General features: G+C 46.3%; 1 protein-coding gene and 1 non-coding gene across 2 annotated transcripts; both read right to left on the reverse strand.

Moving 5' to 3' along the window:
* Window positions 1-502: 502 nt before the first annotated feature.
* Window positions 503-28761, reverse strand: XPNPEP2 (X-prolyl aminopeptidase 2). The gene is made up of 22 exons (XM_064482735.1): window positions 28476-28761; window positions 26222-26292; window positions 24614-24724; window positions 23370-23433; window positions 22290-22394; window positions 21950-22036; window positions 20915-21061; window positions 16934-17035; window positions 16257-16338; window positions 15779-15974; window positions 14923-15012; window positions 13676-13785; window positions 13002-13079; window positions 11834-11905; window positions 9779-9839; window positions 8409-8478; window positions 7797-7901; window positions 7339-7398; window positions 6782-6858; window positions 4301-4390; window positions 1571-3718; window positions 503-579 (listed from the first exon to the last, which is right to left on the reverse strand). Exons 1-21 carry the CDS (start codon window positions 28522-28524, stop codon window positions 3524-3526), a joined length of 2022 nt encoding a protein of 673 aa, XP_064338805.1. The 5' UTR covers window positions 28525-28761; the 3' UTR covers window positions 503-579; window positions 1571-3523.
* Window positions 28762-37975: 9214 nt separating this feature from the next.
* On the reverse strand, window positions 37976-38082 carry LOC116151135 (U6 spliceosomal RNA). The gene has a single exon (XR_004134911.1). It is a non-coding gene; the product is annotated as a U6 spliceosomal RNA (small nuclear RNA).
* Window positions 38083-71472: the final 33390 nt, after the last annotated feature.

Here is a 71472-nt window from a genome sequence, read left to right on the forward strand (position 1 = left end):
CCATCTGGACACGGAAGGTATCGAACCTGCTCTTTGTTTATTTGGTCATTGGGCTCCTAAGCAGGACTTGCTACGGAATTTGTGGGGCCCCTTGTTAAAAAAATTCTTAAGGATTCCAGGACAGTGACATCAGAACATTACATAAAGAGTGGGCCCTTTTAAGCACGAGGCCTTGCGCAATGGCACAGGTCAATCACCAAGAAGGTGGCCCTGCAATTACTTCCGATACAATTTTACAGGAAGCCCATCTGCCTGCTTTTTTTTTTCAAATTGAAGACTAGTTGATTGACAGTGTTGTGTCAGTTTCAGGTGTACTAGGGCTCTGCTTTGCCTTGTGGCATTTCTTTGGAACCTCAGGCTCCGGGGAGCAGAGCTGGGAAAATACAAATTAGATTCCTGCTCAAAAGCCCATCTAGTTTTTACAATTTATATGTAAAATTGTGTCCCAAACCTTTTCCTTACCTCCCTCCAATGGTGAGGCAAGAGTTGAACTCACGCTCGGTAGATAGCAGCATTTTTATCTCTTGTGTGGCTTCCTGGCTTACAGAGCGCTGACACATCCGGGCCTCTCACCAGAACCTCATGAGGAAGATGGTACAGGTAGTTTGCAGAAGGGATAACAGAAGACCAGAGCGGGGTGGTGACGTGACCAAGGCCACACAGCTGCCACAGCTGGGATTAGAACTCTAGAATCCTAACTCCTAGGAAAGGGAAGTTGGCCTGCTCCACAGTGGCAATGAGCAGGCAAGGAGGGGTTTAGTAAGTGCTCTTCTCCAGCATAAAAACAAAGGACCAGAGCCCAAGGGGGCATTTATGTATCTTGGATTCCTAATGGTGCCTCAAGTGCTCTGCATGCGTTAGTAGCCCTGCTGTGTGTGCCCTGAACACTTCCCTGCCTGATGGGGGTGGGGGTTGGGGTGGGGGTTAGGGTGGGGGTGGGGAAGCCCTTCAAGCAGGATGCTTAGTGTATTCTGAGGCCCAGGAAGGGAGGTGCTGGGGTGGCTGCGGCCCCCTTTGCAGCCCTGATTCTGGAGCCAGGGTTCTCAGTCCCAAAATGGTGGATTGGAAGAGGCAGTTAAATTGTGGGGAGGAGAGGAGGTGCAGCCCTGGGTCTTGCACTAAAAGGAAAAATGTGGGGGCGTTTGAGCTGCCCTGCGCTGAGACTGGCGAGTGGGTCTTGGCCAGGTACCCAGGCTCTCCTGCTGCCTAGGGAACCCCAGGAGCAAGTGTCAGGGGTCAAAGGTAAAGGCCTGGGCAGCCAGGCCCTGGGGAAGCAGGCTGGTGTGGAGAACACAGCTGTCTAAGTCAGCCCTGTGATCCTGGTTCAGCCTGTTTTCTCATCTGTAAAATGGCGAGAACCAGACCCCCTGCCCTTTTTTGAGAGAGTGGATCCTGAAGTCATTTGCCTGGTATGAACCCTGCTTTTTTTCCTTTCCTTGACGAGTGACCTTGAGCAAGCTGGTTAATCTCTATGAGCCTCGCTTCATTCCTGACTTGTAAAACGGGAACAATAGAAGTATCTTCTCAGATGCTGTGGGGATGAAATGGGAAAATGCAACAATGTACTTACTGTCCACTTAAAATTTTAGGAGGGTAGATCTCATGTTCAATGTTCTTACTGCAATAAAATTAAAAATTTTTAAGAGAATGCATGTAAAGCACAGTACCTAGTACATACTAAACACTCACTGAATAGTGACTATGATGATGATGATGACGACGGTGGCAATGATGACTAATTATATTATTAGTGGCTGTCTTTATGGGGTGAGCTTGTGAGGGAGCAAATGACTCAGCAAAGGGAGGCCCACTGTTGGGGTGCTACAGGCTCTCATCATGGCTCAGAACTGGGGCCTTTGGGTGCAAGCATCAGCAGTGATAACTGTCACAGGTTACCCTCACCTGTCACCGCCTAGGGGACTCCTCTGCCTGATGTCTTTGCCCAGTACTCTGCCCCAGAGACTTGGTTCTCTCCTGCCCCGACTGTGCTCCTCTGGTGCTTTCTGGGACCACCTTTGACAAGCCCCCAGCAAGGGGCTCCCTTCTGTACCGTCCACAAGGCTACACGACCTTTAGCACAGGAGGTGGTTAGCTGGGCGTGGCATGCACACGAATACACGTACACGCACGCATGCTCACATGCACATTCTCAAGCACGTGTGCTCCCCAACTGAGCTTCTGGGAGCCTCACATCCCCACCCCCACCTCACCCCTCCCCTTTCTCCCCCACCACAAAAGCCACAGGTAACAGCAGTCCCCGGCAGCACAGCAGACGATGCAAAACCCAGAGGAAGGCTTTGTTGCCAGGCTTTGTTGCCAGGCTGTTTCAAGCATTTAGCAGGATGTGAGCCCAGGTGGCTAACCGCCGGGCTAGCCAGAGAAAACTCTACCCCACCCTCCCCCTGCCCCCGGCAGCTGGCTCAGTGAACTTGGAAGGGGCTGAGAGGTAGGCTAAGGGATTCTGCATGGTGCCAAAGGTAAAAGAGCTGGACTGCTGACCCATTCTGGCCCTACCATGTCCTAACCAAACAGTGTGTCCTTGGACAGGTTCCACTCCTTCTGGAGTTCAGTTCTTCTATCTGTAAAATGGGGAAACCAGATTCTGCCCACACAGGTTAAAGGTCATCCAAGGATGCTGGAGGAGTCAACAGCATTGTCACTGTGGCTCACTGTGGAAAGTTCAAAGGTACCCACGTGCCAGGAAGTCTGGGATAGTGATTGGACACAGCTATCAGTCTGTTCCCAATTTTGGTTAGGGCCATATTCCAGAGTGGTTCCCTATCCCGTGGCCAAATTCCTATGGCTTAGCTCCCTGTGCTATCAATTGGCATGGAGCCCCCCAAGGTTTAGGAGCGATGGGCTCACATGTGGATGTCCCTGGGGCTGGTGTACATGCCCCTTCCCTGGCTGATCTCCCTGGCCCTGGGGTGGCGGTAACACAGCCAGAGGACTCAGCCACCCGCCCTTCCTCTCCCTCTATAGGCACAGCAGGGAGCCTGGAGGCAGCCCTTGTTCCTTCAGCCTGTGGGCTGCAGCCCAGAGGCCACTGTAGGGCCAAGGACAAGTGGGGGTGGCCAGAGGCGGCCTCCAGGGTGCAGGAAGACCAGTAAGTCAGGAGCCGGCGTGGGTCTGGCTATATCCAGCAGGTGGTGGTAGCTTGGGGCTCTCTCAGGGCATGGAGCCCCTGGCGGGGAGGGCACTACCCTGCATTGGTCTTTTTTTAGGTGAGGGGAGCAACATGCTCTGCCAGCTCATAGGTTCGATCTACTGGGCTCACAGGAGGAAAGGGACTAGCTGGCTCTCCTGTCCCGGGGCTGGGAGTTGGGAGCTGAGGGTGAAATGTCTAAGCCCAGAGCAGGGTCCTGCCTGGGACCAAGAAGCCCCACACCCCAGGGGCTTGGTCCTAGAGGAGGAGGCTGAGGGCAGTGGTTTCCAGGCAATGGATCAGCAGGGGCTCTTGACGCGGGGGTGGTATGGGGTGAGGGGAGCTGCGCCAGAGGGTCAGGAGGGTAGTCTCGAGGCGCTAGACACTCCAGCCAAGGATGGCGAGAGTGGAGACTGTCATCAGAGGGGCCCAGGAGGCGGCGGGTGCAGCCCTGGCGGACAGGGGCTCCGTGTGTCGCTGCAGCCAGGAGAGTTCCTCCGACAGCTGGCGCCGCTGCAGCTCTGGGCCCACCTTCTCGCGGATGGTCTGGTAGTAGCGGTTCAGGTACTGGAGCTGCAAAGGGTGGGAGAGGTGAGGGCCTCCCCAGGCCGAGCTGCCAAGAGGTGAGGACCTGGTGCCAACCAGTGCCCACAGGCCCCAGGTCCCCACTGGTCCCCATAGGTCCCCAGCTGTCATCAGGCCACAGGCATTCTCTGGGGTCTTCAGAGGCACTTCTCCACGGTGGCCGTTTAACGTCGCAGTGATGTGCATGGGGTGGGTGGGGCGTGGGAGTGGATTTCAGGCCCAGGAATGAGAGTGAGTAGGGCAGGCATTATTATCCCCATTTCACAGAAGAATGGACTGAGGCCCAGAGAGAGGAAGGGACTGCTTTTAGTTTCAGGACATGAGGTGACAGTCCAGAGGCCAAGTCTCAGATGCCCCAGGAGTTCACTACCTGGGGTTCGACAGGCTGGTCTGACCGGAGAGTTCTAGAAGCTCTGGGGTCAGGTGAGGAGGGGAGGGATGCCCCAGTGTGTGCCTATAGGTGTCACTGGTGTGGACCCTTCCGAGGGAGGGGAAGGGTCAAGGCCTTGGGGTAGGGGGAGAAGAGGCGAGAGAGGCCCTGGGCCAGGGAGAAGGCACTCAGTGGCTCACCTGCTCGGGGGACAGCAGGCTGACATCGATGAGGTTCTGGTCATAGGGCACCAAGGACACCACTTCAAAGGTCAGGTAGGTCCCTGGGTACTGGGGGGCCACAGGTAAGGCAGGAAAGCAGGGAGTGAGCAAGGGGGAGGAGCTAGGCTGAAGAGAGGGAGGGAACCCTCCACCCAGAAGCCCTGGGCACAGGGAACTGGCCTTTGTCAAGCCTGAGCCCCACGCACTGCCCTCAGCCACCCCCCATCCCCCGTCTACCATTTAGCCACCCGCCTTTGGTGCTTCCCTCTTGATTTCTGAAGTTTAAGGCTTGCATTTCTCAAAGTGTGTGCATCCACATCACCTAGGAAGCTTGTTAAATGTGTAGATTCCGGGGTCTGTCCCCCAGGCCACTGGAGTGAGACTCTTTAGAGCAGGACTGGGAACTTACATTTAATTAATTTTAAGGTATTAGGTTTTTATATCTTTCTATCTAATTTCCATCTCTATCTACCTATCTCTATCTCTGTCTATCTATCCACATCTCTAGCTGTGTATCTATCCGTTGATGTATCTATGGAGCTGAGTATAAAGAAGGAAAAAATAGCCCCCAATTCCCATCTCCCAGAGAGCTCTTGCAAGTTTGTGCTTAGAAAGTCTGAACTACGAAAAGATACCCAACAGAAATGGAAAGTCTCCTCCCTGCCTGCTTTCCTTCCTGAAAACATATTTGGCATATACAGTATATATGTATATATTTTAAAAATTCATGCAAAATGGATCCTCCTGTACACTTTACTGCACCTTCTCCCCCGCCACCCCCCCACCATAGTAAACCTAGGAGAGTGCTCTATATTAGCACAGAGAGGTACACCTCATTCTTTTTAAGGGTCCATAGTATGCAAATGATTATTTAAACAATGATGGATAGTTAGGCTGTTTCCGCTTTTTAAATTGTTACCATGATGCTACAATCAACATCATCATATAAACATCTTTAGATGAGGTGACCTTTGGGGACTATATCCAGAAGTTATATATCTGGCAGTGGGAATGCTGAGACAAAAGGTACAGGCATTTTTAATATGTATTTTGATAGATATTATCACACTGCCCTCCCGAAAGGTTATACCAATTTGTACTTCCCCCAGCAATGTGTGAGAGTGTCCGTTTCCCCACAAGCTCACCGACACTGAGTATCATCAAAATATCACCAGCACTGGGTATCACTGAGCATCTTTTCACATTTATGGACCATTGGTGTTGATCTCAGTGAACTGCCTCTTTATGTCTTGCCCATTTCAAAAATTTTCCCTTCTTTTGCCTTATTGATTTTTAAAAACTTATGAGAAAAGATGGAAATTCACCCCTTCTCTGACATACGTGCTCTACTTGCCATACATTTTTTTACTTTGTTTATGGTATTGTTTCCGTATAGATATTTTTTTAGTTATTGAGTCAGTTATCAATCTTTCTCCTCATGACTTCTGGGTCTTACATAGAAAGACCCTTTTCCACCTTGGGATTATAAACGAAGTCATATAGGTTTTCTTCTAGCTCTTTCGTGGTTTCACCTTTAAACCGCAATCCATTTGGAATTTTAGTGACAGTGAGGTTCTTAAGTTTAATTCCCCCCATCCAAATAATTAGCCATTTGTCCCTCTGCCCATTTATTAAACAATCTCTCTCTTCTTTACTGATCTAAAGCACCAGCTTTATAGTAAACTAAATTCCCATCTTGTTTATGGAAATCAGAGAGTCTATTTCTGGACTATTCTGTTCCACTGTTCCATCTGTCTCTCCCATCTCTGGTGTCTTACTGTCTTAGTGATGGCAGCTTCGTAGTGTGTGCTAATATGTGAAAGGGCTAGTTTCCTTTATTGTTCTTCTTTTTTAGAATTATCCTAGCTACCTAGCTATCTTTGCATGTTTATTTTGACAAATAAACTTTACTATCATCTTGTGAAGTTACAGAAGCATCCAGTTAGCGTTGAGACTGAGGTTGTCTCAAATTTATAGATTAATTTAGGGACAAATGACATCTTCATAATATCAAGGCTTATTTCCAGAGAACACCATTTACTTAAATCTTCTTTATGTTCCCTCAGTAGAGATTTTATCCATGTAAGTCATTTTAAGTTTGTATCTAGATATTTTATCTTGTTGGTTGCTGTTATATAGAATCTTTATACTTAACAAGCTCCCCTGGTGATTATTATGTGCATTGAGAACCAGTGATTTAGGGCAGGGGTACTGATTCATTTGGTCTGGAGTGGGACCTGGGCATTGGCATTTTTAAAAAAAGCTCTCCAGATGATTCTAATATTCTAATGTGCAAAAAGTTTTAAGAAATTGGTTTATGGAATTTTTCTGGAGCTAAGGAAGACCCCAAATAAATTCATGCCCACACATTACATTCCCCCTTTGATCTTCCTTGTCCCCAGCAGCCCAAAGTCAGTGCCACACTGCCCACACTTCCAGCCCATCTCAGTGGCACTTTACCTTGGTCTGTGCTTCTACCACGAGTACCACATCTTCAATACGGATCCCAAATTCTCCATCCTGATAGTAACCAGGTTCTGGGAGACCCAAGAGATGCTGGTGACATTAAGCAGGGGGAGGTCCCAAGCCCAGGTTTCCTGTACCAACTGAGGAGTGACTGGAGGGCCCGGCTGCCCCCCTGCTGTTGGCTTGGGCAGACCCCTGCCCCAATTGTCAGATGCTCAATAGCTATGCAGAGTCAACCTGCCAGGCCTCAGATCCTCCAGCCTCCTTTGTAATCCAGCGGGGAACACTCAAGCTCCCACTTGGCTCCTGGAGGCACTTCCATATCCCTGTGTGCCACTGTCCTGTTCAGCACTTGACTGGAGACTCTGGAGTTTGGATGTACAGTTAAGAACCGAATCCCACAGGCAAAGTGAGGGTATGGGATGAAGGGGCTTGGGATTGGGGAGGTGAGGGAGTGCAGTGGTGGAGCCGGGGTGGGCCTCTGCAGGGTTGTGCTCCCTGAAGGCTGGCGTCCCCTAGACCGCAGTCCTGGAGGAGCCCGAGAACCTTACCGATGGAAGTGAACATGCCCTTGGCCATGGCAATGTTGTTGGACTGGAATCCCACTGGCCCTGAAAAGGGAGATGCAGGCATGGTGGCAGCTCTCCTGCGCTCAGCAGCTTGGAAACTAGCCAGCTCCGGGGAAGAACAGGTAACTGGGGATCTTTAGCAGCGTTTGTCCCCCACACTATTGTCTACCTGGGGCTGGGACAAACCAGGTTGGCTCTGGCTTTTATTTCTCTGGAATCTACCGGTCAGCCACTGGGCCTTGACCTGCCACTCCTGTCTCTGGGGCCCTCCTGAATGCCAGTATTTCTCACTTACCCTGTGGAGCACCAGTGCCCCACCAGCTGGTTAACCTTGTGTGGGTCTCCGCACCTCTGTGGGTCTCGGTCGTTTTCATACCTGTGAAACGCTCCACCTCTTTCATAAGAGGGGGAACTCAGGGGAGTGCTGAGGAGATACCTACACTCGTGCACGCACAGGAAGTTGCCAATGCCGTGGCCTGTCCCGTGACCATAATTGAGCCCAACATCCCACAAGGCTCTGCGGGCAAAGGCCTCCACCATTCGCCCTGGAACAAAGATGGCTTCTGGTCAGTTGGCTGGACCCTAGACTGTTGGCTTTGCCCCTTCCTGCTCTCTTTTTTTAGACTAGCCACTAGGATGGTGCTTGAGGAAAGGGGCCCCTGAGAGGCAGGTAACCATGCCCTATCTCCAGTCTGTTCTACATTGTACCCATTACCTAGATTGAGGATTCTACTCCAATTTCTCCCCATCTGTCAAGACACCTGCCTCCTCCAGGAATCCTCCCATGATGGCTGCAGCCCACGCTAACCACCCCCACCCTTGAGCTCCGGCTCCAGCTGCTGTGTTAGATTAGGAGACAGGCTTGGGTTCAAGGCCTGGCTCTCCCACTAACCCTCTGTGTGACCTTGGACAAGTCACTTTCTCTGGGCTGGATTTTATCTAGACAATGGATGGGATGATGATATATTCCTTGCCCCACTGGTCTCCCAGGGTCTGGGTGCAGTGACATCAGGGCCTAAGGCTCTGGGCCCAGCCTGGGTTTTGAAACTCACCTGATGTAGCAGCTGGGAAGACAAGTCTAGACAGATCGATATTTCCTATCAACACACGGGTATACACCTCCTGATGGGGAGAGGAGGAAGCCGGGAGTTTCCAGCTGCGCAGCCTGTGTGCACACAGGTGTGTGGGCCCAGGCCTGGGCTGGGGTATGAAGCAGGGGAGGCGCGTACGCGTGTGTGGTCACCCAGGCTCTGGAAGACAGCCAGAGGAGGCTGAGGAGGACCTGCCCGAAGCTGGGGCTTGGTCCACTCAGATCCCTTTGGCTGGTCCACAGAGATGCTTGTAGGTGATGGTGAGTTGAGGCTGTGACAGTAGGGGTTTGGGAGGTAAACTCTCTGGGCTGGAATCCTGACATTGCCACTCACAAACTGAGACCTTGGGCAAGTGACTTGAACCGCTCTGTGCCTCGTGTCCTCGTCTGTAATGGGGCAATCGCAGTACCAGCTCATAAGGTGGTGAGGAGGAGTAGGTAGACTCATGCGTGTAAGATTCTCCCAACAGACTAAATGCTCAAATAGAGCTCAGTGCCCTTTGCTGCCATTATCACCATCTCACATTAGTTCTCTTAAGGTTGGGATGAGGCCTGATTATCCGGCAGGTCAGCCTTGCTCTTTTGGGCCTGTTACCTTGTAGAAAGAGGGAAGAGAGGTGGGCTGACAGTGGCCTCTTCTCCTGGTCACTCGCTGTGGCAATGTGGTGAACACCCCTTCACCACACACACACACACAGAGGCTTGTCATCCTTTGCCCGACAGTCTGGGGCAGTGGACCTACCCACTGAACTGCAAGCTCCTTAAGTCCTGACCAGCGTTTGTTTTTTCTCTCTCTCTTTCTCTCTTTCTGGCACAATGTCTGAGCCACGGTCTGCTTGCTGAATGCATGAATGGGTCCCCTGCTCTCCACCTCAGACAGATGCCCCCTAGTACACACAGACCATGTCCCCGCCTCAGCCCCAAGTGGATCAGCCTTCGCTGCTTCCTGAAAACCTTCCACCTCTTCCCTTCCACCTCTGAGACTTGGCTGGTGTCAGTTTTCTCCACCTGGAATGGAATGCCTGTCTTCCACCTTTCTGCAGAGCACAGGGCTAGGCCCACAGACAGCACTAGAGAAATATTTGTTCACTGATCTACTGACATGAGATGATAAGCTTGGGCTGAGGCCCTGTTGGGGGCCTGAAATATCTCTGGGGAGTAATCAGGGACACTAGGTTTTCTGGCACAACCTTGCTGTGTGACCTTGGGCAAACTACTTAACCTCCCCGGGCCTCAGTATCAGCCTCCATACAATCAAATGGCTCTTCGTGGAGTGATTGCTTGGGTGCCCCTTGGGTGAGCGTGGGTAGGGAAATCAGGTCCAATGCTTACCTTTTGGAAAGCAGAGGGGGTGCCCCAGTGGACTGTTCTGGTGATGTCTGTTGTCCCGTCCCTGTGGAGAAGGACAATCAACATGTCCAGCTCTGCTGAGCACCTTGGGGTAGGGATCATGGCCTTGTGCTTCCCATGTGCTTTCCACGGGGGTTTGAGGGGCAGGGCTGGGAAGGAGGCGGGGAGGGAGGTGACAGACAGAAACAAGATGGCTGTTGTCATGCAATTCCCATCCTCAGCGTCTAAGCAGGAAGGGGCTCTGCAAAGCTATCACGTTCACATGGTATCACAATACCGTGTTGTCTAATAATTCCGATTCCCCACATACATCCTCCACCCTCACCCCCACCCATTTTGGCTGTTTTGTGAATCTGGGTTTCCTTGGGCCAGCCTGGCTCTAAAAGCAAGGCCTCTTCCAGGCTTCCTGGGAAGCAGGACAGGATTGTCCCATTCTCACAGAAGAGGAAACTGAGATCCAGAGAGATCATAACACTCACACATTCATATACTTATTGACCGTTTGCAGAACACTTTGCAGCTCCTTGGAAAGGGAGGCAGACCTGACTTTATTATCCCCATTTCACAGATGACGCAACTGAAGCCATGAGGCCGTCTCCCTCTCTGAGCCTCAGAGAGGCCAGGGCTGGTGCAAGCACCGAACTCTGCACAGTTCTGTCCACTGTAAACACGGATCTGCCCCAGGGATTTGCTCAGAGTCCCAGTGACCTGAAGCCAGAAGCCAAACAGTCGCCTGCAGCCGTTCCCCTAGGCTGGCCGCTGTGGCCACTCCAGGGGGTGTTATGGGGTAATGGTCCCAGGGCCCTAGGGACTCTTCCTTGGGAGCAGGTCACAGGGCGTGCCGACTTCCTCAGAAGGAGAGAAGAGGAAGTGAGGTGACCATTTCCCCGGCCTCACCCCGCTCGAGCATGCCCCAATCCAGCAACGCCCCACAAATTCACTTCCCCTTTGTGCATCGGCCATCTCAAGCACGCACAGCGCCGCGCTGGAGACTGCAAAGGCTGCTGGGCTGCGCGCCTGCCAGGCTGGCTCCCAGAGCCCAGCAAAGAGCCTTTGTCATTAGCACATTCAGCACAGGATAGAGGATGGGAAACTATTCCTTGTTCTTTCATCAGTTCAGCACATCCCTTCCTTTCCTCCTGTCTAAACTTCCCACACTCCACTTGCTCCCTAGATGAGAGGGGGAAATCTTCCAGCTCATTTCAGATCAGCTCCCGGGTGAATTATTGGTCCTATATTTGAAAGGAATGGGCTTAGCCTAGTCTGCATGGCTGTCATGTCTGAGTGTTCAGGTCATGCACTGTACAAGGGTAACCCATCTAAAGGAATGCCGTTCACTGCATGGGTACGTACTAATTTCAGTGAGCAAACACAAATGGATGCACAGATTGTGGAGTCCTGGAGCAGGAGACAGTGTCCTTCTGTATAACCCTATCTGTGGTCATGCATGTGGTCAGAAGAACATACACAGATATCTATGCACAGACCTATCCCCATGCTGATGGGTGTGCCCTGTCCCAATTGCGCTGCAGGCATCCCCTGAGGTTGTGTCTCTCGCCTGCCTACTGCTCTTGGAGGCCTGATCCTGTCCCCAGTCCCCTTGACATGGTCATCTCACCGTGCAGTGGGGGGACAGGGGGCTGAGGAGTGTGCATCGTGCTGGTGGCACGCGGGCCGTGTCCATGGTGTCCATGAGTGGGTGTGAGAATATGGGTGCAGTGTTTGTGCAGCCAGGCAGGGCAGTTGAGCATGGCTGTTTGGACTGTGTAATAATGTGCGGGCTTAAAAAGCATTTTACAAGGAGAGTCTTTTCCTGATTCTCACAGGGTAGCACATGTGGGCAGCGCCACCATGTTGGCCTCTGTCTGTTGCCCACTGTGCAGGGACTCCCACATGTGAAAATGGCAAGGACACTCAGGCACATTCAATCCAAGCCTCTCCTTTCTGAGACGAAGGATCCAAGCCCAGGAAGGGAAAGCTTTGGGGGGGACGCCTGAGCTGAGACAGCCAGGCCAGGGCTGGGCAAGGAGTACATACCAGTATTGCCCCCCAGAATCCAGCAGATACATCTCATCTGAAGATAGCTTGCGGTGCAGCTCCTTGGTTGGGCTGGGAAGGGGAGAGATGGTGATAAAGGAGCCGCCTGACCCTGAGCTGGTTGGGGTGGGGGTCCTGAGCAAAAGCAGAGGAACCCCCTTACCCCTAGGGGCTGACCTTCTAGCTCCTTTGGGGGCATCATTATTTCCCAAAGGGTCCTGGGAGACTATTGAGCTTCTGCTGCTAATGTCCTCAGCACACAGCTGTTCATCCCGCACCTGCCCAGGCAAGGCCCTGGTACCCAGGGAGGGGGGATAGGAAAGAGCACAGAATGTGGGAGAGCCTTAGGCAGCACCCAGCCCAGCCATCTCCTTTCATATCAGGAGAAACAGGCCTGCAGAGAAGGGGCTGAGGGGAGGCCCCGAGGGAAAGGCATGAGGGGGCTGGGCCTGGACCCAGATTCTCAGTCCAGTGCTTTATCTAACGACCTGCTGCCTCCAGGAGCAGAGAGCCCCAAGAAGCCAGGGCTCAGGAAGGGAGGGTGGGGCTGAGAGCAGGAGCTGGTAGGGCTGAGGAATTCCTACCGTGTCACTCTCTAGTGGGAACAAGGGGCTGGGCCAAGACAGCTGAAGGCTTGGGGATGCCAGGGGAGGGAATTCTGGGATAGGCCAGGCCAGCCCTTGGAGGGCAACTGCCCTCTCCCAGCTCTGCCCTCACCAGGCTGAGGCATCCGGTCAGCTTGACATTCCCCCTCTCCCTCAAATTTCATCAGGCCGGCCTGCAGGTTTCTGTTTTCTATGGAGCCAAACATCTGGCCAGCCTACCTCTTGGGCCCGCCTTGGCTGAGTGAATGGGCCTCTCTCCCCATGTGCTTGTGAGCTTTAAGAATTAGGAAACATAACTTACAGGAAGCCAAGGAAAAAATCCAGCAACAGCTTTGTCTCCCTTCTAGGTCCTTCTGCCCTGAGTGCTCACAAAGTCCCAGGTTTGTGAGCTGAGGTTGGGGGAAGTGGGGTAATTACTAGAGTCTTTTAATTCAAAGGATATTCCCCACCTCTGACTGGGTTCCACTCCCCACCCCCATCCCCTACAATGCTGAAGGCCTCAAGGCTTAAATGTGGACTCAGGTACCCCAGAAAGCCCCAGAAAATTATTTCTCCTGAAGTACCTGTAGTGAGCCAAGGCAGCATTCAGGCCACTAGCAGATATGGTTTCGAAACTGGATCCAGAGAAGAACTCTTCTTCTCTGGAAAGTACAAGGCAGGAGTGGTCAATGAATGGGCTCAGGGACTGGGCTGGGCCCCAGGGTATCTAACAAGGGCAAGTGAGGGTCCTCTACGTCCATTTTACAAGTTGGGAAACCAAGACCTTTGTCCCACAGTGAGGTCTTAGTAAAGCAAGAGGGAAGAAGCCTAGCTCCCTGTATGGGAAAACTGCCCCAGTGCCTCAAACCTACGGTCTGCCTAAGGCCTGGGCCAAGTGGACTCTCAGGGAACCTCCCTCCTCAACCTGATACTCTCAAGTGGTCCAGGGGCCAACCTCGCCTGAGTTAGCCTCTCCCAGGAGACTGGCCCATGCCTGAATCAGACACGAGGGGGCGCTGTTGGGTTGTGGCCCTTCAAGTTGTCCCGCTTGCAGCGAGCTGGTGAACGTCATCCAACACCCCTGCCCAGCTTCCCGACCACCCAAGAACCTATTACTCCTTGTTCCACAGAAGCCCTCAAATACAAAGAAGGTCTTCCCTCCTCCGTAAGTAAGGAGACCAATCCCCCTCCCAGCCCCCACCCCCACCCCCCACCCCCACACTAAGCCCAGCTGAAGAGGATGGCTGTGGTCCTTCACCCTCGGAACTTCTCCAGCTGCTCTGCCCCCGAAAACTCGTCCACGGTGCCTTTGGGCACGTTCTTCTCCAGCCAGACCAAGTAGCGGATCACGGCCACGGCGTCCCGCACCTGGAGCGGGGCAAGCAGAGAAGCCGACTGAGGAGTGGTCTCAGCCAGGGCTCCGGGATGAAGGCAATGGGGTGATTGCTTTGGGAGATGAGATTTAAAAGCGTGAGGGTTTTACTGGCTATTTGATAATATTAAGGGGTTCTTATTAATGTTTATATATATGATCAGAGTGTGGTCATGTTTTGAAAAGGGTTCATCTCTTTAAGAGATACTGAAGTGTCGATAGAAGAAACAATAAAATAGCTGGGACTTGCTTAAAAATCATCCAGCCGCAGGGGGTAGGGGGTAGAGGTAATGAGTGTGGGATTGTAGAGGAAATGAGATTGGCCTCAAGTTGAGTTGATGATTGTTGAAGCTGGGTGATGGTGTTTGGGGATCATTATGCTATTTCCTCTACTTTTGCATATGTTTAAAATTTTCCACAAGAAAAGTTAAAAAAAAAAAAAACTAGGCAGCTTATCCTAATTTTAACAGGAATATCCAAAGGGGTGAACCATCCCCTCCACTGGTGAGAAAATTATTACAGATAACACTTATCTAACATTTGGAATGTGCCAGGCAGTGCTCAAAGCAATATATATAAAATATATAATTACATAATTATATTTATACATATATAACTATATACTTATAAATATCATGTATTTCTATAGTTATATATTTATATGTATGTAAATGTATGTATATATACTATGTATAATATATTTATATTAATTGTATGTTAGTTAATATATTTAAACATACATTATTTATTACATATTATTTATATTATATAATACAGCTATATTTCTTTGATCCTCACAACCACCTATGCTGTAGGTTACAGTTATGACCCTCACTTTATAGATGAGGTAATTGAGGCCTAGAGAGGTGAAGTGACTTGTCTAAGGTCCCCCAGCTAGGAGGTGAGTGGAGGAACTGAGATTTGAACTCAGACACCATAGCTGCAGGGTAGGGGCTCTGCATCACAGTACCATGCTGGGAGCAAGGGATGGAGCGTGAGTGCGTACCCAGGAGCTTGGCGACCTCTTCTATGTTTCATTGAGGGCCTTCTTCAGGCTCCTCCAGCAGGATCTCCTTTCTAACCCATCAGACCGGGAGCTCTCCAAAGGCTCGTCTGTCTGCCCCTGGACTTACGTGGCTGGCCCTGAGGAGGGTCTGCTCCTTGCTGTTTTTCACCGCCTTGGTTATCATCACTGGGGAGTAGGCGTCTGCTACGAGTTTTTCCTGTTGCAGGCAGAGAGGAAGAGGTCTGGGAGCCCTCTCTAAGGCACGGCCGGCCGTGTTTGAAAAGGATTGGCAGGAAACTCCAGCTGGGATGAGACTGGCCATTTCCTGGGGTGGCAATGCCCTTCCCTTGCATGCTCTCTCTCTGTGCAGGGATTCCCTAGTCCTCCCTGTCCAGCCTAACCTCCCCTGTCTCCCTCCCTTCCCTCCTCCTCCCTCCCTCCCTTCCTGTTCCCGGCTCCCGCCAGCGCTCAGCGAAGGATCAGAGCCTGGCCCCTGCCCATCCATGGGCTGTTCTGACAGTGTGTTTCCCACACACCGCATAGCATAACGGCTACCATTTATTGGGCGTCTGCCGTGTGTCAGGCACCAGGCTTTCTATGCACTATCTCTTTAATTTTCCTCAGAGCAACCCCTTGGAGGTTGTGACTCTTAGTGCTATCTTACAGGTGAGGAAACAGAGGCCCAGATTGGCTAAGTCCCCTGTCCACGGTCACTGAACAGCCAGTTCTCAGTCTCAGGTTTGGTGACCTCAAAGCCTCTGCTCTACCAGGCTGTGCTCCCCTGGCCTCCTCGACAATCCGAGCTCTCTGTGGACAAACGTCCTGCTTCTTCTTCCGTCTTTTCTCAGAGAGGCCTAAAAGGGGACTCCCTGCACCACTGTTGACTGAGGGGCTGTGGCCACTCTGTCAGGCTGAGACTTAACAGGGCTGTTGGTGGGGGGTGGGGGTAGTGCCTGGCATAAGCCGGGGCCTGGCAGACCCACCTCGGGTATCACTTCATAGAGCCCATATGAGGTGTAGCTGGTGCCAATCCAGATCCTCACGTCTCCGGAGGTGTAGGCCTGCACGCTGTCACGGACTTGGCTGTAATCTTCGAGTTGCACACACATGGAGCCCGTGCAGCCAGAGTTCAGGTACTGCAGGGCCTCAGAGTTAAAGCGACTCTTGTTTGCAAATAACCTGGGTGGAGATGGAAGACCAGGAGGGTCCTGAGAGCCTCTAGGCACAGGGCCAAAGACTAGAGGCCCTTTATTCCCGGAGGTCAGAGGAATCCCGCGCTGGACAGCTAAGCAGACCAGATTTGGAGTACGTGGGACAAGAGATCAAGAGAGTCAGGAAAAGCCGATCAGAGGCTTCCTGGAGGGTCCTGCTGGGGCAGGCACTCCACTCCTGGGAAGGCTGCACATTGGGGCAGTGAGGGGTTGGAGGAAGTCGTGACTGCACGCCAAGGACAAGCCCTACCTGATGGAGGAGTCGGTGAGCAGCGTGTAGGAATAGAAGAAGGGATTATAAGGGATGTCACTGCCGCGAAGGTTGAAGAGCCCTGGGGAAGAGAATTGTTTGCTTTCGCCCCAAAGATCCCCAGCAGCACACCTACATCATCTGCTCCTGAATGTTTCTGTCTTTCAGGGGTCTTTGAAGCACTAGTGAGTCCTAGGGGCCCTTTCTCCCAGGAAAAGGCAGATAGATACGCAGCCAGCAGTCAGCGCACAGTTTCAGTGGGTCCCCGGAATATGTGAAACCCAGAGCTGGAGTCAGCTGAGAAGCCTGGAGCCACGTTAGGACAGAATAGGGCTACACAGGGTGCTAAAGCTGGGAGTGTGAGTGCCCTGGACTCGTGGCCAGGCGGGGCTGGGAGGTGCTTGCTGGGCCTCCTCCCCTTCATGAGACAGGAGCCTTTGCTGCTGCGGTCGCCCAGTCTGCTGGTGGCCCGCAGGCTGGCCCCAGATTGCATGCGGACTCCTGGTTTCCTTCTTCAGTGGACATGAGCTCCTGTCCTCACCCTTCTTAATTCCTGCAGGCCATGGCCATGGAGACCTCAGAACTCTTGTGGGAGGAGTCCGGTGCTGCAGGGCCCAGGAGGCTTGGAGGCTGAGGGGAACCCAGGCACCCACCTGCATCCACATATCCATACTCACAGGCTGTCTCATCAAGCGCCGACAGAAGCACGGCAGTCGGGGCCTCGTGACGTTTCTGCATCTGGCTGCGGATGTCAGATACTTTCTCCTGCCAGGTACTCCCTAGAAACATAAAAGCCCAAAGAGAGCATAGGTGACATACCTTCTCTTTGTCACTCTGTTCCTGAGAGGTCTTCCTTAGGGCAATAGATTCCCATTCCTTTACAAGCAGTAGAACCCTTTCTTTAACCAAACTCTTACTTGTGTAGTCATTAAGGGCATGAGTTCTGGACCCAGACTGTCTGGGTTCAAATCTTAGCTCTGTTGTTACTTGCTGTGTGACCTTGGGAAAATTACTTAACCCCTCTGTGTCTTACTCTGCACATCTGTAAAATATAGATGGATTATAATGATACTGTCTACCTCAATAGAGTTATGAGGTCAAATTAATTAATATTTGTAATGTAGAATGGTGTCTTGGTGTTTAGTAAGTCTGGTATAACTTGCTGATCAATAAATAAGCATGCAGAACAGAGATCAGGAGAGCAGAAGGGCAGAGGGATAGGACTGGGCCATGTATAATCCTCTCCCCTGCAGTAACCCAGTGCTTACTAAAGCCACTTGTGCAGCCACTATGGAAAACAGTATGGAGATTCCTTAAAAAACTAAAAATAGAGTTACCTTATGATCCAGCAATCCCACTCCTGCGCATATATCCAGAGAAAACTCTTAATTCAAAAAGATATATGCACTCCAATGTTCATAGCAGCACTATTTACTTATAGCCAAGACATGGAAGCCAGGGAAATATACATAAGATCTTATGGTAGCTCACAGAGAAAAAAATGTGACAATGAATATATATATGTTCATGTATAACTGAAAAATTGTGCTCTACACTGGAATTTGACACAACATTGTAAAATGATTATAAATGAATAAAAAATGTTAAAAAAAAAAGAAAAAAAACTGGAAAAAAAAAGGACATGGAAGCAACCTAAATGTCCATCGACAGATGACTTGATAAAGAAGCTGTGGTATATATATATATATAATATATATCATATATATGATATATATAATGGAATACTACTCAGCCATAAAAATGAATAAAATAATACCATTTGCAGCAACATGGATGGACCTAGATATTATCATACTAATTGAAGTAAGTCAGACAGAGAAAGACAAGTATCATATGATATCACTTATATGTGGCAGCTAAAAAATGATAAAATGTAGTTATTTACAAAACAGAAACAGACTCATAGTCATAGAAAACAAACTTATGGTTACCAAAGGGGAAAAGGGGGGGGGAGGGATAAATTAGGAGTTTGGGGTTAGCAGATACAAACTACTACATATAAAATAGATAAACAACAAGATCCTACTGTATAGCACAGGGAACTATATTCAATATCTTGCAATAACCTAAAATGAAAAAGAATATTAAAAAGAATATGTATATGTATGACTAAATCACTATACTGTATACCAGGAACTAACACACCTTTGTAAATCAACTATACTTCAATAAAATAAATAGAAAACAAATTTATGGTTACCGGTGGGGGGAAGGGGGTGGGAAGGAATAAATTGGGAGTTCGAGATTTTGCAGGTACTAACTAGTATACATAAAATAGATAAACAACAAGTTTATACTGTATAGCACAGGGAACTATATTCAGTATCTTATAGTAACCTATAATGAAAAATGTGAAAATGAATATATGCATGTATGTGTATGATTGAACTATTATGCTGTTGCACCAGAAATTGACACAACATTGTAAACTGACTATACTTAAAAAAAGAAAGCCACCTGGGTCTGGGCTAAGCACTTTGTGTACATTGTTTTAATCCTTACTTGGCCCATTTTACAGATAAGGAAATTGAGGCCTCAGAGAGGTAAAGTGACTTATCTATGGTTTTCATAGTTGGCAAGGGGTGAGACTTGAATCCAGGTCTGTTTGACTATGTGGTTCAGATCTTAATCAGTATAGACACTGGACTATCTTGCTAACATTGTTAGTCTCCAAACTTGTCCTTAAACTCTGTGTCACAGAGCCGTCCTTTCTGGGATGTTCGTATCCTGGTGCTAGGACTTTGATTTTCATCTTTTTTTCCTGTTCCCGGTGATGCATATAGGGTCTTTCCCTAGGCAGGGCTAGGAATTTGCTGATGGAAGGTCATAAGCATTAAGGGTCCTAGGTGGGCTCAGAGATGAGCATAAATAACTTAATGCCATCAAAAACATCTTTCTGCATACAGGTAAAACTATTCAACAAGAACTAAAGCTTTGGGTACGATACATTTTTTTCAAGGTTTATTTTACTTTATTGTGGGAAAATATACATACCTTAAAATGTATCATTTTCACCATTTTGAAGTGCACAATCCAATGCTTTTCATAACATTCACAAGATTGTGCAACCACCACCACTATCTAATTCCAGAACATTTTCATCATCCTAAAAGGAAACCTTGTAGCCATTAGACAGTCCCTCCCCATTCCCCTCTCCCCACCCTCAGCCCTTGGAAACCACTAATCTGCTTTCTGTCTCCATGGATTTGCCTACACTGGATGTTCCACTCGAATGGAATCATACAATATGGGGTTTTCGCTGGTTTCTTTTACTTAGAATTATGCTTTCAGGGTTCATGGATGTGATACATCTTTGAGGCAGTAAATAAAAGCCAATTTAAATTGTCTGATACGCACAGGTCTCTTGGACTAACTACTTTTCATGTTCTTCCCTTTGGCCCCTTTAAAACTTGTGAGTGGCTGGAGAGAAAGTGTCTCCTGTCTCAATAAGTTTAGAGACTCTGTTCTTGGGCTTCCTGGCCCAGCTCTGGCTCCAGATGGCTTTTCCTTGAAGGCTAGCAGCCTGCGAGGGTGTGGCTTCCCCCAGCTTGTGGGAAGTGATAAAATCCACGTGACTTCTCTCCCAGTCCCTGGAAGTTTTTCCCCTTTATCCCCTCCTCTTCTTGACATAACTGCACTCTTCTTTATCAGAATGGGATGAGTTCTGTTTAGGATTGAACCGTCTTGGATCGCAAGTTCCTTTAAAAACTGTGTCAAGATGCGGAAAGAATGATTCTGCAAGTTACATCAGAATGAATAAAGAAAATTGGACACAATTTTGACTTGTTTCATCAGAACTGCTATTTTGAAATTTCCCTCCTTTTTGGACTCCTTTCCAAACAAGGAATGTGCGGAGACCTGCATGTGGTAAGCGGCCTCTCAGATTGCCCAATAATCCTAGGAATCCATGGGCTTGTTCAGAATTCCTAGGGAGGTAGGGGGTGGTGGTGGCCAAGGCATTGATTCATAATCAGTATCCTGGTCCTGGTCAGGATTTTAGTTACTACTTATAAGAATCATAGAGCATACTGTTCTTTTATGATGCATTTAGATGGTGTCAGTGGGGTCAAGATTATTGATGTTAGAATTCTGGGGGGTCAGTTAATTTTCCTTTGTGGTTCGACCAAAACTTGAACCCTAATCTGTGCCACAGACTGACCTTGAACTTAGTTTTTGCTTCCTTTTTCCACCCCAGCCCATCTGACCCCAGCCATTTGACATCTAAATTCCTCATCACAGGAGGGCCAGAGGTCAAGGTCTGAATGATTCAGTACAAACCAGTCTTCACTACTACAACTCATGGTTTTTTGTTTTTTTTTTTAATCTCTCTCTCTTTGAAGGGGTAAGTTTTTTTTCCCCATCTTTCTCTGACTCCCTTGTTTCCTCCCTTCCTGTTCCATCTCACGTCCAATCCTGACACTCTTTATTCCAGCAATTTCTAAATATGGTCTAAGGAACTTCTGATTCAAACTCTTTGAGGGGAGGGGGCCTAGAAACCTATATTTTAAACAAGCATCCCAAGCTATTCAGGTGCACGTGAAGTTTTGAGAACCATTGCTTTGGGACCTGTTAGGATGAATTTTTCAACCAGAGGAGCAGCAGCGGGGACCCCGTGTGGCTCCAACTTGGGAAATCACCTGTGAATGCCTCCTGCAGGGCATAAATGGGCTCGCTTGGCACCGCAGGCCTCTCTGACCCCCACACCAGGTCCACAAGGTTGATGGTGATGGACACCAGCTCTCTGTCAGACTCTCGGAGGGCTGCGTCATAACTCTCCCAGGAGTCTGCAGAGACAGGAAGGAATCACTTGTCCCCTGCCTGTTCATACCTCAGAAAAAATTGTGACCAAGGCAAAGTGAGTTCTTGTCCCCTTGGCCTCCCATTCTGCACCTGCAGCCCAGCTGCCAGGGCCAGTCCTAGCAGACTGGCCCTCCTGGGCTATGTCCTCTCACCTTCCTTTTTCAGCTTTCAAAGCCTAACTGCCCTGAGCCCACCCAATGCTGTCCATCACCAGTTGTCTAAGCTTGTCTTTTTAAGTGCCGATGACTGTGGGGCCCTCCTTCTAACACTGTCCATTTAACTGAGCTTCAATGCCACAGCCCAAAGGAATGGGAGACTCAGGCCACTGGAAAGGCTGGCAAAGAAGTCAGTTCTGAAGCGGGAGCCTTTCAGGATCTATTCATGAGCACGTCACCCCTGGGGGCAGGTTGGCCAGCTAACTGGGGCATCAGAGCTCAGGGCACTGTGTTCCTGGAATTGGAGGGGACGGTGCTGCTTTACCCAGAAGCCCTCTTGACTCCTTTGACCCTTCCAAGCTCTTTCCAGAAGATTCTAGTGCCCTAATTGGTAGAATTCCAGAACACAGAGGTTGGCTCTGGGTTTAAGAACATCCTGGCCTACTCGTCTGCTAGGTCTTAATGATTCCCTGAGTCTTCTAGGTTGGGTCTCTGCATTCCTGACTAAAAAAATCTATATTTATTCTTTTAAATATATTTTCAAGATGCAATCCAGGAATACATCCTTGTTGCAAAATATTCTGCAACCACAAGTTCAAATATTCGATCTTCGAGTCACCCTGCTCCTCCGTCTACCAAGGTGTGCTTCTTTACTTCCCGGGGGGCTGAGTCACCCGAGCTGGTGTGGGCAAGCCCAGGGATGAGGGAAGAACATACCGATGGAAAAGAGAAAGGGATCGAAGCCCACATGCCCTCCAACAGGAATCTCAGCGAGGAGCCAGGTGACAATGGGAGTGGTGCCAACTGAGAGAAAGACAGGAAGAGACATTGAGGTCACCTCCAGGGCCAACCCCAGGCCCTCCAGCTGGGCTTCTGTCTGTGACAGTTCTGCTATGTTTGTCCTCCTTGATATCATCCGCAAAGTTTAGGGATGGCTTCAAATTTCCTGAGCTTTCCCCAGGGGCCCAGCACAGCCTTGCAGGTACCCCCTCACCTCTACCTTCCTGAACCCAGTCCAGTTCCAGGGCTTGGGGAACAAATCCAAGCCATCGTTTACCTTCCTTATGGAGCTCCCAATTGCAGTCCATCTGCCGCTCAGCCTGGGTCCAGTAGCGGCTGTCAGTCCAGAGAGCTGCTTTTCCCATGGTCACTACCGCAATTCCTGAGGCAGAGCAGAGAAACTTGGAGGGGAGGGGGAAGGTTCCCCCTAAAGGGTGGCTTTATTTAGCGACTGTGTGATGCGGTGCTGGCTCTGAGAATGTCACAAGGGGCCTCTGGAAAGAGTTTCTCTCCTCCGTTGGAAAGGAGTGAGGCAAGAGATGTTAAAGAGAGTGTTGGGGGAAGCTAGTTGGAAGGGTGTCCTGGGTTGGGCATCTCTGCTTTGTGTCGAGGGCCTCTCCTAAGGGTGCATTTAGCAGGACGAGTGGGGTCTGCTTTTGGCAATCCAAAAAAAGCCCATGCTATGTCTAGGTGCTCTCAGGAAAGAAGGTGTGGCAGTCAGTATCAAGACGCAGTGGCTGATGGGGACACTATGCAGAGGGCTTAACTGAGGACAGGCAGGGAAGCCAAACCCAGTGGCTTTAGCAAAGAGAATGGCTTGTGACAGGCAAGCAAGGCAGCCTGAAGCCCAGGGGAGGGATGTTTAAGGATCAGCAAGTGATGCTTAGTTTTCATTCAAGGGGCCAGGATCAGGGTAGGAGGCCCCTTCTGCAACTGGGACCCCATAAAGGACCTCTATGTTTGTGTCTCATTTGGCCATGTGAGGTGATGTTTTCTATAAAAGGACCAGCAAAGCAAAACTTTGTCCCCAAAAGTGCCATTGTGTGAAGGGGATCAGTGGGCTCCTAGTGGCTAGATAGAGAGGTAGTAACTGCCCCAGAAATGGAGCCCAGGCTGGGCCTGGCTGTGCAGAGGCCAAAAGCATGGAAAAGAAGTGCCCCTCATGCAGAAATGTGGCTGGTGGGCTATGAGCCGTGGGCCATGGTGACCCTTTTTGGAGTGGTGGAGGGGAGGCAGATGGAACAGCAGGGGCCTCTGGACACTAGGTCCTGGCTGCTGAGAACTAGCCACACCAGGGCTTCTATGACCACTCTGGGTCTCCCAACAGAAGCATTGGGGGCTGGGTAATGGCTGTCACCTGCAGACCCTGTGAAGCCCGTCATCCACGCACGCCTCTGGTCATATTTGCTGATATACTCGCTCTAGGAAATCAACAACACCATCGTTAGCCTTCTTTATGGAGTTACACCCCTCATGGAAGGCCCCCCAACCATATCCCAGTTCTTTCTGTCTAGTCAGATTCAACCAGTCCTACAAGCCCAAGCACACTGGGCACTTCTTCCAGGAAGCTCCCTGGAACTCTCCCAATTCTCAGGATCCTCCCTTCCTTTGAACAACTGTTTTTCTTGGCGTCTAAACCCCACAGTCCAGCACTGGACTTTTCTGCAAAGAAGTCTTGTCTCCCTGGCCAGGATGCAAATTCTGTGCAGTCTGGGATCATGTCTTTTAATTCCTTTGGGTTCTCCCCTCCAGCTGTCCACCTCCGCCCCCAGTCTAGCACAATATAATGGGTACATCATAAATACCTTCTGCAGAGAGCTCTACACATTATTGTGTTTTGGTTCTCATAATCCTTGAAGATAGATCTCATTATTTGCATTTTGCAGTAGAGGAAACTGAGGCTCAGAGAAGTTCAGGCACTTACCCAAGCTTCTCAGGCCTTTTCAGCAGGTGGGAAAACTAATTCAAGTAATCTGCTTGACATTGAAAATGCCTTCTCTTCCAACTGGGCTGGTATTGTGAAGGTGGGTGGGGTGGAGGTGGAGCTAGGATGGGAAAGGGTGGGATGGGTGGGCCGAGGTGCTGCTTTGGGAAAAGTAGCTCTGGTTCAGACCACCTTCTTTCCTGTCAGCACCCCCTACTCCTAGCCTACACCCCAAACTCATGGAGTCTTGGACTCTGGATAATTTCAGCGCTCCATCCACCAGGTGATGGGAAGGGTTGAGCCAGAAGGAAGCTCAGGGTTCTTCTAATTCAATTCTCAGCCCACATTCCAACCTCCTAGGGCAGGGGTGTCCTAAACATTCATTCTGATCTGCCATCTAGGAATTGATCAAAATCGTTCTGAGGTTGTTTATAGTTTCATTGCCAGAGGTCAAGGAGAGTTGGCCATGTCTGCTCTCCTATGTAAAGGGATACATTCTCTCAGTTGCCCTGAAACACTCATGTCCAAGCTTCCCACTTACTTCCCTTTGCCTGTCAAATCCTTCCTCTGTCTTCCATCTTCTGTCTTAACAGCATCCTGTTTGTGGTCTGTTCTCTTAGGTCAACCTGGGTAGCGGGGGGGAGGGCTGGGTGGCGCAGGGAGGAGCTGTCCCTTACCATGTGGGCATCCGTATCAGGGATGATGTATGCAGAGAGATTCTGTGTATGCATCTGCTGGCGCAGGGCTGTGAGCTGTGCTGTGGTATTGACCGCAGTAACTGGAAGGTACTGACAGGTGACAGGAAGACACCAAGACACACACACACACACACACACAGACACACTTTGCTTAGAGAAAATGATACCGGGGCCCCCAGCCTCCAGAGGAGCCACCAGCCTCTCCTTAGGCAGGGGTTGGGGGTGGGTAGGCTGGATCAGCCCGGAGAGGGATGGGGCAGCAGCTGATGTCATGGGTTAGTCTAGATTAAGGTGTCTGGGCTGAGTGGAGATGGAGGTGTTTAAGAGCTTGGAGAGGGACTTTTTGCGACAGTAATGGGACCTGAGTCTGAGTCTGGAGTCAGAGGTGGGCGAGAACTGCAGGGTCTGAGCCCTGGTGCTGGGCCAGGCCAAGGGATGGGCCTTCTTTGGATACCTTGAGGTAGAGTTGCCAATTTAGCAACTCAAAATACAGGGTGCCCAGCCAGTCACATCGGAATTTCAGGTAAACAATGAATAATGTTTTAGTGTAAGTATGTCCCATGCACTACTTGGGTCATACTTATACTAAAACTATCCATTCTCTGAAATTTAGATGTAACTGGGCACCCTGTATTTCATCTGGCAGCCCTACCTTGCGGATTTGTTTCAAGTTTCCACTCATTGGTCCCAAGTGGCCAAGAAGAGTGAATGAGTACCCCCAGCAATTTGGGACATTGTCCAGAAAGATCCTCTCTAAGCCAGACATTTTGTTAAAGATGATTTTATCTTAAAAAGCATGGAGTTTTTGTTTTGTTCTGCCTTCTACTCAATGATAGATCCAGGTTAGTTTTCATAGAAAAGTCAGGTGCTTTGCCCACCTACCTGCCTTCCCCAGTGGTCTCATAAAGTTGACAAAACAGGTAGGTGTATCCCATTTGTCCTGAGACTTTACTGACCTGCTGGCAGGCCCCCGAGCTCCCACCTTCTGGCCTGCTCCGGCCCAGGGAAGCTCTTCTGCACTCTAAGCTGGTTGTGGAAAGAATCACTCTGGTCTCCAGCTAGGGAGCCGGCGACCTTCCCGTTTCGATATGCCAGGTCTTCTCCCAATCTTCACATGCCAGGCCTCCCTCTCTTGACCTTCCGCTGGCTCTTCTAGCCCTCTGTCTTCCACCCTCTTCCCTTCAGTGCCTCCCTCTTCCCTGTTCCTCTAGAATTTTTGTTTGCTTTCCTTCCATCCTCCTCCTGGTCTCTGCCCAGCTTCAGCTAAAGGCCAGCGAGGGGCCTCCTGCCTCCAGGCCAGTTGCCCAGGCCCAGGCCGGGGAGGGGGGTGTTGGGGGGTTAGGGGGGTGATAACCTGCCGTGGGAATGGGTGGGAGGGAGGGATGGGGGCGGATGTCCGACACCTGAGAATGTGCTGCCCGCCCTGAGGGAGGTTAATCAGAAACAGTGGCCCCAGAGTCCGGAAATCAGGAGAAAGGCTGGTAGAGGCAGAGGTTAGCAGTCGAGTGCATGGGTGATGGAGAGGAAGGTGGGAGCAATGGGGTGGGGATGGGGGTGGGGCTAGGCGGGGCGGAGGAAGGGCCTCACCGGAGGGCTGATTGAACAGTTTCTCACATCCTCTCTCTGGTCCAGTGGCTTTGGGTGGCCCCAGGCACAAGCTAGAAACCAGAGAAAAACCCAGGGTCACTTAAAGACCAAATAGCTCCTAGAGAGCAGGGAGACGTGTCCCCAGCCGCCCCGCAGGGCCTCCATCCTTTGAAGCACGAGATGCTGTCCAACTCTACTTGAGGATAAAAATAATCACATTTCATAGAAAATCAGGCTGAATTGGATGGCACCCTGGGTCACAATCAAAGAAACCTGTTTCATCGACAAGTGATTGCCACTTTTGGATGGGTTTTAGTGTTCATTAAATCAATTTTTTCCTTCTAATCTAATTGGGTCTTTTCAGGGTCTACCAAACTGGAAAAGTTGTGTGTAAATTAAATTTTTGTAATCAGATTTTCTCTTAAATGCTCTAGAGGATCTCGTTAAATAATCACCCCACCTTTGTTTTACCCTTCTATAAATCTAATTAAGTATATATTGGGTTTACTTAAATTCAAGGCCCACTTGTACCATTTCTTACAGTCCCAATCTCTGCCTAAGACAGGCAATCCCAGGCTGACATCGTCCCCTGGTGGGGAAAGGTGGGTTAGCATTTAAAGAGCTCCTACTATGTGCCAGACTCTGAACTCAGGGACTGAGCTATAGTGTCTCATTTGACACCTGCAACAACCTGGTGAGGTGGGTATTATTGTCTACTTTCTATAGAGGAGGAAGCCGAGGCCCAGCTACGTTTGGTAACTCACCAAGTTTTGCCACAGTGAGTCCATGTTAGAGCAGGGATTCGCCCCTGAGTCATCTGAGTACAAAAAAGCCAATCTTGGGAGGGTGGTGCCACAGCAGGGACAGAATGTGTAGAGACTTTCCAACTAGGGCTCTGCCTCAAATTTGGTGTGTCCCAAAGAGAATCACCCAATATTCGTCAAGCAAACATTTCTTAGGTACTGCTGAGTGTCAGCTCTGGGCTAAGTCCTGTAGGCTCTGGGCCTTCACACCCTGGAAGTCCAATGGTCTCTGACAGGCCTTCGCTCCGGCCCCCCACATTCTAGTGGGGCTCTCCCCAGAGGGTAATGGAGGTCAGAGTTTGCCGAGACACTATACTTTTAATTTCTGAGTGAATCTAGCTACAGATGGAAGGAACACAGCTGGGTTCTAACACCATGAATACCCTACCTGTCTGTCTCAGTCTCATCAACTCTAGGGGGAGATGACACTCACTCTACTGACTCAAGAAAATGAACACTCATTTCTATAGGAGTGGATCTCTGGCAAAATTGTGGCACTAAGACACCAACATAAGGAAGATGCAGCCAACCCATGTCTCTCTGGACACTCCAACTGCTAATTCTCTGAGGCCAGGGCTGTGGCTCCCAAAGGTGGGAGTCGAACCACTCTGTGGTCCCTGGCACAGGGCTTGGCACTGGGGAGGCGCTCAGCAACTGGGTACTGAATGAATGAGCGGGGCCCTGCCGCCCCAGAGCAAAAGGAAGGGAGGCCTCCCTAAGGCCAGATTGGAGTGGGCATGGAGGATGCTGAGCTGGACACTTAGCTGTGATCAAAGAGGACAAACAGGACATCATAGGGGTGATAAGGACCAAACTTTAGTTAGTCGCCCCCAAGCCCTCTCCTTGACTAGGCCTTGACTTCCATGTCCATCCTGTCCTTGCTGGGCCTGCATTGCCCAGTCTTAGCAGGAATCCTGCTAAGTCAGTTTAGAGAGAATTCTCCACCCTTAGTATCTCATAAACCTTGTTATCTGATCAAATTCCTCATCTCCCATCCTTGATATCTGATCACCCTAGCTTGCCTTCAGCAAGAACCCCCCTTCCCTTGATGTCTTCTCTTGGTAATTTGCCATCCACCAACCCCCTCCCTCTGCTCATTGACAAGAAGCCTTCAGCCATCTTTGCTGTGTTAGGAGTTGAGCCCGATCTTTCGTCCCTATTGTAGCACCCCTATTGCAATAGTCTTGGATAAAGTCTTCCTTACTCTTTTAACAAGTGGTAGAATCATTTTCTCTTTAACAGGTAGGAATAGAAAGGGACCAAACCATACTTGAGCTGAGCTGGCCCTGGGGCTCCCCTTCCTCAAGACAGGAGGACCAAGAGAAAAAGAGACATCCTGGGCCCAGCCTTCACTCCAACCCGTTCTGAGCCCACAGCGGAGAGGCTGGAGCTGCTCTCCAGCTGGACCTGCCCTCACAGCGTGGGAGAGAGAGAGACGGGGATGCACATACCACAGAGGAGGACAAGCCAGGGGGAGCAGCCCCAGAGAGCCCAGGCCATGGGGTCTTCAGTTGCCGGTGCTGGGTGGATGGAGGGTCAGGGGAGAGTGGGCAGGGCGGTTTCCCTGGCCTCTTCCTCCAGGCCTTTCTGGGTCAGGAGCAGCCAGGGGGTGGGGGCTGGTGGTGGGGAGGAGGCTTCCAGCTGGTGGATAGAGAGTCCTCCTCTGGTCTTTCGTTTCTGAGGGTTCCAGGAGTCAGGCTGGGTGGAGAAAGACTGCCCCAGGCAGCCTCTGCTGGCTCTCAGGCACCCGGAATAGGGTGTGAGCCCGCCCCGGGCAGAGTCCAAAGATCTCCGAGACAGCAGATCAGCAGCTGGTCCCAATCAGCCTGCTTCTCCCAGCCCCCTCGTTAGCAGCCAGCCCCGGCCATTCCCGAATTCTGTCCTCCTCCCTCCACAAGCTGTTTCCCATTAGCTCCCCCACCCAGGGCTCTGGCTCCAGCCCCACTTTTGCTTAGAGATAGATGTTTATCCCTCTTCCCTCTTCAAGCTGGCCTGTCTCAGGAAAAACCAGCGTCCTCTGTCCTCAGTGCCTGTGAAGCCCCACTGCACCCCTCAGGGAAGTTAGTTCCAGCTGGAGAGTGACTTTCTTGAACTGAGCCTGAGTCCCCTTAGGAGAGTCCCCTCTGTAAAGCGCCAGCAGCCCCTAGCAGAAAGGAAGCCTGCCCTTCTCCGGGGATGGTGGGGACGGTGATGTTTCACTCCACTGTTCGTGCCATTCACACCTGAAGGAACAAAGGCCCAAAGGCCTACTTGGAGGGACCAGGGGATGACACGGAAGAGGGAAGAAGACCCAGAAAGGGGAGGGGAGTTTGGGGGCTCTCAGAAGACAAATCTGGTTAACTGGACATGCCCTTTCTGCCATAGCTTCTAGAACAGGTCTTTGTTCCCCCTCGGTGTTGGTGACTCTCGACCAGCATGACTCCTGACAGGGGAAGTGGGGAAACTGAGGCCATCCCTGTCTCCATCAACAGCAGCAGAGGGCAGCTTGAGGCACCAGCACCAAAGCAGCTCCTGGTAAATGCTTTCTAGACCTCTTCACTGGAAAGGGATACTTCAAGAGACAAACAGACCCAGTGGACAGACCCAGGCTCAATCTAGCCTGGAGGGCCCCAGAGGCAAACTTCCCATTCCTTTTGATCTTATTTTTAATGTATTTATACTCTGCTCATATCTTTAAGTTTAAGGCAGCTTTCAAATTATCCATCCAAATATAAAATAAATCATTTCGAAGAGGGAAAGGGGGCCTTTGTGGGACTCTCTGAAGGAAAGGAGTCTAAATGAGTGAGGAGGTTCAGGGAACTTGACCTTCAGGAATAAGCCTCAGCCTCAGAGGACAGACCGGGGACAAGGCCTGGGAGACCCTGTGTGGTTCTAGGACCGCTGAGCCTCCCGCAGTCTGTTCCTTGTTTCCCTACCGCCCGCCCCATTCCACAGCTGGGAGTGAAGTGATCCCCAGAGGCCACAGGACCGGGGAAATGCCCCCTCAAAGGGCTTTCCCTGCCCCGGGCACTGTATTAGCCACCCCAAATGGCAAGCAGGTAGACTCGATGGGATCACACAGGGAAGGGACCCCAAAGGCAGCCTTCGAGGACAGACAGCCCTGCCTTGACCAGTGACCTAGGAGCCAGACTGCCAGGGCTTCAGTCCCAGCTTTGTCCCCTGCCAGCTGCATGTTCTTGGGCAAATGTTACTTGTCTGAGCCCACAGTTGCCTCGGCTGGGAAATGGGTCAGAAAGTGTATTGACTTCTTAGGGGTGGGATAGGGATCAAATGGATTAATGTTTGTGACGCTCTCAGAATGTGTTGGCCATCAGGAGTAAATGCTGTATAAGTGTTTGTCAAATATATAACTAGAACGCAAACCATTCTCATCGGTACCTGGTTCATTCTGCCCCTGGCATTCAACACTGCTGAAATGGCAGTTAATGTTTTAGCAAAGATCAGCTAGGCTGAAGTGTCAACCCTGGAAAAAATAACCTGAGCAGACGTCCCTCCCCCATCTGCTGGACTCTGCCCGGGGATGGTCTCAGAGACGACCAAGGCTGTACACAGGACTCAGCCCTCTGGTTCTGTCCCCAGGGTCCCTGTCCTGGTGGTGATAATGATCTCACCTCCCTTAATGCCCAACTGCTCCCTTATCTCGAAACCAACGTCTTTACTCATCAGTTTGGGGGACTTGAACCCAGGTTGGCAACACACCTGACATGGGAAGGAGTGATTCAGTGAATGGCCTCAGGGAGGGTGAATGGCCAAGAGTTCTTCTATCAAAGTCGTTTGGAAGAACCAGAGCTCACTGGAGCCTTGCACAGGCAGCCCATTTCTGCAAGGCCAGCCAAAAAGCCAAATTCTGAAATTGGAGAAGTTGTTCTTCAGGGTCCCCCTTGTCCACGCCTCTTTTTTGGCACCCCGATCCCACCTTAGGCTTGCCACCCTGCCTTCTGACCTAGGTCTGCCCACTCTGGGCACCCATGACCGCCTAACTTCCCTCAGAATGTGCCTGCCCAACTTGCATTTTCTCCCGCTTGGTGACAATAGAAGTCGTGAGTCACTGTTCCCATCAGGATTACAGCCCATTTCATGTTGTGACTGAGAAAATGCATGTTAATGGCTAGCACATCAGGAGCTCTAGCACCAGGGCCACAAGCAGTCCTCCTGTGGGACCCTCTGGAAGAGTGGAAGCCGTGGACGGCCTGAGAGCGAGGTGAGAGCCAGTGGGCCTGAGCCGCACAGGACATCTTGGCTGCCTTGGGAAGTGACAGCAGGGTGAACGCTGGCAGGAGAGGCGCAGAAATGGCACCACTGGCAGTGGTCATGGGGCGGGTCCAGGAGCATTTTGGTGGCGATGACCAAAGGCAGCCCGAGGGAGCACGGGCAGGTGGCACCATGGCCTGGAGCAGCCTGTGGCAGCAGGAAAGTCAGAGATCCAAGGGCTCTCTGAGCATTGTGAAAAACACCCTGGGGATGTCCCAAGATCTTGAGGATGTAACCTCAAACCTCTTATCCTTCTGGCAATAGTCCTCCCTCCCTCATTCCTATTACACCTGTTTTTTTACCTCATCCAAATATCCTGTCACTTACCCTATGCTCTTCCTCTCCATTTATTGGCATCCCCTGATCTCTCTTCCCTCTCTGTTTGATTCAAATGGCATAAACCATCACTCCAACCTCCCTTTTACTAGCACATTTAACTCTCCTGTCCCTTTGTCCTTCCAGTACCTCCATCTTGCCAATCTCCATCTTCAAGTAAATGGTGCTTCCAGCCCAGGGCCTTTGCACACTCTGTTCCCACTACTAGGAATGCTCTTTTTCCAGATATGAACAAGGCTTACTCCACTTTATTCAGACTTTTGTTCAAATGTCACCTCTGCAGAGAGGCCTTCCCTAATTTCATTATTTAAATAGCATCTCTGTCATTCTTTATCCCCTTATTCTGCTTTATTTATCTTCAGAGTATTTACCTGATGTTATATTATATATTTGCTTATTTTTGTCCATCTCTCTCACTAGTATGCAAGCTCCATGAGAGCAGGGACCCTGTTTACTTTGTTTACTGCTGTATCCCAGAGCCCAGAACACTGCCTGGCACTCGGAAATATTTGTTGAATGACTAAGTGAACCCCAGGGCATTTGAATCATCTGTCTTCACCATAGCAGAAAATGTCACAACTCTGTGGGTTGGGGCCACTCCAGATGCATGGTGTCCAACCTCGGCGGGCCTCTTGATGCTGCCTGGCAATCCTTTCACTTGCCCTCGGTTAGTTCCCTTTCCTATTCCCATTTGCAAAAATAGAAGAGTGTACATTTTTCACTTTAGTAGATTCTGCTGAATTGCCCTCCAAGAAAATCTGTACCAGTTCACACTCCTACAAACAGGGTATGAAATTCACTGTTTCCACAACCTCATCAACACTGGATCTAATCAATGTTTTAAAATTTTGTCAACTTGATGGGTGAAAATTGACCTCCCGTTCTTTTATTTGTGCTTATCTGATTGCTAGTAAAGATTGGATATGTTTTATATGTTTCATTTGCCTTTTATTTTTTCCATTTCTGAATACCTATTCCTTTAAAAAAATTTTATTGAAATACAGTTGATTTATAATGTTGTGTTAGTTTCAGGCATAAAGTGATTCAGTTACGCATATATATATATATATATATATATATATATATATATATATATATATATATTCTTTTCAGATTCTTTTTCATTATAGTTTATTACAAGGTATTGAATATAGTTCCCTGTGCTATACAGTAGGTCCTTGTTGTTTATTTTATATATAGCACTGTGTATCTGTTAATCCCAAACACCTAATTTATCCCTCTCTCCCCCTTCCCCTTTAGTGAGTACCTGTTCCTTTCCTTGGCCCATTTTCCTATGGGATTGTTTGTCTTTTTCTTCTTGATTTTAAAGAAGAGATCTTTATATATTTTGCATATTCCTCCATTATCAGTTTGACATATGGCATATATTTATGTACCACAAATATTTTCTCCCTTTCAGCTTTGTTTTTAGTTTTAGAGACTTAAATTTTTTTAAGTAATCGAAAAAATCTATCAAGGTACTATTTTATAATTTCTAGGATTTGTGACTTACTTGAAAAGGAAATACTATCCCATATTTTCTTATAGAGTTTTAGATTATTTTGTGTGAGTGCATGTGTGTTTATAGCTCATGATTCCATCTGGAATTTATGTTTGGATATAAGAAGTACAAATCCAACAGTATTGTGGCTTTCTTCCCTCAATTTGAGAATTGTCTCAATTGACCAGCATAGCTTTCCTCATTGATGTGCAATGCCTTATATAGTGTGTATTATATTTTCACATATACATGGGGCTGTACTACTGTACTAGACATTCTGTTTTGTTCCATTGATCTGTTTGTTACTGTGCCAGCATCACACTCTTTTCATTACTATAGTCTGTGTTGTATTTTGAGAGCTGGTAGTGCAAGCCTTCTCCCCTCCACCACCTCTTTTCAAATACTTCTTTGTCATAATTGCATATTTTCTGCTCTAGATGATGTCAAGATCAGCTCCTCAAGTCCTATAAAGATCTATGTCATGATTCGAGTTGAGACTGCATTAAATGGACTCGTTAATCTGGGGAGAATTCTATCTTTATAAGACAATCTTTTAATTCTGAAACATACCACATCTTTTCATTGATTCAGGTATTTTAGGCACTTTGGTCAAGTTTTCCATCCTCATCTTCATCCACTGTGGCCTGATTTTGGCCCCTACCACTCCACTACAGCTGCTCTTCTTTGAGTCAGCAATGAGTTTTGCGTGTTCTCCCACCGAGACTGGGGGACTTTGAACCTGGGCAGCTTTTTGTGATTATTTTGGCCAATAGCAAGCATACGGTGAAAGTGACACCATGTGGTTTCTGAGAAGAGATCAGAAAAGGCAATACAGTTCCTACCTTGTTTGCTAGAATATTCTTTTTCTTTTCTTGGAGGGGGGTTGAGGTGAAATTCACATAACATAAAATTCACCATTTTAAAGTGAATGATTCAGTGGCATTTAGTACATTTGCAATATTGTGCAACCATCACCTTTATCTAGTTCAAAACATTTCCATCACTCCAAAATAAAACCCCACACCCGCACCCCATCCCTCCCTCTCTTCTTCCCAAACTTGGCAACCACTAATCCACTTTCTGTCTCTGTAGATTTACTTATTCTGGAAATTTCATACAAATGGAATCATACACTATATGACCTTTTGTGTCTGGTTTCTTTCATTTAACATAGTTTCAGGGTTCATCCAAGTTGTAGCTTGTATCTATACTTCATTCGTTTTATGGCTGAATAATATTTCATTGCATGGATACAACATCCATTCATCCATCGATAGAAATTTGAGCTGTTTCCACCATTTGACCATTGTGAAGAGTGTTGCTATGAACATCCAAACAGAAGTTTTTGTTTCACCACCTGTTTTCAGTTCTTTGGGGTATATACCAAGGAGTGGAATTGCTGGGCCATATGGTAATTTTATGTTTAACTTTTTGAGGAATCACCAAACTGTGTTCCATACCACTTTATATTCCTACCAGCAATGTATGAGGGTTTCAATTTCTTCACAGCCTTGCCAACACTTGTTATTTTCCATTTTTAAAAATTGTAGCTATCCTAATGGATATGAAGTGGTATCTCAAAGTTTTGATTTGGATTTTCCTAATGACAATAATGTTGAACATCTTTTCATGTGCCTATTGGCCATTTGTATGTCTTCTTTGCAGAAATGTCTATTCAAGTCCCTTGCCCATTTCAGAATTGGTTTGTTTTTTTGTTGTTGAATTGTGAGAGTTCTTTAAATATTCTGAACATTAGGCCCTTATCAGATACATGGTTTGCAAGTATTTGCTTCCATTCTGTAGGTTATCTTTTCACTTTCTTGATAATGCCCTTTGATGAACAAAAGTTTTAAACTTTGATGAAATCCAATTTACCTATTTATTCTTTTGTTGTTTGTGCTTTTGGTGTCATAGCTAAGAATCCATTGCCAAATCTAAGGTCATGAAGAATTACCTCCATGATTTCTTCTAAGGGTTTTATAATTGTTTTTCTTATATTTAGGTCATTGATTCATTTCTTGAGTTAACTTTTATATAATGGCCTTTGCACTCTTACTGAAAATCTATTATCCTTAGATACAATGGTTTATTTCTGGACTCTCAATTCAATTCCATTGGCTTATACGTATGTCCTTATGCCAGTATCCCACTGTTTTGGTGACTCTAGCTTCATAGTAAGTTTTTAAACTTGGAAGTCTGAGTCCTTCAACTTTCTTCTTCTTTTTCAAGATTGTTTGGCTATTGAGGCCCCTTATAATCCAACATGAATTTAATGCTCAGTTTTTCCAGTTCTGCAAAAAAGACCATTGGAATGTTGACAGGGACTGTATTGAGTCTTTACATTACTTTGGGCAGGATTGCCATCCTAACCATATTAAGTCTTCTTATCCATGAACACCAACTCTCTTTCCATTTATTTAGGTCTTCTTTAATTTATGTAAGCAATGTTTTATACTTTCCAATATACAAGTCTTTTGTTGGTTATATTTATTGATAGGGATTTTATTCTTTTGCATGCTATTGGAATTGTGTTTTGAAGTTCTTTTTGGATTGTTTGCTGCTGGCATATAGAAATATGAGATCCTCACTTTTGAAGACTTCAGCTGCCATGGAAGCTGTCCACTTATCCTGAGACCCCCAGGTTGTGAGGAGGCTTAAGGCAGCCCACGCAGAGAGGTGGTTTAGAGAGGCCCTGAGACCATATGGAGAAAGATACTCAGCTCACCCCCAGCTGCTCCAGCCACTCCCTCATTGCAACTGTATGAGACCCTGAGCCAGACTGCTCAACCCACCAAATTCCTAACCCAAGGAAACTATAAGAGATAATAGGATAATACAATGACTTTTGCTGTTTTAAGCCACTAAGTTTTAGAGTGGCTTTTTTTTTTTAACATAGCAATAGATAATCAGGACAACCTTCTAATGACAAAATTTAAAGGACCATTTTAAGGGTGCTGAGCTCTCTGTGGTAGTTGATCTAGTAGAACTGTTCCCTCCTTGAAACTTTCCCTATCTTTGACTTTGCTGCCAAATTTTTCCTGGTTTTCCATGGTTGCTTCTTAGTCCTCTACCTACACTCCTTTGTATTCTTCTCCTTAAATACTGATGCTCTGGTCTCAGCCCTCTTTTCTCTTACATCTCACTCTCCCTGGAAAATCTCACCCATATACAAGTTGATGACAGTCCAGACCTCTTTCCTGAGCTCGAGACTCATAAAACCAATTGCCCACTGACCATCTCCAGCTGGATATTTCACACTCACCTTCCAAAATGGATCTCTTCATTTCTCTTAGACTCCAATATCTTCTTCATTCAATGATCTCCCATGTTCTTATCTCCATGATTGGCAACCCTAGCCTCCCAGTTGCCTAACCCAGAATTCTGACAGTCATTTCAGAGCCTCCCTCTCTGCTGCCCTCATATTGAATCAGTCACTATATTTGTTCAAATCCACCTCCTAAATATATCTACAGATCATTGTGGTTGTCTCCTACATCTGCACTCTCCTCTAATCAACACAAATGCACATACAGTCTTCTGTATTCAGACCTGACATACTCAAGCCACAGCTGCTGTGGTCCATGACTTTGGAGCTGTTTCTTTCAGTGAAGAAGGCAACCTGCTAGAGCAGTTCCAAACTCTGGGTTCTCAAAACGCTAGCCATGGTATGGAGGTTAGTTTGGAGGGAACAGAGTAGAGGCAGACAAACCAGTTAGGGTTTGTGGCAATTGTCACGTCTCTGCCACTTTCTGGCTCTGTGACCTTATGCAAGACATTTACTTCTCTGAGTCTCAGTTTCTCCATCTATAAAATGGAGCATAATAATAGTTTTATCTACTTGCAAAGTTGTTGCCAAGGGTCATTAAGATAACACATGTACAACATTTAATGTAGTGCCCTGCACCCAGCAAATGCTCATGCTCAGTAAATGATTGTGGAATGTTCAAGAAGGAGGCTTAGATGGGAACATGGCTGGCTCTAGCAGCCTGCCTTCTTTGCTGAAGACAATAGCTCCAAACTCATGGACCACACTAGCTGTGGCTTAGGAATGTCATCAGATCTGAACAGGAAAGACTATGTGTGTGCATTTGTGTTGATTAGGGTTGAGTGCAAGTGTTGCAGAAGACATCAGCATTGTATTCCTGAGGTCAGGGTGGCAGCTCAGGGCTGGAGGAATTGACTTCACTCGCCCAACTGGAGCCAGCATGTCTGGAGCCAGACAGCAGAGGGCAGCAGAGGTTGGTTCTATTGCAGTTCCCTGGGTTGGAATGGGGGTAGGGAAGAGAAACCTAAAGGAAGAACTCAGGGTCCTAATTCCAAATGCAGGTGGGCTGGGGAAGCTGTTCAGAGAAGAGAAGCGCCCTTGGGACCCCCTCCCTTAGGGTTTGGGATGAAGACAATTAAGGAAGTAGGGCCGCTTGTGAGGGGCCAAAGGGGCTAGACTTTAGGGGTGGAAACTGAGTGAGTGAGTTGGGATGTTTGCAAAGTATATTAAGGAAAATGCATCTATCCTAGTCTTGTGTGTATTTGGGCCTTCTCACTTTTTTGGCGTTCCCATGGTCCTTCTAAGGGCAGAGTTATCAACTGGGAGTTTCCAGTTTCCTAGAGGGTGGAAAAACCTTTATGTGTGTTCAATGATGAATTTGTAGTATAGATAGGGACCATATTCCTAAGGTACATTGCGTTTCTTTTTTTTCTAATTGGAGTATTGTTGATTTATAATGGTGTGTTATTTTCTGCTGTACAGCATAGTGATTCAGTCATATCTATATCTATACATACACACACATTCTTTTTCATTACTAGGTTATTACAAGGTATTGAGCATAGTTCCTTGTGCCATACTGTAGGATTTTATTGTTTAAATATATGGAACACTTTATGAATTTGTGTGTCATCCTTGCTCAGAGGCCATGCTAATCTTCTCTGTATCATTCCAATTTTAGTATATGTGCTGCCAAAGCGAGCACCCTAAAGTACAGATGAAAGAAGCCTCAGGCTTACGATGAAACCAAAACCCAGAGAGGGGAAATGATTTGTCTAAGGTTATAGAGTCAAGATTCAAAGTAGAAGTCAGCACTCACTGAGACCCTACAGGTACTGCTGAACACCTACATACATCACCTCACTTAACCCTCACAATAACCTTAGGAGGCAGAATCAGATGTTTTATTATCACATTTTACAGATCAGGAAACTGAAGCTCAGAAAGGCTAAGCCATTTGCCCAAGGTGCAGCCAGGATGTAAACCCAGGCAGCCTGATTCTCAGGCCTGTGCTATTAACCACCTCATTCTACTACTCGCCTAGACCAAGGTTAGGTCTCCAGCCTCCCCAGTCAGGGCTTTCTATTATTATTCTACATTGTCTTGGATGGAAATCCAATTTTAGTAAGTCAAATCCTGGTCTTAAGTATAATAACAAGGCAGTTTGCTACTTTAAGAGAGTTTTCAGTTAATTCTTTTGTAAGGTAAATATCCTCATTAAAAAAAAAATCTCCTCTCATCTGTAATTTACTTGCTTTGTGGTGTTCCCGTATTGCATGAACTGTCTGGGGAATGTGTATTTGGTGTGATTCCTACAGAGTATTAATGTCTATACATGTTCTGCTTTATATGGCTTCTTTCTCAGCCTGCTCTGACTCTCTCCTGGGACACTTTCCTAAGTCAGACTGTCAGGGTAGGTCCAGGGACAGTGAAAGGAATCTGGTTAAAGCAATGGGATTTTTTAAGACAGTCACCTATTTTGTTTTCTTTCTACTATTGCTTATTGTTGGCCAAACAACCATTCTCATGCTTATTAAGTATTTGCATGGAGGTATGCAGGAACGCATTCATTCATTTATTCATTCAACACTTGCTAAGCACAGACTATGTGCCAAATGCTATGCTAGATCCTGGGGTGCCATGATGAGCACGGTCCCTGCCCTCATGGAATTTTGAGTCCAGATGGCAGGCATGTCGATTGCATGTCATTCCCTCTCAAGCTCCCCCAACTGGAATAGGGCATTGCCTGTCTTCTCCATCCCCACTGCCTCAGCTTGAGTTCTTGCCATCTCTCTCTCCCTTGGGTCCCATGAAAACATCCCTTTCAACATGTCACATCCTTCCCCTGCTCAACCTGCTCAAAAATTTTCAATGACTCCCATTTCCTGTCAAATGGGGTCCAAATTCCTTCACCATCTGGCCGGAGTCAAGCAATTCCATAATCCTCCCCTATCCTCCCTGCCCTTCTCATTTCCTACGTGTTCCCCTGGGCTAGTAGAGAGGGTCTTCTTACTGTCCCTCTGCACTGCTGTTTCATTCCTCATCTGTACCGCACTTTCATCTCCATGAGTCCCACCCCTCCCGAAGAACCATCTCCTGCAGGAAGATTTCCCTAAAGCCTCCCTGCTTTCTCTTCTCTCCCTTCTCTGTGATCCTGGGCCCAAGTCCTGGCTGGGGTGAGAATCAAATGAGAGCCATCATGGGCAAAAGTTTTGTATTGCCTAATGTGAGGCTGTCTTCATATTGGTTCTCATAGCTTCCATTTATTGAGCATGCATTCTCTACCAGACAGTGGGGCTCAGTGGTTTATAGACATCACCCCCTGGAATCTTCTATGAAATAGATATTTATTAGGCTTATCATTCAGATGAAGAAGCTGAGGCTCAGAGGAGTGAGATTATCTGACCCAAGATCACAGTTATAGAAGGTCCCTCTGGGAAGCCTGTGCTCCTTCAGAAGATGGTCCACTACACTGAGCTGGGTTGAATCCCAACTCTGCTCTTTTTAGCCCCCTGAAGTGCAATATGATATGGCCTTGAGGGATTTTCACACTTGAGTTTTCAAAAGTTCTATTGATATTTACCCTGGTCCTGACTCTCTGTCTCTATTTTATCATAATTTTACTGTTGTAAGACACCTCAAGTCTTTGGGAAATAAGGCGTAAGTAATTAAATCGATGCAAATAAGATGCACTTCTCCTGTCTCCACTCCCATTGTTCAGGAGAGAGCTGGGTACCGGTGCTACGGGCAAGCATCATCTAACTCTGCTCTGTGAGGCCTTGAGGAAAAGGCAATCCAAGTCAGAAGCCAAAGGTCAGTTCCTTCTGTGAAATAAAAGGGCACAGAGTCTGTGCCAGGTCCGCTAGCAAAATGCCAAACTGTGGTCTGGACTCTATTTCCTTCCACTGTTTTATTTTTATTTTTGAGGATCCATCAGGTGGTAGTGGATGATTCATGCTTTACTTACTCTTCTTGTTTATTTCCCTTCCTCGACCTTCAGATTTTTTTCCTCTTAATGTTTGTTCCGGGTTTTGACAAAGCACTGAGGTACTTGACTTGCGTTGGTAACTTTTTTCCCCTAATGTCTTCTCAGGAAAAAAAAAAAAAAAGAAAGGAAATGACAGTATTCCAAAACTATCTTTTATTCCATCAGTGGATGGATTGCACCTGCTACTTCTAAGGTCACTCTTCAATCGTTTCCTTTTACAGTAAAACTTCATTAGAAGACGTTCCATGAGTACCAAGTGGGGATGGCTTGGGCCCTACCTGGCCTAACTTTGCCCACTCTCAGCAGGAAGAGTCGTCTGAATAAGTGGGCTCCATGCACTGAGTCTCCATACTTTAAGGCAGCAGACTTTGTCACTCCTTTGGCAGCACCATTTGCGTACAAATGATTGATGCTGGGAAGTCTTTCCATTTCATTAAAGCAAGTCTCCCAAGACCTCGATTAGGCTTCAATTTGTTAGCCTACTTGGAATTACTGTGAATTATTCAAAGCAATAAAGCTTCATTTCTTTACAAGTAACCTACAATAAAATTGGTTCACTAATTTGAAGGGCTACCTCCAATTAGTTTGAGTAAGTGAGGTTGGACTGCATTCAATAGCAATTTATTGATTTCTTTCATCATAGAAATCACTCTTCCTAGGAAAGAACACTTTTTAACAGCCCCAGCACTCTGGGAACACTGGAACAGTGGGTTCCCCCTCAGAGACAAAGATGCGTGGTCCACTCACCTGTTCTTGAGTTGGAACCTTAGTAATAGGGATCCCTTTGAACAGATACATCCACATGCTTGTAATCTTGTCCTTCGTGGCTAAAAAACATGGGCTGAAATTCATGGTCAATATATGGCTGGGATGGAGGATTGGTTCTGTGTGTTACTGACCACTTTACCTCTCTAGGTTCAAGTTACCTCATTCTGCAATTGTATACTTAGGCTGTGAATGTGATTAAGGACAGTCAGTGGTCAGGGATAGGGTTCAGCCTGCGGATGAAGAACTAAGGGAAGAGGCCTTCCTTTTCCAATGCTGACTGCCTGCTTATAGGTAGCCTGATGCTCTGCCCCACTGAGCTTGAGACACAAGACACTAGACAGCTGGAGGAGACTGGAATTAGAGGACAAAGACATTTAGGAAGGTGGGGAAAGATACTGGATGATTTCTATTCCCTGCCCAGTACTTAAACACTTTCTGTAAAGAAGGCAAGAAGAAAAGGGTCACTTCTATAGTCACTGGCGTAGTAAGGAGTTCTCAGATTCCAAATCACTATTTGAAATAGGTGCCTTTGCTATGAACATCTCTCTGGGAGACTCTGGCCATGAGATGCTGCTGGAGTATGTTTCAGGGAAGCTGCCTTTTCTCTGCCTATAGTGAGGGTGGGGAGGAAAGGAGATGGGCTGGGCCACCTTGGACATGTTTGAGTTACCAAATGACAATAGAATTCCTGCTTAGAATGTGAGGGAAATGGGTTTCTCTGATCTCCTGGGAGGAATTGTAATCACCAAGTTTTGAAAAGCCTAGGGAATCTGTAAGTGAAGGCTGCCTTTCATTTGAGACAGGAAGAGACAGACACGGAAGGTGAGACTGATAAGTCCAAGGGCGTGAAGCACCATTTCCCCCTGCAGGATGCTGGGGCTGGCCTGGAGAAGAGGAGGTGGTGGTGACCTAAATGCCCACAACCACCCAGTGAGGTCATAACCATGATTATCCCCACTGTACAGATCAGGAAACTGAGGCACAGAGAGAAACAGAAGTTGCACAGCTTGTGAGTTACAGAGCTGTAATTTGAATCGAAGACTAACTCCAGAGCCTCCAGTTATAGCTATTGGGAAGATCAAGTCCATCTGGAATAGCAGAGCAACCTGGAAAAGAAGGGATAGACGGGGTTATGGTAACATGGCACCTCAATGGCCCTGAAATGACCTCCATGCCAAGAGGTAGTATAGTGTAGTGGCAAAGAATGTACATCAGCGATCCAACAGTCTAAATCAACACTCTCGCTTCAAATCCCAGATCTACTGCTTCCTGGCTTGTGACCTTGGGCAAGTTACTTGACCTCTCTATACCCCAGTTGCTTCATCTGTGAGATAGGGATAGAGAGGTAATCATGGTACCTACTTCCTGGGGTTGTTGTGAGGATCAAATTAATTAATACAGGAGAGTGTTTAGACAATGCCTGACACCCAGCAAGGACCACCTAGCTATTTAACATCTACTGCAGCAGTGAATCGGTCTGCGGCTCTCTGGGAGCTCTGTGAGCCTCTGTCCCTCTCTGCAACCGACTTTAGGTTTCCTTTGAGACATCAGTGATGTACCACATGAAAAGAAGAGCACACAGTGAGTACTCAGTTCCTGGCAGCTGTTTTGCATGATTACATCAGCCCTTGCAACTAACCCTAGAATCTACATTCTCCTGTTGGCTTAGAATCTGGGAGTTCAAACATTAAACAAGTGGGTCATTGCCAAGGGATGGGGAACATCTTTTGCTATGTAAATAATTTCAGGGTTTTTCTTTTTTTTTTTTTAATTTGAAGTATACTTGGTTTACAATGTTGTGTTAATTTCTGGTGTACAGCATAGTGATTCAGTTATACATATATGTATATTCCTTTTCATATTCTTTTTCATTATAGGTCATTACAAGGTACTGAATATAGTTTCCTGTGTTATACAGTTGGACCTTGTTGTTTATCTGTTTTATATATAGTAGTTAGTATCTGCAAATCCCGAACTCCCAATTTATCCTCCCCGCCTTTCCCTACCCCCAGTAACCATATTTTGTTTTCTATGTCTGTGACTCTGTCTCTGTTTTATAAATAAGTTTGTGTCCTTTTTTTTCTTTTTTAGTTTCCACATAAAAGTGGTATCATATGTTATTTCTCTTTCTCTTTCTGGCTTACTTCACTTAGTATGATGATCTCCAGGTCCATCCATGTTGCTGCAAAAAGCATTATTTCATTCTTTTTTATGGCTGAGTAGTAGTCCACTATATATATACACACCACAACTTCTTTATCCAGTTATCTGTCGATGGACATTTAGGTTGCTTTCGTGTCTTGGCTATGGTAAACAGTGCTGCTATGAACATTGGGGTGCATGTATCTTTTTGAACTAGAGTTCCCTCTGGATATGCCTGGGAGTGGGTTTGCTGGATCATAGGGTAAGTCTATTTTCAGTTTTTTAAGGCATCTCCATACTGTTTTCCATAATGGCATAGTGTACAATGGCATAATGGCTATGCAAAGAATTTCATTTTTTTAAATTGTTTTTTTAAGTTATTTTTGGGGGGTGGGCGAGGGTAATTAGGTTTATTCATTTTAATGGAGGTACTGGGGACTGAACCCAGGACCTTGTGCAGGGTAAGTGTGCACTCTACTGCTGAGCTATACCCTCCCCCCAAAGAATTTCATTTTTAATGCAAGTGACCTTAGGTCCTGCTGATAGACAGAAAAGAGGAAAAGAGGCCATAGCCTCAAGTACCACTGGGCCCAGATCAGAGCCTCAAGAATCTAAGCCCTGTAAGATGGCAGAGCCCACGGGAAAGAAGTCAGCCTCCAGAGTCAGACCTGCCTGGGTCTGGTACTCGGTCTAGTACAGATTGTGTGGCCTGGGGCAAGTGACTTCACCTCTCTGTGCCTCAGTTTCCCCGTCTGGAAAATGGAGCTAAGATTTGTACCTTTCCTCACTATTGTAAGGATTAACTGCATGAATACGTGTGGAGAGCAGAGAGCAGCGCCTCGCACATAGTATGATTATTGTTGATTTAGTTCCAGAGAAACCAGGCAGATGAGTGAGAAACGAAGGAAGACCGTGCTGCTCCTCCCCACCCTTTCCCCTTCCCCACCGGCTGGAAGATGCTCCTGTCCAAAGGGGATATCGAAGCCAAAATAGCACAATAAAGGAAAGGAAGCGCCGGGGGAGCAGATGGGCTCCCCCTGCCTCCTGAGGAATGTGCTGACTCTTAAGGAACTGGCCTTTGGCAGTCGCTTAACACAATCACAGAGCAAAGGAAAATGATCAAGTCTGTCACCAGGGTCAGTGCCAATTTATTTAAGAAAGTGGTGAGGCTCAAAAGGAGGATGTGGAGCATGGGGGTCCCTGTACATTCCTGGAGCCACTTTGCCAAAACTTTGGGGCAGCAATCACAGGTGAATGTAGAAACACCCTCATGCCCTTCCAAAGTCCCCAAGTGGGCAACCCTGACCAGAGTCTGGGATTGGAGGCTCTGAGCCAGGCGTGATGGGGAGGTTGGCGACCTGCGTGGACTGGGTCCAACTGGGGCCTTCATGCGTTCTTTATTCTATTCAGCAAACTTGTATCAAGTGCCCATTCTGTGCCAAGAACTGGACCAGCAGCCATGAGAGATGCTGGAAGAATGATACACGTGAGGTCCTTGCCCTGGAACAACTCACAGGTTAGAGGCTATGCTTACTGCACCTGGGGAAAGCGTCTCAGAAACACTGAGGGGTCAGTGACCAAATGGCCAGCCACTCCCAGGGAGTTTGCCTAGAAAAAAGAGAATGTCTGTAAAGGCTAATGCTTAACATGGAGTAACCTCTATGGGTGGAATTAGCGGGGGAGTTATTTCCTGGAGGGTGGAGGGGCCACAACAGACTGTAAACTCATTAGAGGAAAGGCTTATGCCTTGGTCAATCCCTTGACCAGTCACTAGCATGGTTTTACACCTGAAGAGACTCATAGGCAAAGCATTTAGAATTCAATGCCACCAGCTTTGATTGAGTGTCTACTCCGTGCCAGGCACAATGCCAGGTGCCCTCCCATGCTTGAATATCTTAAAAACTCTGAGCTGGATTAATGTAAATGTTGGATGATTGGGCATGAATCATAGAAAGGCACATAGATATAACCCAGTGGTTCTCAAAGTGTGGTTCCTGGACTGATAACATCAGCATCATCTGAGAACTTGTCAAGCAAATTCTGGGCCCTATCCCATATGTACTAACTCAGAAACTTGAGTGTGGGGCCCAACAAGCTGTATTTTAACAAGCCCTCCAGGGATGCTGATGCACACTCAAGTCTGCCAACCACTGATCTAACCCAGTGATCTATAAGAGAGGAGCTCAGCTGCCATGGAGGTTCTGGGGGAAACTCTGGGGGAGGGGAGGGGGTTTGGAGCAGCCTTATTTTTATCTGCTTTACATGTTGAGCTGCTCTGTCAGATTTTGTTTAAAGAAAGCCCTTCAAACTGGAAAAGTCTGAAAGCACTGACTCCACTCTACCTACCCTGTCTCATCACCTGTACAGATGGGAACACTGAGGCCCAGAAAGGGAAAGCTCTGGAAAGCAGGGATGGGCTGGCAGCCAGGCCTCTTAACTTGCAGCCCAGGGTGCTTTGCAGCATCTTAGGCAACCTCCTCGTGAGAGAGGAAACAGGAAGACTAGCTTTTCAGTCGTCTTTCAGGAAGATCCTGGGGGCTGTCAGCTTCTCTTTCTAGTTCTGCCAGGAAAGGCTTCTGGGGTTCTTGCAGGAAGTCCTTCTGGTTTTGTCTTTCCTCCTGTGGCCCAGAGCCTATAGCCCCAGACTACTTCTCAGCCAGCCTGCCTCTCCCGGCCCCTACCCCAACGCTCATCTCAAGGTGGAACATCACGAGGTGGGGGCGCTGCCTGAGCTTCCAGCCTCTCCCTCTAGCCCCAGCCAGCCCTCTCAAGCCCACCTGACATACAAGACTCTGCCTAAGTCTGTATTCCCTGGTCCTCCTTTCCGTGCCCACCCCAGTCCAGGCAGTGCTCTGTCATACTCTGAACTGGGGTCCCTGCCAGCTCCTCCTGGCAGGCCAGTGCATTCTCTACCATGGCTCCTGCCTTCCCAGCCCCCAACACTGCTAGGCCTATTGTCCCAGCAGGCAGCTCACAGGGCTTGGTAAACCGGCAGGGGAGATGTTGGTGGGGTGGGGTCGGCACTACCTGTTGCTGGCTCCCCGCAAGGCCAAAGACCCAGCTGGCTGGTAGGACTTCCCCACTGCTGCCCCTGCCTTTTCACCTCTGACTTAGGACTTGAGCGTCTGCCAACTTCTCTGGCTTTCTCCAGGGCAAAAGCACTCAGTCCAGCCATCTCCACTGTGTGGGGGAGAACGCAGCAGCCCCTCTGGGTGCCAATTGAGGACAACGCCGGGGCTGGGACAGGAGTCTCGAGCCTCTGAGCCTACGTGAACAAAGTCAAGGCTGCTGCAGTGTGGTGTGTGACTCAGCTGCTTGGCTCTTCCCTTCTGGGTGTGTGTGTATGTGTATGTGTGTGTGGTGAAGGAGGTGGATTCTGGAAGAGGGAGAGAATAAAGAGAAATTGGAAACATGACCACTAAAAGGCTAACGTTCGCAGACCAAGCCAGCTCATCCCCCCTGCAAAAGAGTGTTTGAAATCCTAGCCAGGCCTGCCCCTGTCCGACCTCTTGGCCTCTGCGGACTGGCTTATAGCAGGAATTTCACAGCTGATGGAAGCTAGGCAATATGAATGAAGCAGCCCGGACTCTGGAGTCAGATGGATGGACATTCAAATCTGGCCTCAGCCCCTCACTAAGTGTTCAAACTTATGTGAAGGTCTCCACCTCCTTAAACTTTGGGGTCCTCAGCTCCCAAAAAGGGATGGTAACATTAGGTTGAACCACATGAAAATGCTATTTGAATGCTTGAATATTGCCAGTTTCATGTTGGTTCAATCCAATAGCAACTTCTTCCCAGGGCTGTTGTGCAGGTTAAATGAGACAAGATACAAAATTGTTTATATCAGCCCCTGACACATAATAAGTGCCCACTAAAGGATAGTGACTACTATGCTGATGAAAGTGGCTATCTAAGACAATGTTGGCCACAGACTGAGGCCGAGGCTGGGCCATCTCACCAAAGCAGGTCCCAGATAAGCTGAAATACATCAGTGATGTAATCTGAGGAGTTAAAATGGACCCTTGCAGATACAAACTACTATGACCAGAATACAGAAACAAGGTCCTATTGTATGGAACAGGAAACTATATTCAATGGCTTATAGTAACCTGTAATGAAAAAGTATATCTATATCTATATCTGTATCTATCTCTGACTAACTATGCTGTACACCAGAAACTAATACAACATTATAAATCAACTATACTTCAATTTTTAAAAAATGGGGGGAAAAACGGACCCCTGGTCAAATACTCCTTCTCTCTGGGCTGGGTCAGCTCTTAAAACTTCTTGCTTATTGTAGGTCACTGTTTGTGGTGAAGCCACTTTCCAGTGAAGACTCCCATTTAAGAGTCCCAAAAGGGGAACAGATTCAGTCGTTGACTCATCAATCCATTCATTCATTCAACAGCTGGATCAAGAGCCTATTACGTCTCAGGCACTGTGCTGACTGCTGGGTTGAAGAAGGTACGGTCCCTGCCTTAGAGGAATTTGCAATTTGGTTTGGGAGAAAACCCCAGGACAGGTACTAAGAGTCCACTGTTGACAAGTGTCATAGTCATGAAGAGTGTGCCCCAAGACTCGTGGGAGTAGTGAGAAGGGACCATCCAACTCTGTCTGGGGGTTGGGGAAGGCTGCACAGAAATAAGTGACATGCCAGATGGACCTTGAAAGATAGGTAGGAATTCCTTGGATGGAGAAGGTGCGGTACTAGAAGGATATTTCAAGTAGGGAAACCTAACAGGTAGAGGCACGTGATTACAAAGGGGAGTGATTGGGATTGGTTCAAAGTTCAGGGATAGGGATTGAGTCAAAGTTCAATGTGTCTGGAGCAGAGAGTAGGGAAGGGAGTATCAGGAGCTGAGTCTGAAGGGGTAGGTTAAGGCTGAGTTAGGAAGTGTATTGCATGCCAGTCTAAAGGGCTTGGATGTGATCCTGTAGGCAATTGACAATCGACAGATAAGGGTTTCCCAGAGTGTGTAGACAGAAAACAATCTGATTTTGTCTGGAGTAGGTCCTGGGAATCTAAGATAGAAGAGTTTTTTAATTGTTAGTAGTTACTCTAAACTTTATTGAGGCATAATTTATATACAATAAAGTGTACCTGTTGTAAGTGTACAGTTCAACGAGTTTTGATAAATATATATACCCATGTAACCAGTACCAGCTTAGACCTGGGCAAATGGGGCTCCTTCTCTGTGCCCTGAATCTCAATGGTGAAGGAGCTGTGCTTTGCAACACCTTCATTACAATTTTTAAAGGTTCCCTTTAGTTCCTGGGAACAGCCAAGATCAGCAATTTCATCAGGATGGGCTGCCCACGGTACAGAATGGGTCCCAGGTTGACATGGGACCAGATCAATGTTTCTCCCCTTTAAGGCAGACTTTGAACCTCAAGACCCCTACCCCCCATGCTTGGGGCCCACCAGATACCCCCAGGAACTTCAAGATTCTCACCTATGGGATAATCTCTGGGAGTCTCATGTTTGGGACCCGGTTCCAGGAGGGCAGCATGGCAAGTAGATTGCTCCACAAGCCAATACAGTAGTTCTTTGACACAATTGCCTGAAACTGAGCAACCAGAATGGTACTGACACACTGATTTTGGATGATTCAAATGGTGCCTATAGACAAGTACCACGCAAAATGTATTTTCCCAGGCTCTGAGCACCCTAGGAGTGGCCAGTGTAAAATCATCGCTGCAATAAGGATTTATAGCACTTTCCTCATGGTAAAAAGTTTTCTTGAAGACCTTTTCAATCAATCTCACTCTCATTCCCCACTCCTGACTACCACTATCTTGCTTTCTGTCCCTATAGGCTAGTTTTTCCTAGTCTAGAATTTCAAATAAATTGAATCATACAGTATTTAGCCTTTTGTGTCTGGCTTCTTTCAATTAGCAAAAGGCTGTTGAAGTAACCTCTGTTGTAGCATGTATCGGCTTCCTCCTTTTTATTGCTGACTATCCATTGTATTAAGATGCCATTGTGAATGCTGTATAGTGATACAAATTTTAATGTATATTGGTATACCATTATATCAATAGACTGTTGGTCCATTGTATAGACATACCACAATTTGTGTGCTGGGCACCTGGGCTGTTTCTAGTTTGGGATTTTTATAAATAATGCTGTTTTGAACAAGGCTTTTTGTGGGCATATGTTTTAATTTCTCTTGGTTAAATACATAGGAATGAAATTACTGGGCCAAAGCATTGGCTTGTGTTTAATTTTATGAGAAACTACTGAGCTGACTTCCACAATGCTTGTACTACTTTATACCCCAATCAACAATGTAAGAGAGTTGCTTCCACTTCCACTTGGTATTGTTATTTTTTTTTTTTTAATTTCACCCATTCTAATGAGTGTGTACTAGTATCTCATGGTGGCTTTAATTTGCATTTCACTGATAACTAATGATGTTGAGCATCTTTTCATGTGTTTATTGGTCATTGGTATGTCATCCTTGTGAAGTGTCTGTTCTTTAAGTATAATTTACAGACAATAAAATGCACTCATTAAAAATGTGCAATTCAATGAGTTTTGACAAATGAATACAACCATGTAACTAGTACCACCTGTCTAGAAGTTTATCAATAGTATCGATCTTTTCAAAGCACCAGCTTTTGATGGATAAGCAGCAAAGTCCTACTGTATAACACAGGGAACTATATTCAATACCTTGTAATAGCCTATAATGAAAAAGGATATGAAAAGGAATATATATGTATAACAGAATCACTATGCTGTACATCAGAAATTAACACAACATTATCAATTCACTATACTTCAACTAAAAAAATCTAAAATTAGAACATATTCTACATACAATTATATCACCAATATATGTAATTAAATTAAACAATTATTTAACTATTGAAAAAAACAACCAAAGCACCAGCTTTTGCTTTCATTGATTTTCTCTGTATTTTTGGCTAATTCCTTGATTTCTGTTCTTACCTTTATTATTTCCTTCCTTGTACTTACTTTGGGCTTAATTTTCTCTTCTTTTTCTAGCGTCTTAAATTTTAAGCTGAGGTTATTGATCTGAGACTTCTCTTCTTTTCTAACATAGGTACTGAGTACTATAAACATCCCCCTAAGGACTGCTTTAGTGGCATCTCACAAAGTTTTATATGTTGTTTTGATTTTCTTTCATTTAAAAATACTTTCCAATTCCCTTTTGATTTATACTTTGACCCATGGATTATTTAGAAGTGTGTCATCTAATATCTAAATATTTAAGGATTTTCTGACATCTTTTTGTTATTGATTTCTAATTTAATTATGTTGAGGTCAGAGAACATACTTTCTTTGATTTCAGTCCTTTAAAATTTATTGAGTCTAGTTTCGTGGTCTAGCATGTGTTCTATCCTGGAGATGTTCCACATATGCTCAGAGAAGAATGTATTCTACAGATGTTGGGCGCAGTGTTCTATTCATGTCAATTAGGTCAAGTTGATTTTACGTTGTTCAAGTCTTTTACATTGTCACTGATTTTCCATTTACTTGTATAATCAGTTACTGAGAGAGAACTGTTGAACTCTCCAACTATAATTGTGACTTTATCTATTTCTTATTTCATGTATTTTGAAGCTTATTATTAGGTACTTACACGTTTAAGATTGTTATATTGTCCTGATGAGGTGGTCCTTCTATCATTATACATGTCTTTACTGTTAGTAATATTCTGTGTCTTGAAGCTTACTTTGAAATTAATATAGACATCCTTGGTATATATCTATCATTTTAGTTTTAACCTATCTGTGTCTTTGTACTCAAAAGATGTTTCTTACAGACAGCAAAAAAAAGTTGAGGCTAATTTTATTTTTAATACAGTAGAATGATCTCTGACTTTTAATTGCACTGCTTAGAGTACATTTACATTTAATGAAGTTATTGATATGGCTGGGTTTAGGGCATCCATTTCTCTATTTGTTTTCCGTTCTTCCCATTTATACTCCATCAACTTTCCCCTCTTTTTCTTCCCTCTTTTGGACTGAGTATTTTCTTTTAAATTTTTTTATTTTGAAATAATTTTAGATTTACAGGAGAGTTGCAAAGATGGTACAGAGTGTTTCCAAATACTTTTTATCCAATCTTCTTTACTGTTAACATCTCACATAAACATGGTAGTGTATTTATCAAAACTAAGAAATTCACATTAGTACAATATGTTTAACTAGACTACAGACTTCATTTGGATTTTCCCATTAATGCCTTTTCTGTTCCAAGATCCCATCTAGGATACCACATTTCGGTTAGTCATCATGTCTCCTTAAGCTCCTCCTGGCTGGGGCAGTTTCTCAGACTTTTCTGGTTTTTGATGACCTGGACAGTTTTTAAGAGTACTGGTCAGGTATTTTGTAGACTGTCCCTCAATTTGGGTTTGATGATTGCTCTTGATTAGTCTGTGGTTATGTACTTTGGGGAAGAATACCATAGAGGTGATGTGCCCTTGTCATTCCATTATATCAGGGGGCACATGACATTAATGTGACTTACTGGTGGTGTTAACCTTGATTACTTGGTTAAGATGGTATTTGTCAGACTTCTCAACTATAAACCAACTGTTTTTCCCTTTTCAAATTTTATTCATTATATGCAAGTCACTACATTCAGCTTATATTCAAGGGGAGGGGAATTAAGCTCCACTTCCTGGAGGGACAAGTATCTAGGAATAATTGAAATCTTTCATATTTTATTTTATCTCCACCATTGGTTGCTTAGCTATAACTAGGCTTTGTGTGTGTGTGTGTGTGTGTGTGTGTGTGTGAAGTTGCTCTAGGGTTTAAAGCAAACATTTAAAAAATGGAAATGTAGTTGGTTTACAGTGTTGTGTTAATTTCTGGTGTACAGCACAGTGATTCAGTTATACACATATATATTCCTTTTCATATTCTTTTTCATCATAGGCTATTGCAAGATATTGAATATAGTTCCCTGTGCTATTCAGTAGTACTTTGTGGTTTTAAAACACTTTTACCCAAAAAAATCAAAATCACTAATTCAAAAAGACCCATGCACCCCAAATGTTCATAGTGGCATTATTTACAATTGCCAAGATATGGAAGCAACTTAGAGGTCCATCAACAGATGAATGGATAAAGAAGATGTGGTACAAACACACACACACACACACACAAAGGAATACTACTCAAGTATAAAAAAAGAATGAAAATTTTTTGTTTGCAGCAACATGGATCAATTTGAAGGCCATTATGCTAAGTGAAATAAATCAGACAGAGAAAGACAAATACTGTATGAAATCACTTATTGGTGAAATCTAAAAAATACAATAAACTAGCGAATATAACAAAAAAGAAGCAGACTTACAGATATAGAGAAGAAACTAGTGGTTAGTGGTTACCAGTGGGGAGAGGGAAGTGGGAAGGGGCAATGTAAGGGTAGAAGAGTAAGAGGTACAAACTATTAACTATAAAATAAGCTACAAGGATATATTGTACAACATGGGGAATATAGCGAATATTTTATAATAACTGCAAATGGAGTATAACCTTTAAAAATTGTGATTCAGTATACAGTAACCTGTAACATATAATACTGTACAGCAACTATAGTTCAACTAAAAAATAAAATGAAATGAAACAAGGATTTTTAACTTATAACAATCATCTTAAAATCCTATTATATGACTTCATGTACAAGTAAGAAACTTCAAACAGCATGTTTTGATTTCTCTCCTCCCATCCTTTGTGGTACTGTTGTCATACATTTTGCTTCTGCATATATTATAACCACTCCCCAAATACATTGCTATTATTTTTGCTTTAAGGAGTCGTTTATCTTTTTTGGAAATAATTTATTCAGGTGAAATTCACGGAATATAAAATAAACCATTTTAAAGTGAACAATTCAGTGGCATTTAGCAGTCAATTATCTTTAAAAGAAAATGTTTTTCAAAGGTTGAAAACAAGTCTTTTCATATTTATCCACATGTTTACTATATCTGGTGCTCATCATTGTTTTTTGGAAGTCTGAGTTTGCATCCAGTATCTTTATCCTTAAACCTGAAGAACATCCTTCAACATTTCTTATAGTGTACATCTTTGGATATTTTAAAGATGTCACTCTATCATCTCCTGGCTTGCAACATTTTAGTTGAGAATTCATGGTAATCTTTAGCTTGGTGCCCCTGTATGTAATGTGTCTTTTTTCTAGGGCTGTGGTTAACATTTTCTCTTCATCTGTAGTTTTCAACAATTTGCTATGATGTGCCTTGGTTTGGTTTTCTTCATTTTTTACCCTTCTTGAGGTTTGCTGAACTTCTTGAATCTGTAGTTTATAGTTTTCATAAGATTTGCCAAAATTTCAGCTATTATTTATTCAAATATTTCTTTCTGCCTCCAGATCCTTCTATTAGACTGTGTGGTATTGAAACATAGGTCACTGAGGCTCCATTAACATTTTAAAAAATAAAAGCTTTATTGAGATATAATTCACACACCATACAATTCACCCATTTAGAGTGTACAATTCAATGGCTTTTAGTATATTCATAGATATGTACAATCATCCCCATAGTCAATTTTAGAATATTTTCTTCTCCTCCAATGAAACCCCATACCCTTAGCTATCCTCTCATCCCTTAGCAACGACTAATCTACTTTCTGTCTGTATAGTGTTGCCTACTTTGCACATTTCACATAAATGGAATAATAAATTGTGGTCTTTTGTGGTGGTTTCTTTCACTTAGCATGTTTTAAATGTTCATCCATGTGTTAGCATGTATCAGTACTTCATTCCTTTTTATGGGCAGATAATATGCCTTTGTATGGATATACTACACTTTGTTTATGCATTCATTCTGTTAACTTTTTCTCTCTGTGACTCATTGTGGATAGTTTCTATTGCTATTGCTTCTAGTTCACTGATAATTTCTTCTGCATTGTCTACTCCACTATTCAGCCCATCTAGTGAATTTATTTCAAATATTGTAATTTTCACCTCTAAAAATTCTACTTGGATATATATATATCCAAGTAGAATTTTTATATATATATAAATTTATATATATATAAATTTTATATATATATAAATTTTATATATATATAAATTTTGTATATATACATATACAATTTTAAAATTTCTTTCATCACTATTTTCATGTTTTCCTTTCAAGGCTTCAGTATATTTATAATAAGTGCTTTTAAAGTCCCTGTTTGTTAATTCCCTCTCTTATTTCTGGCTCTGTTTCTATGGACTGATTTTTGCCCTGGCTTTGGAAGCAGCACAGTTTCCTGCTTCCTTACCTGTCTAGTTTTTTTTTTTTTTTTTGGATCCTAAATATTGTGAATGTTTCGTCATTGAGTGTCTGGATTTCATGTCTTCTTTTTAACTTTGTTCTACAAGGCAGTTAAGTTACTTGAACATCAGACTGAGCCTTTCCAGGCTTGTTTTTAAGGCTCATCAGAACAGGCTTACAGTAGCATTTATTCTAGGGCTAGTTTATCCCTACTGCTAACGTATGACCTTTCTTGGGGTTTCTGTTGAATGCCCTGGATTTTCTCAAGGTTTCCCTACTCTGACTGGTGGGAAATTAAATGTCTGTCAAACCTGTAAGGGCTCTGAGAATGTCAGTTTACAACTCCTCGGTAATTCTTTGCTTGGCTTTTTGGAGTTTCACCCTATATATGTATACTTTAGTATCGAGCAATTCAATCAAGCCCCTACGCAGATATCTGGAACTCTTTTTCAGTGTTGCTCTCTCCTTTCCAGAACTCTGCCCTGCAAATTCCAGATACCTCAGTCTCCCAAACTCTAATATCTTTCTCTTTAACTCAGAGAGACCACTATGTTCTTCTGAGGTTTTCCTTTCTCACACCATGGTCCACAAAGTGCCTCCTGGCAGAAACCAAGGGCTATCAGAGACTTCACCTCATTTGTTTCCCTTCTCTCAGAGATTGCAGTCCTGTACTGCCTGTTGTCCAATGTCTAAAAACAGCTATTTCATTTTTTGTTGTTTTCTAGGTTTTTTTTTAATGGCAGGAGAAAAAGGTTTTTGAATGTCTTTCTCAAAAGCTTTTATTTATTTATTTATTTATTTGTTTATTTAGGGAGGGAGGTAATTAGGCTTGTTTGTTTACATGTCTATTTATTTTTACTGGAGGTACTGGGGATTGAACGCAGGACCTTGTGCATGCTAAGGGCATACTCTACCACTGAGCTATACCCTCCCACTGGGAGAAAAAGTTTGATGCAGTTTACTCCAACATGGTTGGAAGCAGAAGTCACAGTAGAGATTTTTAAGCAGGGACATGATCATATTTGTTTTTAAGGAAAAGCTGGTGGCCTTCTAGTAGTCTCTTGAATGTGCAAGAGGTAAATACTAAGACAAAAAGATCAATTAAGAGATTAAGTTGTCTATGAATGAGCTGCTGGTGGGCTTAACTAAAAAAGCAGCAGTGGGACTGGAGAGGTGTGAAAACATCTGAGAGCTATTCAGGAGGTGGGGCTGCAAGACTTGCTGATAGATTGGATGTGGGTGGTGGGTGAAGTAAAGAGTTCAGGATGTCCTCGTGTTTTCTGGTTTGAATAACGAGAAAGATGGTAGTGCTATTTACTGAGACTCAGGCAGGAGAAGATTTTTTTTTTCTTTTTTTAGAGTATGTGGTTTGATGGTGGAGTAGAGTGGAGATGGTGAGTCCAGTTGTCAACATGTGGACTTTGAGGTGCCTGTGAACCACCCTCATGGAGAAGGCAGTTGGAGATGTAAACCCAGGGTTTAGAGAAAATCTGGGGGCTGAAAAAATAAATGTGGAGTTTATGGCATATACATGGTAAATGGGGCCATGGGAATGGGTGAGACTGTTGGGGAGAGGGTGTCCAATGAAAGGAGAAGGCAGCCCAGGACAGAGTGAATGTCCTCCTTTCTAGCAGAGAGCTGGAAGCTGAGAGAATGGGCCAGAGTTTAGGGACATCATGATGGGGGAGATAATAGGATAAAATGGGAGCCCTGTTGGTCCTGTCCGCTGAGGATAAGCCCTGGGAGGGACTGCCCAGAGGCTTAGGCCCCAAGGATGGGAGATGCAGCACAAGAAGAGAAGTTGCCAGGTCCCAGGGCACATTCTGCTAACACCACACTTCTTTTGGCTGATGCTCTGCCCTGCCTGCCTCATCTCCAGGCACGGCCATTAACACCATTACAAAGAAAAGGCAAACTAGGGCAAACCAAGGCATAATAGAACTAGAAATAGTTTCAAAACCCCAAAGTAGGAGAAAATCTCAACTGGTATTTTGGAGGCAACAGGCAGCAGTTGTCACTCGGTCTCCGCAGGCCGGCATTGTCAACTTGGCCCTGCGCCCTGCAGCTGGGGCTGGCGGGCTGGCCACACTCCAGGAAGCCCACACATCTTCACCCCCACCTCTGGCACTGGGAACCATGCCAGCGCCTCCCCAGGCAGCCAGCCATGTGGCCAAGCCTAGGGAGCAGAGTTAGGAGGACTCGGCTGTAGCTGGGATAGACAGGGAGAGGCAGAAAGGGGACAGCCTTATGCAGTGGTGGCAGGGATGCTTGAGGCCAGTCCTAGGTGCCCACCCTCAGCGGCCTCCCTGCCTCTTCTTGCCAAAACTCACTCGTGCTCCTCAGAACTAGTGAACTAGCAATGGTGTCACCACCCAAATGCTACTCGAATTCATTCTCTGTGGCCTATTGTTCTTCCATTGGCTCCTGTCTCCTCCATGGGCTGGGAGCTCCCCTAGGCCAGGGACCTGCCGCAGTGGCTATTTGTTTGACTTCTCCACAGCGAACCCACCTTGGAAAAATGCCTTGGGGCACATTGAAGGGGACCCTTCTTCATCACTTTGCCGTCAACTTTGCTGTCAACTCAGATGCACGACATGCTGACTGGCAGAGTTCCTTTTCACTGGGAGCCTCTTGGGGCGTTTACACTAGGATCTGCTTCCCCCCCAATTTCATTTGCACTCAGCTTCTCAAGGACACAGCTCTTGGGTAGAGTGAGGTACATATGGATGTCTTTTTTGAATTAAAATGAATAAATATTTTGACATGTTGGTGGAGGGGGGTTTCCAAGACACCTATTTGAGGAAATTAGAGACCCCTGAGCTGAGGGGGAGAGTTGGTACAGGTTCTTTTCAGCAGGATGGGAAGGTGCGAGGCTGGGAGCCCTTCTAGACCATCGGGCAGGAGCGCATGCTCAGCCTCTCCCCCAGACCTGGGGAAACAGCGTTCTCCTGCCAGTGGGTAGTGGACTTTCTGGGCTTCAAGTGGCATATGTATCTATTAGGCTACTCATCTTGACCCACTGGCTCTTTGCCTTCAGTGATTGGTGGGGGTGGGGTTCCTCTGAGAAGCAGTCATCAAGATAAAGAGAATGATGTCTGAGAAACAGACATCAAGATAAAGTTAAATGTGCAAGTGTTGCATTGGGGGAGACATCCGTGAAGGATACAGGAGAGGAAGTAAAAGTGAAGGACTGACACCTGAGAAAGGAGAGGGGGAAGGAAGGAGACGTGGGTGGGAGGGGTCTCGGACCCCAGCATGGTTCTGAGAAAGTCTTGGCTAGATTGACAGGAAATCCCTGAGCAAGGTTAGCCTGTTGGAAGAGTCCCATGTTCCAGGGATGGGCTGGGATTGGTATCCTTGCCAGACTTAGTCATTGGCCTGGGGGAAACAATGGCCTTGATGTAAACACCACCATGGATCTCAAAGTAGAGCCCCTGGGGCTGTTGGTGAACTCCACTCCCCCCAGCAGTTTCTCTTGAGAGCTGAGCAGTCCATCTCCACACCCACCATCCCTGCAGCCTCCTGGGACCTCCGCTCCGCCACCTTGCCTGGGACCAGTCCTCACTGGTTTATTCCCAAGGCAATAGTTTCTCCCCTTCCAGCCGAACGCCAGGCCAGACAGTCTGCCTGGGCTCCTCAACCTTCATGACAGGGCTTAGGGCCCCAGACGTCAGCCTTGCTGGAAGGCCTCTTGGAGCAGGCTAGGAGTGGGGGACACTGGGGAGGGGCTGTGGGCTTTGATTCACCCCCAGGCATGTAGTCAGTGCAGGCAGTAGAGACATCAACAACAGCTCTCCGAGGAAGGCTGCCACTGTTTCTCTCCTTGATCTGTGCCCTCTGCTTTGAGGGGGACCTGGAAGCCACCTCCTCCTCCCCTTGGCCTTCAAGGAAACAGCAGTCTGGCTCCTCGTAGATGTATGGATGAACAGCTCTTTGTGTGGCCTTGGCCAACCTGTGTTGCTTGTGGTGGGGAAAAGGGTAAGGGATGCGGCAGTGGGTAGTGGGCAGCTGACCAGGGCCAATGGTGTTACCTGCAACCAGGGTCCTGAGAGAAAACATTTCCTCTGGAAGGAGGGCACAGCACCGGCCTGGCTGTTGGTCCCTCCTGGTCCATGTACCAGGCCTGCTTTGATGCTGTGCCTCCAGCACCTAGTACTCAGTGCCCAGTACCTGTTGGCAGAACAAGTGCCTTCTCCTGGTTCCCCCCCGCACACACATTGACCCCCTTCACCCTGCACTGGAATGTCAGGTTCGTGAGGGCAAGGACTTCATTTTATTCCCCACAATAGCCTAGCTCAGAGTCAGTACATAATAAGCATTCAACAAAGAGTATCCACTGGGTGCCAGAGCCCTGTTCCCAGGAGCACAAGAAGGAGGAAAGGGTAGGCCTTGCCCATGAAAGCTGGTAGCCTTCTAAGGAAACACAACCCCTTAGGCAGCAGATGGGGCGCCAGGATTTATGCTGAAATACCTAGACATAAGGATCCATTTAAAAGAAAGCTCTGAGCAAGAACAGAGCTGACTGCAGCTGGCTGCAGAAGACTTTGGTGTGGAGGGGGACATTCGAATGACTGAGTTGACAAGAGCGGGCTGGAGCCAGCTGCTCCACATTTCTTTTCTAGGCTTCTTATTTATGGGGAACACATGTTCTGATCCAGAACTCTGGACACATGGTCTGACCAAAGGCCTAGATGTAGGAAAGTGGGACTGGCCTAGAAAATCCGACAGGACACTTCCTAGTGCCCTGCTGGAACTGCTCATGGTAAGGAACAGCCCAGATGGAGGCCAGTCTCTCTGCTGGGAGCTGGGTCAAGTTTTCAGGCAGTGGGTCTTACCAGTAGGCCAATCTCTGGCTCTCTTGCTGGAGGTTGGCATAACCCAGGTGTATCGAGGGAGGAGAAACACTTCTTGGACCTATGAGAGCAGCAGTGCATTCTCTTCACCCAGCTCAGCCTGGCACCCCCAGAGGCTCATTGTCACCATGGCAGCACACCCCTCCAGGTCCTTGAGTCTTTTTTTTTTTCTGTATGTATATATATATATATATATATTTTTTTTTTTTTTTAATTGAAAGGTCCTTGAGTCTTGATCCAATAAGAGAAAACATCTTATTCATTCATGCATTGCCTTTGGACTTCTAGCTGTTGTCACTGCCGGTTTGAGACTGTAAGGGCCCAGAGGGCAGGTTCCAAGGCTCTCTTATTCTTTGAGGGAGATTATTCTGTGCAACTTCAGATTCAGTGAAAGCTCATAATTGTGAGAGAGGACTCAATTAACAAATGCAGTTCCTGTGAGATGTCTTACGGTTGTTTTCCCTGTGTTGAGCATGGGATTGGCCTGAGCCTCTCACATTCCTTTTTTTTTTTTTTTTTTTTGTTCACACTCCATTTTGAGCAGGGTGACTAGGGTTGGGGTTCAGGTTGAGACTAGGGTTATGGTTGAATTAGGCCTGAGTCCATGGCTAGGGCTAAATAAAAGAAAGTGGTCCACGCTGGAATGGAATCCATGGTCTTGGCCCCCCCGGGCTACATCAACCAAAGATAACCAGCCCAACATTTAGATATTGTCTGTTGCTCATAAATGACACACTAGGACTTGCTTTATAAATCTTGGGGAAAAAGCTCAAAGTTCAAAATTTTAGTGGGATCTAAAGGGATAGTGGTCTCCATTAATGCAAGATTCATCCATGATTGGTCATGAACATGGCAGTGCCTGTTCTTTCAGGAACTGAGGCTTAGCAGAGAGTAGTGTTTGGAGGGACCAGTTATTTACAAGGTGAGGAGAGTGTGGGTTTTCCTGGAGCCCCAGCAGGGGCAGGTTCTGAGGGGAAGAGATATGGAGGGACACCATGGTGAGGGCTCCTGCAGACAGTCTTTAGTTTCCTCCTCCCCTCCCTCTTGGCTGACACTGTGTGCTAAGATAAGAATTGTGCTTATTCTTTCACAAGCATTATCTTATTTTTTCCACAGGACACTCTATGAGGAAAGTCAAATATCATCCCATTTTACAGATGAGGAAAATGAGGCCGAAGAAAGCTAAAGAACAAGTCTTCTGCAGGTTCAGAACGGGGCTAGGAGTGGAACCCAGGTCTGTCTGACTGCAGACACTTGATGACTGTCATCTTTGCTGACTCAGCTTTTCCTGGGGTCTAGGCTTGCTGTGGATTCCCAGGGGACAGGTGGGCACCAGAGATCCTGGTACTTCTGATGCAAAAGTGCCCCAAATATGACTTATTCATAACACCCTTCTGGTCCAGCACCCCTACAGCTCTGCTCTCCCTGGAACCCCTTGGTCCTTCTGAGCCTCCTCAGAATTCTGCCAGCCCCATATGAGCAGGTGCCTGTTCCCTGGGGCATGTGCCATGTCTACACACTCACCCCCAATGACTGGGGTGGGGCCGCCCCTCAAGCCCCTGCCACATCCCGCCTCCTGCCTTCCTTAGCTCTGCCATTCCCCTCAGCCCTCCCACCTCCTGATAACTGTGGGAGGATCTGGCAACTTCCACATGAGGTTGGCTGGCCCCTGTCCAGGCTGCATTTCACTTGCTTATTTCCTAACCATGTTTCTAACCTCTGGGGCCTCTGGAGACTCAATCTCAGTCTTGGCTGATTCTGAGCAGTCCAGTTTTTAGCTTATCTGCGGATTTCATTAGTGCGTTGTTTACTGGCATCTTACAAAGCTTTTAATGAAGGTGTTTCTGAAGACTGAGCCTGGGGTTGATCACTCTGGCTGGCCTGAGTTTGGTGTTCCCGAGGCCAAGCAGGCGGGTCCAGGCTGCATCTGGCCCGGTGAGCTGCGCTGGTGGGACAATCACAGGCGGAGGCAGAACCCCAGACCCCATTTCAGATTCAGCTTGAATCTTACCCACAGATGGACTCTGGGAGCTTGAACTCTGGGTGGCAGTGAGCATGGGAAGTCATACTAATAAACAAGCCAAGGTACTTGCAGCAGAGACACTGGCTTAGAATTTTGTCCCAAGGGTCTCCCCCTACCACTCCTCCCTGCCATCCTCATCACAGATTTTAGTGCAGACCTGCACACTTCTGTGTTGGGATGATGAGGGTAGCAATAGTCTGTGGAAGGGAGCTGGTCCAGACCCCCTCTGCACCCTTGCACTGGCCCGGATGGAGCCACAGTGTAATTCATGGTGTCTCACTGCGGAGTAGGGCAGGGGGTCGCTGCCAGGCCTACACTGGGGCTTTCTTCTCTACCCCACCTTCTCCTCATCCCACCTGAACTGACCCAAACTGGCCCCTCGAGGAATATGGATGGCCAACCTCTGGTGTTGATGCCTCCTCTGTTTGGAAAGGGTCACATTTGCCTCATTTCCAAGACAGCACAGGAAAGTGGGACTGAAACCTGGCGACTCTGTTACTGTGTGTCTCTCAGTCCACACCCGGCTCCTGTCCAAGGCCCCTTTCGCGTTTTCAGGCAGAGCCCCGCGCTCTCACACGACTCTTCAGTTCTCTTGTACTGCACACGAGCTGTTTCCAGTGTGTTCCACCTGTCTCTCCAAATGGATTGTTGATGCCTTCAAGGCAGAGACCGAGGCCTCTTCTTTTCTGTGTTCTCTATTGCGAGTGATGAGTATGCAAAAACAGAAATAAGCCAGAGTTGAAGAAATGCAGAAAAGCTCACATTTCCCACTCCACACTCTCTTTCCTCTCTCCCCAAGAGCCTTATGGGCTCATTTTCAAGGGCTGGCTGACTTGAACTTAGGAGTTCCAGACCTCGCCAGGTAACACGCCTGTGGCCCCGGCCATGCGATGTGCAGGGAAATCACTGTAGTGAAGAACTTCCATCACCCCCTCCTTCAGGGAGTCTGCAGCCCTGAGAGGGAGGGAAAATGGCCCCAAATGTAACTGGAGGGTGGATCTCTCTTATTTTGTGAGTGTGTTCCTAAAATGTGTATGGGAGTGGAATCTTCCATTTGATGCACTGGGGGAAAAAAATCACTACTTGAGGAAATCTGATGGTGAAATTGTTTTAAACTAATGACCTTAAATTTATTCATTTCATTTCTCCATGATCTTTTGTTTGTTAGGCTCTGAATCTATTCATTTACCAATTATCTAAGAAAAATCCATCCATCCTAATGAATTCATCCATCTGAGTGAATTCCAATACAGAGTAAAGTAAATACACATTAATTCATAAAAAGGAATACAAACATTTTACTTGCAGTCACTTATTTTTCAAAGTGAAGCATCGCACCCTAATGGACCCACTGTGTTATACTAGGACTAGAAGCCGAATACAAATAAAAGCGGGTCTTACTGTTCTTACCCAACAGAGGGGTATGGAGGTGAGCTTAGATTTGTATTTAATTGTCATTGGGGTCTACTACCTAGTGTCTCCAACGGAATCTTCCCGCAGAGTACAGTGAGTCAGATAGGCTGTCTTCAGATAGGTACTCACTTCTGCCACTTACCGAGTGATCTCAGGCAAGTTACTTAGCTTTTTTGGTTCTCAGTTTCCTTGGCTATAAAATGGGGACAGTCAAAGCAACTACCTTGTAAGGGAGTGATTGGGATGAAACATGATACTGAACGTTCAGAGTGAGGCTCTTTTGAATTAGGTGAAGGTAGAGGTTGTGAAATAGGGCAGCAGGTCCTTCCAAAGGTGACTCTGAAGCATAATTCCATTACCCAAAGGGCGAGTTCTTCTTGCCATGCACCCACAGTAAAAATGATTTTCCCCGTGGGAAGACAGGGCTGGGGTGGGGTGCTGTGCCTGTGAGTTTCAGTGGGCCACTGACAGATTCTCCCATTACACTCCTATGGGCAAGGTATCCACTGGGGCTGGATGACAATCACAATCATAAATATTAGCGAGAGCTTGCTTGTGGAGCTCATGCATTTAAAATAGAATGGTAGAGAAACAGACTACATTCAAACCTGGAAGGCTTCTGTAGTAGATGGCGATGATCTCCCCACCCCCCATAGCAGTCTAGCTGGGGTCACCAGCAGCTGTACCAGAAGGCTCTTTCCAGAAAGCTGGGGTTCCCCACTTCCAGGGCCTGCAGCTTCTCCAATGGAGGGAGGGCTTTTTCCAGCATCTCTGGAGCTTGCCTAGCCTAACGTAGGAACCCAACCCCAGGGCAACTTTCAACTGATGGGGGATGGGAATAAGTGCGAAAATGCTCTAGCCTTCCCCTCCCCACTGCATCCCAGCATCCAGCAGGACAGTTCTGAGGAATGACACCACCGTTTCTTAGCCAGTCCCTGGCAGGATGGAGCGAGGGTTGCACCTGGGACCAACTGCTATTTCATGCCCTGTACATGGCTTTTCCCCCTTTTCTCACTTTCTGTATTTCTGCCTGTGTGCTTTATGGGACCACCGCCCCCAGTAAACTCCCTAAATCCCAGTCCTTGCCTCCAGATCTGCTCTTGGGGAAAACCCAAAGTAAAACACTTTATTTTCTACAGTTCGCAAGAGAGCCAGGTGGGTGGGGAGACAGGAGCATGAGAAAAGCTCATTACAAAAGAAATAGAATAAGCCTACCAGACATCTGTTTTCAAAGCACTTTCTTTCACCTACATCCTTGTTATTCAAAGCGCAGAGGAGCCACAAGGGCATCACCTGGGAGCTCATGAGAAATGCAGGTCCACCCTCGGCTGGCTGAATCCAAGTCTGCATTTTAACGAGAGCCCTAGGTGTTTGTGTGCCTGGTACACTTTGAGAAGCCCTGCCCTACATTGTCCTCCTCTATTCTCATGAAGGTCCTATGACAAAGTGTTACCATGTGTAGTGGGTTGAATAGTGTCCTCCCAAAATTCATGTCCACCCAGAATTTTAGAATGTGATCTTATTTGGATGTAGGGTCTTTGCAGATGTAATGAGTTAAGATGAGGTCACACTGGAGCAAGGTGGGCCCTAAATTCAATGACCGGTGTCCATATAAGAAGAGGAAAGGATGCGCGCACGCACACACACACACACACACACACACCAGAAAAAGGGCATGTGGCAGAAACTGCAGTTACGCTGCCATAAGCCAAGGAACACCAGGAGCCACTAGAAGCTGGAAGAGGCAGGGAAGGATCCTAACTAGAGCCTTTGGAGGGAGCCTGGCCCAGCACGCAACTTGATTTTGGACTTCCAGCCTCCAGTGCTGTAAAAGAATAAGTTTCTGTTGTTTTAAGCCAGCAAGTTTGTGGTACTTCATTACGGCAGCCCTAGGAAACTCATATACTGTTAACCTCAATTTCATAGCCAAAGGCGGCAAAGTCAGGACTTGACCTAGGCACAGTTTGTGTTGGGGACTCAAAGCCTCGAAGTCGGTGCTGTGCCCAGAGGGACTTGGCGTGCATTTCCAGGGCCCTGTTCCTAGCCCTGCCCTGCTCCACTTTGTTATCCAGGACTTGGAAGCAGGCACGGGGACACATGGCCCAGGTGTGCAGATGACAAGAGGCTGGGTTATCATGGTGGATGGCTGAATTAGGACTCAGGAAGATTTAGACAGGTTAGAATGAGGGCCCAACACCAGCTGATGGAACCCCCACCAGGATGAGAGGACAGCTCAGTGCTTATGTTGCAAAGAACAACCATACAGAAACAGGATGGAGAAAGCTAGCTTGACAGATGTTCTGATGGGAACAAAAATTAGGGCAGGTGTGTGGGTGGTGCAAGTGACCTTAAGCTCAGCTGGAGCTGAGAGTGTGATGCAGTTAATGGAGCAGGATCCTGGCCTTCAGCTGCATTAATAGAAGTGGGATGCCTGCCTCCCGTGAGCAGGATCTTCTGCTTCTGCTTTGTGCTGCTCTTGCCACCCCTGGAGGACTGGATCAAGGCAGGGGTACCATTTTTTAAAGGGGACTGAAAATTAGGGAGTGTTTGTGCCAGGAATGGTGAGGATTTAAAAAAAAAGTGATAACAGATGCCATTTATTGAATGTTCCCTACATGCCAGACACTGGGCTGAGTGAGGCAGACACTGTCCCTGCCCCGGGGAAGCTTACAGCCTACTGGCCAATAAACCAGAAGCAGATACATAACACATATTTATTTAGAAACCTACATGTGCTGCAGAGAGGTGCGGAGTGCTGTGAGAGCACTGATCCGGAGAACCTGACCCAGAATGGGGATCAGAGTTTTCATCTTTAAGTCAATTTTTGAGGGCTAAGTGTTACTAGGGGACTGTGGCACCTTTGAAACAGAGATAGCAGGTTCAAGGGTCCTGGGGCACATTTGAACAGGGTGAAGAGTTGTATTATGGAATGTGGCTTGGTTAGATAAGGGAGATGCCATTTTAGCTGCATTGTGAGGAATGGATTGGAGAGAGGCAAGAGTAGGTCCAGGGAGGCCAGTCAGGAGAGGGTTGGAGCCATCCTGTGTTAGTTTCCTATCATTGCTGTAACAAATCATCACAAATTTAGTGGCTTAAAACAACACAAATATATCCTCTTACAGTTCAGGAGGTCAAAAGTCTGCAATGGGTCTCACTGGACTAAAATCAACATGTCAGCAGGTCTGTGTTCCTTCTGGAGGCTCCAGGGAGAATCTGGTTCCTCCATCTTTTCTGGCTTCTAGAAGTGCCCACATTCCTTGGTTCATGGTGCCTTTCCATTTTCTAAGCCAGCAATGGCCAACTGAGACTTTCTTATGTCCCATCAATTCTGAATCTGACTCTTGTAACCCGCTCCCTTTCACTTCTAAAGACCCTCATTATATTGGGCCCACCACATAATCTGGGATAATTCCCTCATCTCTCTGTTTTAAAGTTAGCTGATTAGCAACTGTAATTTCCCCTTGCCATATAACATAACACATAATTCTGGAGATTAGGATGTGGACCTCTTTAGGGAGCCATTATTCTTCTGACCACACACCCCAATTTACATATATCATCTCATTTATTCCCCATCCCCCCACCCCATGAGGTTTGTACTATTAGTCCCTTTTTTACAGCTGGGGCCCTGAAGCCCACAGAGGCGACCGCCTAAGGTCACACAGCTGGGAAGTGGCTGAGTCCAGAGTCAGACTCCAGGTTGATACTGCAGATGCTGTGATCTTAGCCCCTGCCCCTTAACACCTCTCCATGTGGAGGGCACAGGGGAGCCGACTTCCAGTGTGCAATGTTCTGGCTGTTACTGTGACACAGAGCCAAGTTCTTGGTGACTCCAGAAGGCAGAACCAGGTCAATAGGTACAAGGAGGTAAATTCTAATTTTTAGTGACTCAGAATGTGAGAGCTGGAGGGGACTTGAGTGGTCATCTAGTCCATTTTCTTCTAAGGAAACCAAAGCCCAGAGAAGGAAAGTACAAGGCCACGCAGCTAATTAGTAGCCCAATAAGGATCTTTTTATCACAGTTCTCCCAACAATGGTGTGGGCTGCAGTATTAAGTGAGGGGCTTCTTGTCATCAGAGGGGGCTGAGCATCTGACAGGGACCCCATCCTGGGCACAGGCATTGCTGGCTATTGTGAAGCATGTTGAGAGTAAGTTTTTAACCACAAAATGCAAAAGTTTGTGAATGATTTTCTTGTTTTCATAACTTAAAGCTATTCTTCCTACAATAGTATCAGTTTCACCCATTTGTCCTCTGGTAGAAGGCTTTTTAAAAGTTGATTTATTAAAGCACAATTTACATACATTAAGATTCACCCTTTTAAGTGTACAACGCAATGTGTTTTAGCAAATGTATGCAGTTATGTATCCATCACCACATTCCAGATAGGAAACATCTTCATCACCTCAAAAGGTTCAAAAGGTTCTCTGTGCCTCCCCTTTCTGAATTGTTTATTTTCAAATAGCTGGAGACTCACAAGAAGTTGCAAAAACAGGACAGAGAGGTCCCACATAGCCTTCATGCAGCTGTCCCCAGTGATAACATCTTCTTACCGAACCACTGCACCACATCAAGCCCAGTGAAATGATACCGGTGCACCATCTGCTGGGACCACAGACCTTATCCAGATTTCAGGAGTTTTTCCATGCACTCATTTGTTTGTGCGTGTTTTTGTGTATGTTCGATGCAGTTTTATCACGGGTATAGTTTTGCATAATCACCACCATAAAGGAGCTCCCTTGTGCCACTCCTTCAGAGTCGCACCCACCCCCTGGCCCGGACATCCCTAATCCCTGGCAAACAACTACTAATAGATTTCTGTGCCTCTTTCCATATGCTTTATTGTTAAATTGCATTTTTAATTAGAAACTAAATTGATGAATAAGCTCACATTTGGAAAAATTCCAAAATTCAGTTATTTTGGAAGATCTCCTTGAGACTGCCTTCCCAAGCCAGTCCCTTTCCAGAAGGTAAGCATCGTTAGGGTTTTGGGTAATCCCTTTTAAGCTTTTGTCTATGCAGTTGCACACCATGACGGTTTATTTTATGTGTCGACTGGACTGGGCTGCCGGGTGCCCAGATTAAACATGATTTCTGAGTGTGTCTGTGAGGGCATTTCAGGAAGAGACTGGTATTGGACTCAATGGACTCAGTACAGGAGATCGCCCTCCCCCGTGTGGGTGGGCACCATCCAATCTGTTGAAGACCCGAATAGAACAAAAAGCAGAGGAAAGGTTCAACATAGTCTTGGAAGTCCTAGCCACAGCAATCAGACAAGACAGAGAAATAAAAGGGATCCAAATTGGAAAAGAAGAGGTAAAAGTGTTACTATATGCAGATAACATGATACTATATATAGAAAACCCTAAAAGGTCCACACAAAAATGACTAGAACTAATCGAAGAATTCAGCACGGTAGCAGGTTACAAGATTAATGTTCAAAAATCAGTTGCATTTCTTTACACTAACGAGGAATCAACAGAAAAAGAAAATAAAGAAACAATCCCCTTTAAAATAGCAGCCAAAGTAATAAAGCTCCTAGGAATAAATCTAACCAAGGAGGTGAAAGACTTATACACGGAAAACTATAAACCATTGATGAAGGGAATTAAAGAAGACTTTAAAAAATGGAAAGATATCCCAAGCTCCTGGATTGGAAGAATCAATATTGTTAAAATGGTCACACTGCCCAAGGCAATCTACAGATTTCATGCAATCCCTATCAAATTACCCAGGACATATTTAACAGAACTAGAACAAATCATAATAAAACTTATATGGAACCATCAAAGACCTAGAATTGCCAAAGCATTACTGAAGAGAAAGAAAGAGGCTGGAGGAACAACTCTACCAGACTTCAGACAATACTATAGAGCTACAGTCATCAGGAGAGCATGGTATTGGCACAAAAACAGACATATAGACCAATGAAACAGAATAGAGAGCCCAGAAATGAACCCACAAACTTCTGGTCAACTCATCTTCGAGAAAGGAGGCAAGAATATACAATGGAATAAAGACAGTCTCTTCAGCAAATGGTGTTGGGAAAACTGGACCACAGCATGTAAATCAATGAAGCTAGAACACTCCCTTACACCATACACAAAAATAAACTCAAAGTGGATCAAAGACTTAAACATAAGACAAGATACAATAAACCTCCTAGAAGAAAACATAGGCAAAACATTATCTAACATACATCCCAAAAATGTTCTCCCAGGACAGTTTATCCAAGCAATAGAAATAAAAGCAAGAATAAACCAATGGGGCCTAATTAAACTTACAAGCTTCTGCACAGCAAAGGAAACCATAAGTAAAACAAAACGACAACCTACAGAATGGGAGAAAATTTTTGCAAACAATGGAACCAACAAAGGCTTGATCTCCAGAATATATAAGCAGCTTATACAACTTAATAAGAAAAAAACAAAAAACCCAATCCAAAAATGGGCAGAAGACCTAAACAAGCAATTCTCCGAGGAAGAAATACAAATGATCAACAGGCCCATGAAAAAATGCTCAGTATCACTAATTATCAGAGAAATGCAAATCAAAACTATGATGAGGTATCACCTCACACCAGAATCATTCAAAAGTCCACAAATGATAAATGCTGGAGAGGCTGTGGAGAAAAGGGAACCCTCCTACACTGCTGGTGGGAATGCAGTTTGGTGCAGCCACTGTGGAAAACAGTACGGAGATTCCTCAAAAGACTAGGAATAGACTTACCATATGACCCAGTCATCCCGCTCCTGGGCATATCTCCAGAAGGACCCCTACTTCAAAATGACACCTGCACCCCAATGTTCATAGCAGCACTATTTACAATAGCCAAGATATGGAAACAGCCTAAATGTCCATCAACAGATGACTGGATAAAGAAGAGGTGGTATATTTATACAGTGGAATACTATTCAGCCATAAAAACAACATAACCCCATTTGCAGCAACATGGATGCTCCTGGAGAATGTCATTCTAAGTGAAGTAAGCCAGAAAGAGAAAGAAAAATACCGTATGAGATCACTCATATATGGAATCTAAAAAAAAAAAAGAACATAAATACAAAACAGAAACAGACTCATAGACACAGAATACAAACTTGTGGTTGCCAAGGGGGAGGGGGTGGGAAGGGACAGACTGGGATTTCAAAATTTATAGATACTGACAGGCATATGTAGCATAGATAAACAAGATTATACTGTATAGCACAGGGAAATATATGCAAGATCTTGTGGTAGCTCACAGTGGAAAAAAATGTGACAATGAACATATGTATGTTCATGTATAACTGAAAAATTGTGCTCTACACTGGTATTTAACACAACATTGTAAAATGACTATAACTCTATAAAAAATGTTTTAAAAAAGCAGAGGAAAGGACAGTTTGTTCTCTCCCTATCTACCCGCTTAGCTGGGATGTGGGTTTTCTCCTGCCTTGGGACTGGGACCTAGGCCATTGGCTCCCCTAGTTTCTCAGGTCTTCAGACTCGGACTGGAACAACACTACTGGCTCTTTTGGGTGTCCAGCTTGCAGATGACAGGTCGTGTGACTTCTCAGCCTTCCTGATTGTGTGAGCCAATTCCTCATAAAAATATATATCTACATCTAGATGGATAGACAGATAGATATCAGCTATTGAGCCTATTTCTCTGGAAAATCTTAAAACACATACAGAATATACATTACATGAATATGCACTGTACTATAAAATATATAGTTGTATGTGTGTGTTTAACCTATATAATGCATCATATACCTTGTATGAAAAATACATATTGTATGAAAAAAAAACACTGCTTGGTTTTTTTCACTTTAATTATATATCTTGGATAACTTTCTGTATCCATACTTTCATGCCTACTGCATTAAAAAAAAAAAATCTCTGCAGAGCATTCCCATACTATAGCTGCCCCGTAACTTACTGAACTAATCCACTGCTGGTGGACATTTAGGTTGCTTTTGGTTTTTTCCTTTTCCAATCAATGTTGCAACGACCAGCCTTTGTGCACACATGCAAGTACTTTTCATAAGTTGAGAGAAGTGATCTGCTTTCTAGAGCAGGAGGAAGATGGATGAAGTTCCAGCTGACAGACAGAACTACCCCAGCCCTGGTGTGGCAGTGGGTCCCCCATAGGAATGCCATCTGGGATAGTTCATTTCGGACGCTGACAACTGCTGGGCTTGAGGACCTGGGCAGTGCCTTTTGGCTCCAAGGGTTTGAGATTCTCTGATTTAGCCATTGCGTGACCAGAATTCTGTCTCTGGTCTGCTCACTCCTGGGCAGCTCTTAGGTCCCACGAGGTGAAGGAACATAGGAGGCCCCCTTTATTTGGGGGAAACCATGTATTGTTTGGATGAAGTCTGTCCCAACTTAATGTTTCCCAGCCCCAGAGAGACCACATGCCACCCCTGCACAATAGATATGATGGAGCCAAGAAATAATCAAGCTCTTTTCCAGTGGTAAGAGTGATGACAGGTCCATTTTCTTCTAAGGAAACTAGGGCCCAGGGAGGGAAAGTCATTCACCCAAGGCCACACAGCTAAATTAGCAGCCTAACAAAGAACTTTCTAACTAGAGGGTGTAGAGAGTGCCTTCTTCCAGATGGTGCGTATTCTATGGGAGGTGTGTTGGAGCAGCTCTGT

The sequence above is a fragment of the Camelus dromedarius genome, chromosome X (genome assembly GCF_036321535.1).
Source record: "Camelus dromedarius isolate mCamDro1 chromosome X, mCamDro1.pat, whole genome shotgun sequence".
NCBI classification, from domain to species: domain Eukaryota; kingdom Metazoa; phylum Chordata; class Mammalia; order Artiodactyla; family Camelidae; genus Camelus; species Camelus dromedarius.

Excerpts from the sequence above, each read along its gene's own strand:
- XPNPEP2 (XM_064482735.1), bottom strand. The coding sequence starts at position 28,524 with ATGGCCTGGGCTCTCTGGGGCTGCTCCCCCTGGCTTGTCCTCCTCTGT. Across the intron at positions 22,395-23,369 it reads GGGCTTCACAGGGTCTGCAG|GAATTGCGGTAGTGACCATG; the intron begins GTGACAGCCATT and ends GCTCTGCCTCAG. Across the intron at positions 7,902-8,408 it reads CTTCCCAGCTGCTACATCAG|GGCGAATGGTGGAGGCCTTT; the intron begins GTGAGTTTCAAA and ends TCTTTGTTCCAG.